This window comes from Equus caballus, chromosome 18, assembly GCF_041296265.1.
Source record: "Equus caballus isolate H_3958 breed thoroughbred chromosome 18, TB-T2T, whole genome shotgun sequence".
NCBI classification, from domain to species: domain Eukaryota; kingdom Metazoa; phylum Chordata; class Mammalia; order Perissodactyla; family Equidae; genus Equus; species Equus caballus.
In genome coordinates, this window is record NC_091701.1 from 76,069,632 (window position 1) to 76,126,293 (window position 56,662).

Consider the following 56,662-nt stretch of genomic DNA (forward strand, 5'->3'; position numbering starts at 1 on the left):
CCTGCAGCCTCCAGAGGGAGCATGGCCCTGCTGACACCTCGATTTTATAAGACTCATTTCCTACTTCTGGCCTCTAGAACTATCAGAGAATAAATTTCTATAGTTTTAAACTACTAAGTTTGTGGTAATTTGTTACAGCAGCAATAGGAAACTAACGCAGGTAGTAAGGAATTAGGAGTGAGAAAGGGATAGAAGAAAGGAAGAGAGGAGTGACACTTTTGAATACACCTCTTTATAAAATTCTGACTTTTGAAATTAATGTTTCACATACTAAAATACATATATGAGTATAAACATACATACATATAAAGATAGGGAAAAATTCAAGAATTATATACAAGGAGATATAAGTAAACCTAACCATAATTCAAGTGACTAACATAGTCACACTGAAGAGAGAGGAGAAAATCAATGAATCAGAGTAACTTTAGATGACAGTATTTAGCTACTTACCCTTAAGCTAAAGATTTTAAGAAAGAACAGCAAACAAATATTCAACTTTAGTTAGTTTTCATAGAGTGGATTAGCAATTCTTCAGTTACTTCCTATGTATGCTAGGACTGAGCAGAAAGTAAATATATTGTAGATAATAGGAACCAGATTTCTGGTTGTTGGAGAAGTAGTTACATTGAAAAGGAAAACGCTGGAATGAACCCTGTGGTTTTCGTTTGGAATTGGAAGTGTCAGTGTGAATGCATGAGTTTTAAGATAGACAGATGATGGACAGATTAGATAGATAGAGGGATAGACAGACAGATACATACATACATAGATGATAGAAATATAGATGTTTGTATACATGCATGTGTGTATACATAAATGTACATAAATTTTCAAGTTCTGTGCCTTGAGAGAGCCTAGCATTAATGACACCCTAGCAGCAATGGGCACACTGAGTACGCAGATCTTGGTTTCTGAACCCGTTCTTCCCCATTCTCCAGTAAAAGGAACCAAGGCTTTTTGGTGAAATGGCTGATTGACTGACTCCAGGGCTGGGGCTGAGAAAGTACAAAATGAGCCAGAAATATCCTGCTGTTCCAGAAAGTAAGGAAGTGTTCAATCAATGATGAGGATTATCAAAAGGACACAGAATCATCTCAAAGGGACTATCACTGGCCAAATATGGGACAATTTGCTCTTCAAAATTATGAAGGTAAGAGATTATAATCTATTGAATAAAATAAGAATCTATGATTCCGTACTGAAATAGGTAGATAGATAGGTAGCTAGATAGGTAGCTAGATAGATGGATAGATAGATGAAAAATAAAGGAAATAATAGCAAATCTACAGTGGAGAAACCTAGCAGACACCACCTTAACTAAGTGACCAGTAACAGTACAAACCACCATCATGTGCTCCTGATACGATGTACTAAGAAGAACTCAACATCACTTCCATAGCACTTTGGCCCAGAATGAACACTTGAATTTAATCCTGAGGAAACATCAGACAATCCCAAATAGAGGGGCATTGTGATTTAGTTTGCCTATACTCTTAAAAAAAGCCAAGGTCAGGAAAGACCATAAAAAAGACTTTCTGACTTTCCCAGTTTAAATGAGTCTATAGAGTCTGAAATTGTCAAAATGAAAACATAAATAATTTATTTCAAAATAAAAAGTAAAAAAATGTAAATACAATTCTACGTGGAGGGCTAAGTAGAGTTTATATAGGGTGTCTGGAAATTGTTCTAGCAAGTCCAGAAGCCTTTCCGCACGCTTATATATATATTCTGCATAGCCCTGATTATGTCCCTTTTCTGCTCAAAAACTTACCTGTATCCTTATCGCCAAAAAACTTCGCACCCCTCCTTTTCTAACTAGTCCTCTACATTTACATTGCACCTGAACTGAACGACTCATTAGAAAATTTGTGCGTTTTTTCCCTTTTATTGCCTTTGTCCTGCCCTTCTCTCAAAATAAAATGTCTCTCTCCACACACTGCAGTCCTCATTTGGTGGAAACCTACTCATCCTTCAAGACCCCTGCATTAGTTTCCTGCAGCTACTGGAACAGAATCCCACAAACTGCGTGGCTTGAAACAATGGAAATGTATTCTCTTACAATTCTTGTGGTCAGAAGTCCAAAATCGAGGTGCCAGCTTGGCTGCACTCCCTCTGCAGCCTCTGGGGGAATCCGTTCCTTGCCTCTTGCAGCTTCTGGTGATGGTTGGCATTTCTGAGCTTGTGAGTGCATCTCTCTCTTCTCCATCTTCATGGTGTCTTCTCTTCCTGTGTGTCTGTACGTCAAATTTCCCTCTGCCTGTCTCTTAAAGGACACTCATGATGATACTTAGGGCTCGCATGGATAATCCAGGATAAACTCCTCATCTCAAAATCCTTAACTTAAATTTTCAAAGACATTTTTCCAAATAAGGTGATATCCACGCTTTTGTCACATAAAGTAATATTAGCAAGTTCCAGGGATTAGGAAGCAAATATGTCTTTAGGGGACATTTGTTCAGCCTACCACACGTTCACATGAACTTCTCTATGTTGGCTTCCTGACTCTACAACCAAATAGGAATCACTCTTTCCTCTGCTACTGTCGTGGCAATGAATGTGGACTACCTTGTATCATTATCAGTGTATATGTCAGATCTCTCAGTGTCTAAATTCTTTGACAGCATGAACTTTCCATTGTTGTAACCCCATAGGACCTAGCATCTATTAGCTGTTCATCTTTTTTCTAAATAATTTCTACCACTATATATAGTTCATTACTTATACATAAAAAATAGCATATATGATGTTAAGAAAACCACCTATGTCACCCATCTTAATAAAATTAACATGATGGAGAAGATACATGATATTTTGTGAATTTAAATTACTAGTTGTCCTTTTATTGAGAAAAGTACTTCATATTTGCTTTAAGGGTGAACATAGCAAAGTTTTCTCAACCAACTGTTATGATAAATATTTAAATACAGGTTCCTGTCATGGCTGAGAAAAAATTGATTTGATGAGGCTATTTGTTTGGGTTTATTTATATTCACTGTCTAAATTTTTATTTTGGGAAGAATCTGCAATCTAGTCTATTTATCTTTTCCTGCTCAGATTTTGGAGAGCTTAGTCAGCAGGCAACCCAGTTTGAAACCAGAGCTTTTCTTTCTTTCTATGACTTAGTGTATTTTAAGAGGCCCTAACTCTATGTAGGGGTTGATGTAAGAACAGCTGAGAGTTTTAGGTAAAAACTATTTCCCTTCATTCTGTTACAGAAACTGTTTACAGGAGATAAGGAAGTTTTGGTCCATATCTAAATAATGTCTCTGACCTCAGTTTTTACTGAATTAAATGAAAGCAGCAATTTTTAAATGTGGAGATAGCTCTTTTTTAAGGAAGCAAATGTTTTAAATAAAAAGATAATATTCCTACATTTATATGAATTCGAAAGCTTACAAAGCATTTTCGTTTCAAACTCATCTATGTCTACACCATCTGGTCTTTCATATCTTCTTCCTGCCTCAGAAGAGGCCATCCTTCAGACCACAGCTTAGCCCTCCTTCCAGCCTCCTGATCCATGGAACTCTGCTCCACCGCTACCCACATCTTTCCTATGTCATCCACTCTCTCTCTGCCAGCTCCTTCCTCTAGCCTATAAAAAGAACACAAACCCTCCCTCCACCCTGGATTCCCCTGTAGCTATTGTCACTTCTCTTTTTATCCTCAAAGAATTATCTGCTCTCATCTCTGCACTCTCTCTGCCATGAAGTGAATGACTTCCAAACTGTTAACCCCCAAGGTTGTTCCCCCTCACATCTTCCTACTGTGTAAGACAAAGCTGGAGGTTCCTCTTTGAAATGAGCTCCTCCCCTGGCCTCCCTGGGGCTCTGTCTCCTCCTACCTCTCACTGCCTCTCTTGCCGCCCTTTTCTCTCTTTCCTCCCTAATGGATGTTCACCAGAGTTCTACCTTCTACCTTCCTTGCGCTTGTACACACTTCCCTCCATAACTTAGTCTGCTTTAGCGATTTCTGTTACCCTTCATTGCTGAGTCCCAAATCCAGAATCTCTTTGGAGCTCCATGTTTGTATATCTGGGTGCCTGCTGGACTTCTCCACCTAGATATCCCAAAGGGACCTCAAACAGCAGATTCATTATTTTCCACAACTGCTGTTCCTTTGCGTTTGCAGTAAGTATCAAAAGGGAGAAGGGATATATGATGAGGAAGTGTGCGGACGAAGATATCTTGGAAACCTCTGCAGGAGCCAGAGGAAAGCCCACCTGGAGAGAACTGTGGAGACGTGGGCTGCAGGACCCTGCACTGCTGGCTGTTGCATGTAAATGTAAGTCCCTTAGTAAAGCTAGGGAGCACAACAGCTGCCTCTTCAAGCGCTCCCCAAGCCCCCAGTCTGTATGGTTTGGATTTTGTGACTGGAAGCCTTGAGTAAAGAAATACTTGAACCTTTGTGGAATTTTCTGTGGAGGCACAGGGCAGAGGGTGGGAAGTAGACCCCACTCCAGTCTCTCAGTACAGTCTAGCCTGTGGACTGGTGTATTGGAGGTGAAAGAGCTGCAAAGAGAGCTACTGCTGCAGGTTATCCATCCAAACACACGCAGACCAAGGCCCCTGATTATTTTATCCCTCCGCAGGGAAGGCTCCCCCCACTCGTACACAGACCCAGGTCAGGGACAAGAAGGCTCGGTGCCCCGTTAAATAACTTGCTGCCCTTGCCTACCAGAGAATCAGTCTTGAATTACCTCAAGCCTCTACCTATCCCAGTGTATGGGAATGAACTGTTTGCTTGGCTGTCTTCTCCCTCAAGGAAAGAGGATTTGCCTCCTCCATCTTTACCACTGGACCCTTTTGGGAAGGGACTCCCAAAAAACGTAAATTGAAGAAAAGGAAGAGACTGTTAGGCAGGCAATTCACATGATAGATGCCATGCCTTGAAACTGAAGTGACACGTGACAAACCACTTCTTCCACTGTCTCAAAGAGGCCCCAGCCAGACCATCTGGGTTCAAATCCCAGCTGTACCACTCACAAAACTTTGCAGAAGTTACTTAAATTTTCTGTGCCTCAGTTTGCTCAACTATAAGAAGGAAATAACAGTATCTACCACATAGGATCATTAAAAGGCACATAAAGGGCTCGACACAGTGCCTAGGACGTGGAAAGCACTGGATAAATGTTGTCTGCTGCTGTTATAATTATTACCTGTCCCTCACTAGGCACGGCAAGAAGTCTTCTCATTAAAGAAAATAGAAATAGTGATTGTAGCAAAGGAGCCTAAAATACTGAAACAAACTTTTGTGATTCTTTTGTCTGCCTAGCTCAAAATGCCCTTCCTGGGCCTAGGTGGGAGGTAGAGATGGCCTCTCAGTAACAAGCTAAAAAAACCAGACACAGGCTGAATGTTCAGGACTCCCTTGCAGCCAGAGTTTGTAGCTATGATCCAGGCTTGACCAACCAGACACACCCAACCCAGGCCTAGCAACAGGAGCTAGTGAGGCCACACAGCAGGGATGGGGGCACTGCGTCACAGTCATGCTCACTTTTTCCAGAGGCAAGCCGCAGTGGCAGTCCCAGCAGTAGTATTGATGTGGGTTCGGTGAGCCAAGGAGTCGAAAGAAAGATTTCTTGGACTGTCAAGTTCTGGTAGTCCTGCTCTTTTATTCCGAGAATAGCATGGGAACAGGACCCATGGGTGGTGAAGAGCTGCAATGGGTTGAGGGTAAAGCTAAATTTACAAGGTATAGGTATGTGAGCTATTTCTTTACTAGATACAGGAAAGATCATGTAAAAAAGTCGTTAAAATGGTATCAGTGCTGGTGGGGTCTGGTTGTTGAGTGGTCGTATAACTTTGGATATGAATAGGTTAAATCAGGTCAGGATGTCCTATGCTTCCCAGAGGATGATATAGATCGGTATGTAGGCCAGGACGCCTTGGGCTTCTTTCATTCCCTGGGGCAGCCTTGATACACATTAGTATGAAGGGCCACTGCTGGCTGTGCAAGATCAGTGGCATCCTCATGGGCTGTGCTGGTAGCATGAGTGTGGCTGGGTCCTTGTCTGCTATGAAGGCCCCCTTGTTCCTGCCTGTTCTCCAAGCCCGTACCTCTATCCTCTCCAGAAATGCTTTAAATCACCCAAGGTCCTTTTCTGCTTCTATCAGCCTGGGTTAGTTTTTCTTGGCACTTTTCAACCTGTCAGACTGATACAGATTATCAGATCAGAAGGATTAATAAAATGTAAGTAGACTATTTCTACTTTGTTTTATTGGTCTGTTGATTTGCAGTATGTCTTCTACTCGGCTCCTGTCCAGAGATTGTTTTTCTTGGATGATTTTTGTTTTAGCAATGCTGAGATGTTAAAGAGGATTTTTGTTGTTATTGTTGTTTGGAAATCAGACTTCCTCTTCTCCTTCTCTCTTCTTCCCCTTTTTTTGGTGTGGGTACTGTGGGTCAGGACAATCAAATGTTAATTGACTGGAATCTGCCCATAGGTAAAGAAAATCGGGCAACCAATTGAGTGTAAGAGTAAAGGAAAATGGAGGGAGAGGAGCAAAATCAGCGCCATGCACAGGAGAGAATCACAATAGAACCATGAGCTTATTTAATTTAACTGGTTTATTTTATAGATAAGGAGCTTGTAACAAAGAACACACAGCTAACGTGTGCTCAAGACACAACTAACTGTATCTTCACACTCCTCATTCAAGGTTCCTGCCTCTATGCATTATGCCAAGAGGCAAATGATCAGAAAGCAAGCTAAGATTAGGTTAAATTCAGCTCAATTAATTATACATTTTAGGTTTATGGTCATGTACGTTGAGAACTTACATTGTCAAAAACATTTTACAATTCACAAAACACTTGGTTCTTTAAATACTCTGAGATAAGATAATCAGCGCTTTTTAAAAAGAGGTGTTGGTATTCATGTCTTGATAAATTTTTTTGACATCTCTCCTACCTCTGAATTCTGTCTCCCTTTTCTATTTGTTTTAGTTTTGAAATTGTAGCTACAAAATGAATCAGGAAGAAAGTAATATTAATGTACTTGAATGAAAGGGTGTGTTTATGGAAACCATCATAAAAATATTTTGGATGCTGTTATTAACATCCATTTTACAAATGAGGAAACAGAAGCTAAGAGAGATTGAGTGACTTGGCCAAGATTAAATAACCACTAAATGGCAGAGTCATGACATGGTTCAATTGAAAAAACATATATATTGAGCATTTAATGTGTCAGGCTTGGTAAACAATATATGGTGCTAGTTAACCTCTAGATAACCAGAAATTTCTATAACCAGTATATTACATTCTAAACCAGTATCACTGAAGTTTTTACTGTACCATGCACTGTAATTTTAGCAGCTGGCTAATCAGTAAATAGTTTTCTACATACACAAGATTCACATAGCCAGATCTCTTTGGAGACCGATCTTGAAATATATTAGACTAAAAGGTTTAACTCAAAATCATGTTTTGCATCATTTGTCTAGATTCTCTAAAGTAAAATGGAAAGTTGTGATTCTCAAATGTCCCCAAATGAACAAAACATCGACAAGAATATGAAGTTGACTGTATCACTGTATAATCAACTATTAAAACCTAAATGTAACGAGCTATTTTCATTTCCAGTCTAATGGCATACAAAGAGGAAATTTTATTCTCTGTATTGTTTCTCCAAATTCTTTGTATAGATTATGAAAGTCATTTGCGAAAGGAAACTCAGCTAACTGAGTTGGAACATAAAGTGAATGATATATATATATACGTTTATATATATATTTTTTATGTAGTTGTGTATAACGGAAAATGTCATACTTCTATATAAAGCTAAAACAGACCATTAGTACAAGACCTAAACATTGATGAGATAGAATTTTCAATCAAATTTCATTCCTGCTTTTCCCTCAGAAAGTTAAAAGCGGGCAGAGCTTTTAAGTGAAAACTATATAATGGTGTCAGCATCATAATGCAAACATGCAAAGAATGCAAAGATGCAGAAGAAATGATAAGATGTGGGCGGGCCCTCTCACAGTAACGTCATAAACAACAAAAACTTTCCAACAGACTTCAGGTGGCTGTCAAGGCTTTTAGACCTCTGACTGATAAAGGCAGTTTCGTCAAAGGAGAGTTTCCTTTTTCACCTAAGCATCAGGAGACAGCACCACGGCGCCAGCTCGGAGCCACAACTGGGCCGTTTCACCCAGCGGACGGCGCCCTGGCTCTCCTGGCCACGCCCGCTCCTGTCGCTCGCGGCGAGGTCCCGCCCCTTCCGCTCCCACTTCCTCTACCCGCGCGCCTTTGCGTCGCCTTCTCAGGACCTGATTGGCTGAGGCGGCAACCGCTAACGGCTGAGGAGTTTAAACCCAAGCCTGGGCCGCGGGCGCCGAGCTCCGGGAGCAGGTGCTGGTCTCCGCCACGCTGAAAAAGCAGTAAGTCGGTGACCTGTCACGTTGGGCGTGGCCGCCCTCTGTCTGGCGGGATGCGGGCCTCTCCCGGGCCGAACCTCCGGGCGCTGCCGCCCCAGGTCTCCGGTCCGCCGAGCCCCGCCGGCCCGCGGCCCCGCCCACTCTCCGCCTGCGGTGTCCGGGTCCGCGGCTGAGGGCTCGCCGGGGCAGTCCCTGGTTCGGGTCTAAGTCGCTGCTTTTTGTTGCTGAGATTTGAGCGCCCAGCTGGGGACTGGGGGAGGGGGCGAGCCGCCAGTTAGAAGGTCAGCTCCTTGAAGGAAGGGAGCTCTGTCTTGTGACTGCTCTGCTTCATGCTTTTACCCGCGATATCTAGCTCCTTGTGAGCGCTCAGTAAGTACCTGCGGAATGAACCTTAGAGACTGCCTTCCCACGTTCTTGAGGGAGCCCTCGCCTTTGGAGCGCTCATCCAGAAGGGAGGCTGGCTGAAGGCGAAGGGGTGATGGAAGCCTGGGAAGAACTTAGAACTTGAACTGGGTCTTGATGTACAAGTAGGGTTTCGTTAGGGAATAGGGACGATGCTTTTTCTAGATGAGGGATGCAATTCGGGAGAGTTGGATGTGGAACTATTTCTGATTTAGAGATAGCCGAGATGCTGGCCGGACAAGAGCTACGGAATACCAATAAATAGGCCTTATTAGTGTTGACTATGTGCCAGGGCCTGTACCAGGCACTATACATACATTGGCTCATTTAGTCCCTACTACGCGATGCCCTTATTTTCTATCATTTTTTAAGTCTGGAAATTGAGACTTAGAGATGTTACGATCACATAGCTGTGAAATGTTGGAACTGGGACTCCTATACAGTCCCAACCACTGTTTATAATACCTCAATCTCTATATGGCAAGTCACACTGGAATGGTACTCCAGGGGCCTGGCTTTGGCTCATAAAGCCTTACTTGGTGAGGTTGTTAATGTGCAGGGTAACCGGGCAGTGTTAAGGAAGACTTTCTGACTTCTAACTTGAAGATTTGGGGGGTGATTGTTGGTGTCATTTATTAAGTAAGGGAACTAAGAACCAACATATTGGGGAGGGCAGTTCAGCTGGGATTTCCTAATTAGTGAAATGAGATTTGATCTTCCTGACAAGATTTTTTGGGAGATGGACTAGATTTCTATGGATCTTTTTCAGGTGTGTGAGATGCAACAGGTTGCATGGAGTTTCTGTGTGTGCCTGTGTTCTGTTATCTATAGAATAGATGGAGATCAAAGTTTCTTTTTGGCAAAGCTTTTAGAAGAAGCATTGAACCTTAATACTGGAAGGTTCCTAGTTCAACTTCTTCCCCATTGCAGAAATTTCTTCTAAAACCATCCTTCTGTTATTTGCTTGACATCTCACAACATTTGTTCAACACTTGAAAAGGAGGTTCATTCCAGTATTGGGCAGTTTTTACTACTTGAAATTTCTTTCACTTATCCTTAGGCATTTCTTCAACACATGTTTATTCAGTAGCTGCTATGTGCCAGGCACTCTTCTGGGCACTGAGGGTACAGCTGGAAACAAACTTGACAAAAATCCGTGCCCTCACAGAACTTAAATTTTAGTAGGAGAAGAAAGACAATAAATTAAATAAGGAAATTATGCAATTTTATGTTAGACATTGATAAGTCAATGTCAAAAAATAAAATAGCAAGTGAAATGATGTCAGGTGTGCAATTTTAAATAGTTTGGTCTGGGAAGGCCCACTAGGAAAGTGGCATTTGAGCAAAGACTTGAAGGCAGTGAGCAAAGCCAGTGGTTATTTGAAGGAAGAGTTGGTACAAAAGAAAAAAAGGAATACAGAGGTTCTGCAGTGGGAGCATCCCGAGGTGGAAAGGGTGGCTGGAGCTTAGTGAGGAGAAGGAAGAGTAGTGAAGAGGTCAGAGAGGTACTGATAAGAACTGGGGAAGGAGAGAGTGTCAAATTGTGTAGTACCTTCTAGGCCGTTGTAAGGATTATGACTCTACTCTTGAGTGAGCTGGAAAACCACTGGAGGGTTTTTAACAGAGGAGTGACATGAATTTACTTAAGTTTTAAAAGGATCATTTTGGTTATTGGGTTGAGAATAGATACTAGGGGAGAAGATGGGAGCAGGGACACCATTTAGGTTGCTGTAGCAAATGACATACATGAGAGAGAATGGCACCTGGATCAGAGTGGTAGTGGTATAAATAGTGGTAAGTGATCCATATGGCTGTGTGGTGAAAGCTGGGCCAGCATGACTGATGATAGAGTGGATATGGGATGTGAGAGAAAGAGGCTTCTAACCTAAGCACTTGGAAGGATAGAGTTGCCATTAAGTGAGCTAAAGGGAGAATGTTTGGGTCGGGGGAGTTTAGAACCTGCTAAAATTGAGATGCATCTTAGAGGTCCAAGTTGGAGATGAGGAGTAGGCAATTGGATGAGTAAGTCTGGAGTTGATTGGGAGTATAAATTTACAAGTCATCAGCATTTATGTTTAAAAGCCAGGACACTGGATGATAGCCCCCAAGGGAGTATATGTAGATGGAAAAGAGATGAGGCTAAAGGTCTGAGAACTGGGGCACTCTAATGTAAGAGGTTAGAGAGCTGAAGAATAACCAACAAAAGAGATTTCGAAGAAATGGTCAATGAGGCAGGACAGTAGGGTGTTTTGGGAGCCAACTGAAGATAGTATTTCAGAGAGAGAATGATCTGATATTAAATACTACTCAGAGATGAAATAAAACGAGAACTGGGCCTTGACTGCTGTATTTGATTTAGCAACATGGCAATTTGGTGACCTTAATGGTCAATTTCCATACAGTAGTGGTAAGAGCAAAAACTTGGTTGACTTTGCAAATGCTTATGTACAGACAAAATATATTATTTAAGTCATGATTGTTACTTTGTAGAATATATTTATCAGTTCTTTTTTCTTTTATTAATCAATACTATGGTTTCTTTCTTTCTTTTTTTTTTCCCACTTCAGTGATGGAGTACCCAGTGTTGGAAACTGGCTCACTTTTTACCTCAGGAGTCAAGAGACATGTGAAAGAAAAAAGAATTTCAAAGCCTGCTAAGTTGAATGTTTCTCTTGCTTCCAAAATCAAAACAAAAATAATAAGTAAGTGCTGTCAATTTTAAAGTATACTCACATTTTTAATTTCCCCTGGAGAATTAATATAGTATTTGGTACTTTATCAAGTATAGAATATGACTAAAATGACTGTTTTGTTAAATGAGGCATTTTTTCCCCATTCAATCCTTCATATCCACTTCAACTCCTATCAATTGGGTGGTTATGATGATTTACTATCAGTCGTGACAGCTGAATTTTTTTTTTATTGAGTTCATAATAGTTAACATCAATGTGAGATTTCAGTTGCACATTGTTTCTTGACTGTCACCACATAAGTGCTCCCCTTCACCCCCTGTGGCCCCCTGACCTCCTGTGACCCCCCACCCCCTTCCCCTGGTGACAGCTGCGTTTTCAGGAGTGAGGCTGGGGCCACCTCCTCCTACACTGCAAAGAAAACACCAATGTGACATTTCTGGAGAAAGAGCTCAAAGAAATGACAGGTGGTTCTTCTGGCATGCTGTAGCAATTGGATGATGGGTAAGAGAGCTGGTTGGCCCAGATAGGGTGCTGTAGTGGGTGATTTTATATGGCCAAAGCTCATCATGAGGGCACTGAGCACTTTGGAGATGGGATTTCATGGATTCTGGAACGAGGATGTCAGAAGGGCAAAAAAAGGAGGTGGGAAAAACTCCCCAAGATAAATTTTCATTGCTTCTAAAAATTATCTCAAAGGTCCATCTCCACCTTAGCAGGAGCCAGAGAAGTTTCCTGCTGATATAGCACCTGTGAAGGGTAATTGTGTGTGCCTTGTGACATAGCCGAGCCTCCTGAGTATCTTTAAATCATAATGTTGCTCCTACCCGGGCCTCGAGGGCCATACTAGGCCACCTCCTGTAGCAGCTGCTATTTCCTGTTCTCTTTGGCAGGACAACTGCACACCCACTGTTATGAAGGAATATACTGAGTTTGAGGAACGCAACAGGTAGTCCTAAACTGGTTCAAGTCTTTCCATTTCCCGTGTCACAGGTGGCTATCTAAAACTACTTTCTCTGTGCCAAAGATAAAGTGGTTTTTTTGGACCCTGTTTTTTAGATACCCAAACTTTCCATGAGTATTTAAAAAATATTATTACTTTTATAAACATATTTTACATACACTGTACTTTTATTCAGTGGAATATGGATTGAATAGTGGCATGTAAATCAAAATTAAGGAAATATAATTACACTAAGTGTACTGAGGGAACACACTATATTTAAGGTGAGTTTCACCAAGGAATTCACAATAAAATTTCTTTGCTAACAACAGAAAAGCATTTCTGATTGAAATTATCTTTACATAGTGCTTGTAAGGAGAAGAGGTCAAATTTAGATTGCAGTAGATGCCTAAACGTAAAAGTAGGGTATTTGGAGTGAAGGTTGAAGATCCTGCAGGATTTAGCTGAGCTGTCCAATATCGTAGTAAGTATGCTCCCTTTCACTCAAGGTTTTGAAAAATGGACTTTGGGAGCATTAACTAATTTGTTCAATCCTGGAGCCACAGAAACTGGTTTTAAAATTTCTACAGATTGGCTGCCCTATTCCTATGGGAGGTCTCAGTTAGAGCTGCAGGATCCGCTTCTCCATTCTACCTCCTGGTCAAAGGTGCGGAGGAAGGCAGGGCAACGCATCAAGATTTAGTCTTTGTGACTGATCTAATTACCCAGAATACCGTGTCTCTGCTGGAGTCCTCTTATTCCCAGCTCTGTAGTCACAGACATTCTACCTCCTGGTCAAAGGTGCGGAGGAAGGTAGGGCAACGCATCAAGATTTAGTCTTTGTGACTGATCTAATTACCCAGAATACCGTGTCTCTGCTGGAGTCCTCTTATTCCCAGCTCTGTAGTCACAGACATTCTGCGTTCCTCACAACTCTTGTTTTTAATCTTCTATCTAGCTTTTATTTCTTCAGCTCCAAACTCTGGGTACATTTTGTTCAAAACTACATCCATATTGTCATTCTCTTCTTTTCCAACCTTTAGTTAAAAATTGTAAAGGGAAATACATTTTGCCTAAAATAATTTTATTAAGGAATCTGAAATTTTATTAAGGTGTAAGTTCAATATTAACTCTCTTAAAATCTTTTTACAGACAATTCTTCTATTTTCAAAATTTCTTTAAAGCACAACAACAGGGCGTTAGCTCAGGCTCTTAGTAGAGAGAAAGAGAATTCTCGAAGAATTACAACTGAAAAGATGCTATTGCAAAAAGAAGTGGAGAAACTGAATTTTGAGAACACATTCCTTCGCCTAAAGCTAAATAATTTGGTATGGAAACTGTATTGTGTTTGAATTCTAAATTATAACTAAAATCTTAACTATATTATTATAGAAGCTCTAAAAATGTATTTAAAATCTCTCATTGTTGTAAAAAATTGTTGGAAGAGTGTGCCATGTTAATGGACAGACTGTTACTGGGTAATAAAATTGGTGTCTTAAGTCTGCATTCTAGATACGTACTTGTGGCTCCACAAACCAGCATAATACCTTGATCAACATTTGATTGGTTATCATAAGCAAAGCTTGGTGCATTAGTACGTTTTAAGGAGGTGGGCATAGTTCTTCCAGTAGGTTGAAAGGAGGGAGTTCCTAGAGTGTATTCTCCTTTATCCCAGCATTTCACTGGCTATAGCCAAATAGAATGAAGATTGTAGTCATTCCTTTTCCTTCCAACTTGCATCTCTCTCCACAGACAGGGCAGTAACAGCCAATGATTGGCTAGGCTGCAACTATAGATCTAATTCTCAAATGAGTGAAAATGAATTTAAAATGGAAAAATGATCTACTAGAGGGTTTAAATTCCTGGAGCTGACAAACTGTGTTCACTTGCTGTATGATGTGTTATTATGAGAAGATAGAAAAATGCTTGTAGGAGAATTTATGATTGATCGTTCAGAAGCATTCAAAATGTGTGTGTGTGTATGTGTACGTGTCTTGTGGCTGTTTGGACTATACAGTGTAGTACCTTCTTAGCTCAATGTGGTCTTAATTTTTAGTTCAATGTGATCTCTATTATTTTCTAAGTCTTCTCAGCTGATGATATTCATAAAGGTATGGTATAATAAACTCCGTATCTTAATTGATTAAAAGGAATCTTTCTGTATTTTATATATGCAGAATAAGAAGCTTATAGAAATAGAAGCACTCATGAACAATAACTTGATAACCGCAATTGAAATGAGCACGCTTTCTGAGGTAAGTAAAATTTGTATGTAAGTGGTATAATTTTTTAACATTAGTGAGGATATTTGAGATTAAATAGCATCAAAGTTAAAGATTCATATCTTAAACTTTGTGCAAAGGAAAGACAATAATATCAGTTTCAACTGGCGAACAGCACATTATCATTTAGTATTGTCCATTATTGAAATTATTATATAAAAATTAGATTTTGATTAAAAGTAACGTTTGCTCAGTGGAATGTAATGACCCCTAAACAGACTAGAAAACATAAAAGATATTAGTAGAAAGGTAGTATGTCAAATTAAGAAAGCATTTGCTTTATTAAAAAAAAGATAGAAAACTATTTGGGGAAAAACAGAGTCAGAACCTACTTTATACCACTCTCTAAAATAAATGTAAAAAGGGAAATTGTATACAATGAGGAGAAAATGTAAATGAAAAGGTAGGAGAGGCCTTTCTGTACCTAGAAACAAAGATAGAAACCATAAAGGAAGCTCTTGGTGGATTTTCTCAGAAAAAAATTTTTTAGAAGGCTAAAAATCATAAAAATAAAAGGTAAATGACGGACTAGGAAAATTAAACATATGAGCAGAAAGAAAGAAGGACCAAGTGTTAATGAATTTAACTCAAGCATCTAAAGAGGAAAATTAATTGTTGTGAAGGAATGGCTAATGAGAAGGCAAAATATACATAATAGGTAAACTGAAGAAAGAAAGTGAAGTCGCAGTTTTACATCCATTTCTTGATAGATTCTGGAGACAGTTTAGTGCTCCAGAGGGTGGCTTTGGAATGGGATTGCCTGTGTTTAGATCCCAGCTCTGCTACTTCCTGCTTCTATGACTTTGACCTTGAACTCTGAAGCTTAGTGTCCTTGTCTGCGTGGTGTGGATAATGGTAGCCTATCTACAAAGAGTTATTGTAAGAGTTAAATGTGGCTAGCGTGTGTCCTGAAAGTAGGAAGAGTGTGATAAATGCTAGCTATCATAGCTTTTATTGTATGTGTATTTTCCTGTGTTTTCTAAATTCTCTGCAAACCTCTGCTTTTAAAAACTTTTTAAGGTCATTTATAAGGCTCTTAAGTGCAGTCTTTGTGGTAAGAAGATATGAACTCTTTCAACCTATGTGGTCAATGTTTAGCTCCTTTGTCATAATTTTTATAAAAGCTAGCCAAAGAAGAGGTACTTTATGGTCTAACTTAATTGACATTTGGATGAAGAGAGGATTTGTGTAAATGTCCCTGTGGAATAGTGTTCAGGGGGTGTAGCTACTAGCATTATAATGTGAGACCTAGGATAACCGGTGAGCAGAGCCTTGTGCGTTTGGCACCCTCTAAGGAGAAGAGATGCTTTTCACTGGAGGGGTGGGTGGGGGGAGTCCGGGAGGGCCTCTGTTTTGCCGATCATCTCACAGGGCAGAATTGAATTGCCCTGAGTAAATTAGTAAGACCAGAATCAGATATAGCAGTGGGGAGTGTAGAGTCCGTATAGGAATTGACTTGGAGAGTAAGAGGGAAAAGCTCATTGGCAAGATGTGGGAGGAGGGTCAGATCACTGATAGCTCGAGGAACTTTGGAGAACAGTCAGCCCTAAAAAAATTGCTCAACAGTCTGTCATGAGTTAGGTGATGTGAAGTTCCTTCCCTCTGTTGGTTCTTTAAAAAAATCTTTAGTAAATCAACATTGTTCCCAGATGTATTTTGTGTGGCTCTCTTTGGAGAACTCAAAGAGAGCTGAGATCAGCATCTGGATTTAGGAAAAGTGAAAAACAGCGGATGCGAAGGTGGAGGATGAAGGCACATCATACAACTTTGGTGTCCACTTTCTTGGACTTATTATTTAACAGACTATCTTTTGCATATCAAGTTTCACAATTGCTTCTCTTTTTACTTGAGCGGGGAGGGTGGTGGATAATATGGACATGTAGTTCTAATACCAAAACAGTATAAAGACGTGTAGAATGACGTCTCACATAATTCTGTTCTGCCTCCAGCTACTTTCTTCTCTATTCTCCTCTCTTCTCCCCGCGCCTCATGCAGGTTACTACTTTTAATTGTTTCTTTATATAAAAACAAACAAACATGTAAATGTTTTCTTAATTTTCTTTGTTACACGAAAGATAACATGCTATACCAACTGCTCTGTGGCTTACTTTTTTTATGTGACATATCTTGAAGGAAGAGCTCTCCGTAGGATTACAGGGAATGCTTCCTCATTCTTTCTTAGTGCTGCTGAGGATGGATCTAGAGTGGACTTGTAGCTCATTTAACTAGGCTCCTGTTGTTGGACACTTGGGTTGTCTTTTGCTGTTGGCTTGATGTTGATGTAGACTGCCTTTTCCTCTAGTGTTATTAATTTTTTTCCTCCCTTCTGGATTATTCCCATCAGGATGCAAAAATGTTATCTCCCGTCTTAAAAAGAAAGAAAGAAAGAAAGAGAACAAAACTAAAACCTCTTACTCCACTTACACCCCTTGCCCCCAGCTATACTATCTCATTTTTCATCTTAGCTTTACAGTGCAATTCTTTTTTTTTTTTAAAGATTTTATTTTTTTCCTTTTTCTCCCCAAACCCCCCCAGCACATAGTTGTATATTCTTCGTTGTGGGTCCTTCTAGTTGTGGCATGTGGGACGCTGCCTCAGCGTGGTTCGATAAGCAGTAGCCATGTCCGCGCCCAGGATTTGAAACAGCGAAACACGGGGCCACCTGCAGCGGAGCGTGTGAACTTAACCACTTGGCCACGGGGCCAGCCCCTAAAGCGCAATTCTTTGAGAGAACTGTTCAGTGTCTGCAGTTTCTCTTGAAATTGCACCAATTGGGTTTTTACCACCACTCTGTTAAAACCACTTTTCTGAAAATTGATCTCCGACGTTACCAGAACCTCTGGATATTTCTTGGTCCTTATGTTATCGCCACATGACTTTTAGGATACTACACTCTCCTGAGTTTCTTCGTACCTTTCTGACTGTTCCTTTTTGGTCTGTTTGCTGGTTCCTCTTTATTTTCCTGACTGCTAAATTTTGGGTACCCCAGGACTCAGTTCTTGGACCTCTCTCTTCTATCTACCCTAGTTCCCTAAATGATTTCATCCAGTCTTCTGGTTTTAATTGCTATTAAATACTGATGACTCCCCAGTTTGCATCTCCAGCCTGGCCATCTCTGAACTCCAGACAGTACATAGCCAGCTACCTACTTGGCATTGCTATTTGGATGTCTAAGTGGCATCTTAAATTTCACATTTGCCACCAAACCAATTCCTTTTGGGGTCTTCACCTCAGGTAATTACACTTCTATTTTGCTATCTTTTCCTCACACCCCATATCTGATCCTTTAGCAGATTCTTTTAGTGCTGCCTTAAAAATCAGTCTGGAATTCTATCACTTCTCACAGCCCTCGCTTTCACCACTCATCTGAGTCACCATGATCTCTTCCCTGAATTATCGTAGTAGCATGCCAGCTGGGGCTTCTTGCTTCTGCCCTTGCCCCTCTCTGTTCTCTTCTCAGCATAGCAGCCAGAGTGATCCTGTTAAAATGTAGTTTCTGCTTAAAGCCCTCCAGTGGCTTCCCATCTCGTCCACTGCCCAGTATTGTCTGAAAACCGAAACTCTTGTTCTTTCTCTGCCCTCATCTACTACTCGCCTTCCTGCTCTTTAACATCTTCTGTACGCAGGCTTCCCCCTGCTCCGTCTAACACAGGCAAGCTGCCCTCCCAGGGCCTTGGACTTGTTCTTCCTTCACATGGCCAGTTCCCTGGCTTGCTTCAGAGCATCATTCAGAAGTCACTTTGGTGAAGCCTTCCCTGGCAACCCTGCATAAATCTGACTCCTTCCCCACCCCTGTCCCAGTGTTTCATGTTCTGCTTCCCTGCTTTAATTTTTCTCCTTAGCACTTAACACTATATAACATATAATTTTACTTATTATGTGTTTGTCCCCCCAGAATATAAGCTTCTTGAGTACAGGATTTTTGTCTGTACCACAACACTGTCTAGAACATGGTAGAATGCAATAAATACTCTTAAAATGTTGTATAGTGTTTCCCCATTAAGAACGATGCTTGTGTGTATGTGCTTTTTTAAGGATGAGGTCCATATTTATCCTGTAATACTTGTGTTATTGAGCTTTTAAAATAAAAAATAGTGATAAATAATGTAAAAATACCTTTTTAGCACTTACGGTGATGATCATGTGGTCTCTCTTTTTAGGAGTATTAACATGACTTATTTTAGTAGCTTTGCTAATTTTGCATTTCTAAAATAAATGTCAGAAATGACCTATTATTCTTTTGATGTGCTACTGAATTCTTTTGGCTAGTATTTAGTTCGGGAATTTTTTACTGTTATTCATAAGTGAGGTTTCTTTGAGGTTTTCTTTTTGTATAGTCTTTAGGCATTGATAAAAATGTTGTATATATATTAAACTCATAAAAAGAATTTGGGTGTTTTCCTTTTCCTGTGCTCTGGAAAAATGATATAGTGTTAGAATTATTTTTTCTTTAAAGGTTTGGTAGAATTCTCTTGTGAAACCATCTGGATCTGGGTCTTTCTTGGTGGGAATGGTAGCTCTTTGTTAACTTTATTTGTTCTAGGTATGTTGTTTTGCTTAGGAAAATTTCTTTCTATCGTTTGTGGTCAGTTTTATTGAACTATATTTCCTTAGAAAATGATCCATCTTATCTGTGTTTTCAAACTGATTTGCATAGAGTTGGCCCAAGTAGTTTGTTATTTTTTTAATTTTGTCTGTGTTGTATATTCCTTCAGTTGACTAATTTTGTGTATTTGGGCTTTTCTCTGTTTTTTTTTTTTTCCCCCACTAGGTGGTTGTGGTTTTTCTATTTTTATTCTTTTAAAAGAATCATCTTTTGTATTTAATTTTGAGTTCTACTATTTTGGTGTTTCAAACTTATTAGTTTTTGCTTTTTTCTTTAGTGAGAAGTCCTTTCTTCTGCTTTTCTGTGCTTTATTTTATTGTTACTTTTCTAACTTTGAGTCAGATGCTTATTTATTTTTTATTCTTTCTTTACTCTGTAGGTAAGGTGTCATTTCTCTCTTAGTGCTCTCAAGATTTTTGTCTTTGTCTTTAGTTTTGAGAAGTTTGGTTAGGATGTGTCTTGGCATAATTTCTTTGGGTTTATCCTTTTTGAAGTTCACTCAGCTTGAATATGCAGGTTGATTTCTTTTGCCAAGTTTGGAACATTCTCAGCCATTATTTCCCCACAACTTTTTTGGCCCCACCCCCCTTCTTGCCTTCTGGGACTCGGGTGACGTGAATGTTGTATCTTTTATCATAGTTCCACAAATCTCTGGCACTCTGTTTTTTCAGTCTCTTCTTTCTTGCTTAGGTGGGTACTTTATTGCTCTATCTTCAAGTTCACAGATTTTTTTCCCCTTTGTCCTCTCCATTTTGCTGTTGAGTTCAATGAGTTTTTAATTGATTTTGGTTATTGTATTTTTCAGTTCTAAGTTTCCATTTGGTTCTTCTTTACATCTTCTGTTTCTTTTCTGAGACTTTCTTTTTTTCATGTGTTTTAAGCCTGTTAGTAATTGCTTTTTGAAGCATTTTTATGATAGTTGCTTTAAAATCCTTGTTAGATAATTCCAACATCTGTGTCATCTTGGTGTTGGTGGTCGTTGATTGTCTTTTCAAGTTGAAATTTAGGTTTTCCTAATTCTTGGTGTGATGAGTTACTTTTGATTAAATCTTAGACATTTTAGGTATTATATTATGAGACTCTGGATCTTATTTAAACCTTCTCTTTTAGCAGGCTTCCTATGACACCATGTGGTGATAAAGGGAAGTGCCACCTACTGCCAAGTGAAGGGTCAAAGTTTAAGTTCCCCACCCAGCCTCTGTTGACACCCTGGACACAGGGATGTCTCCTAACTCATGGGTGGGTTGGGAGTTCAGGCTGACACCACCGTGGCTGGGACAGCGAGTGACGCCTTGTTACTTTTATGGCTTCCAGGGACACCAGGGTGAAGGGGATAATGAAGGGGGAGGTTGTTACCATTGAAGAGTGGTGAAAATCCTGGCTCTCTACTAGACCTCTTCTCTCACCACCTTGGTGGAGAAGGAGAGGGGCTCCTTGTTGTTAGTGAGTGAGAATGGAGTCCAGAGTCTCCCTGTGCTCTCCCTGACATTGCTGGGTCAGTGCAGAGCTGCCCCAACTCTCCCTTTGGCCTTCGCTCACAGTGTCCCTGGTTTGGAAGAGAATTGCCTTATTATAGCTTGGTGAGTGTGGAAGTTCAGGCTCTCTATTTGGCTTTGCACCTTTGTCAAAAATTAGTTGACCAAATGTGTGTGGGTCTATATCTGGACTCTCTTCTATTTTATCAATCTATTTGTCTGTCTTTCTGCTACTACTGTACTATTTCAATTACCATAGCCCTCCAACTTTGTTCTTCCTTTTCAGAGTTGTTTTAGTTATTCTAGGTCCTTTGCATTTCCCTATGAATTTTGAAATCAGCCTGTCAATTTGGCCATACCCCTGTTTCTGTTACAGGTTAACACTGTAGTAGGAAAACATGGTTGCACGTTGCCCAGTTTTATGGTATTTATTTTCAAAGAGTGTCAGGTAATTTACAAAATATAGATAAGCAAAAATTTAAAAGATATATGAAAATCACCCAGACTTTGACTTTTAAAAGGTCATTTAAAAATAAGTGTTATGAAGTCCAATAATGTATTATGTAATACGTATGTAGACATGAGTGTATTGCACATATATGTAGAGATACTGTATATGTGCGGGTGTGCACGTGTGTATTCATTCCTATTAGTAGTGATTGTTAGAAGTGGTATAATTAGTAGTAATTATCTTTAGATGGCAGATTAAGGATGAACTGTGTTTAACCTTATCATCACATTATTCTCATTCAACTATTGAAGGCTAATGAAAGAATCGTTCTGTTACTGTTGGTATCCTTGGTACTTTAATAACAAACATGATATAAGGAGATGAGAATTTTGTTCCTTTTCATCTTCTTTGTTCTTTTCAAAAATAGTTCCATCAGAGTTCCTTTCTGCTGCCAGCTAGCAAGAAGAAACGGGTTAGTAAACAGTGCAAGTTGATGCATCTTCCATTTGCAAGGTAATTGCTTCAAAACTCAGTTAAATACTGACTTGCACACTTCTGCCTGAACTAGACTTTAAATGGTTTTTTTCAGTCTGCTTCCTTTAAACATAGAAAAACATTTACAAATAAATAATGAAATAAATTGTTAATATTGTACCGGTAAAAGAAATTGAACACATCCTCTAATAGAATTCAGTTTTATACTTTGAAATATTCTTCTGCTTTCCCATACACTCTAGAGAAGAAGGAGGCTCAGGTGGACCTTTAGCAACACGAGTTGGAATCACACTGCTTCAGAGCACTTAGATTTTTGTATAACACAATCAGTGTTTGTGTGTGTCATGCAATATTTGGGTTTCATCAGCCTGTAGTTCCCTACTGAGGAGGAATGAGATGGTCTGTGGTATTTGCCACAGCTCGTACCTCCAGGGCTCCAAGGACACTTCCCATCACTTCAACAGTCAAGTTCATCTGTAGGAGATGTAGTAGAACTCTTCAGTTCTTTTTTTCCTTTCTCCCGGGTCACATTGTTTTCTACTAGCCTCATTGTTTTCTACTAGGTAAATCTGATAACTATTTCTACCTTTATTATCTTTCATACTACCCCAGACTTTAAATGATCTTTCATCATTGCTGTTCTCCTGACCCAAATTTCTCATATCTTGATTAATTTGATTATAAGTCATAGTAAACACCCTATTTCAAACTTATCATTTTAAAGACAGTCATTGAAGCCCAGAGAGGTAAAATGACTTAATTAATGATATTGACCAAAATTCTCTTGTCTCTTTGACAGTGTTCTTTCAGTTATGTGACTTATGTCTTATATCTTAAATTTACTTTGTCACTTTGTATTCGTTCTAGTTTGTTCCATTGTTTTGTCTGTTATGCTATCCAGAGACCACATTGCACTGGTACATTTTAGCTGCTATAGTTTTAAAATAGTACATTTTGTTGTCTTGTAGATCTGTTACTTAGTTCTTTTTCAAGAATATCTTGGCTGTCATTATGCACACGTTGTTTCATGTCAGTGTTATACAAATCAAATGTCAACTTGCCTTCCAAAAAATTTCATTGTATTTTTTAAGTAAACGTTTGTTTGAAGTATAATATACATGTTAGAAAAGTGCAAAAGTCTTGAGAGCATGGTGAATTTTCACAAAGTGAACACTGTTGCATAACCAACGCCCAGATCAAGAAATAATATGACCAGTACCTCAGATACCCCCTTGTGCCTTTCTCTAGTCACTACTCACCACCCACCCAAGGATAAATATTATCCTGACTTCTAGATTAACCTAATAGATTAATTAGTTTTGTATAGTTTTGAACTTCATGTAATTAAATCATTTAGTATGTATAATTTTTGTCCCGGGCTTCTTTTGCTCAGCATTGTTTGTGAGATTCCTTCCTATTGTCATATGGTTATAGATCAGTCATTCTCATGGCTGCATAATATTCCATTGTATGATTATACATAATTTATTCATCCTTCTGATGGCAAACATTTAGGTTTTTTTTCTAGTTTTGGTCTATTACAAATAGTGCTGCCATGTGTATGTCTTTTGATTAATGTATGTACACATTTCTGTTGAGTATATACCTAGGAGTAGAATTACTGGATTTACATATATTTGGCTTTAGGAGAAACTGCCAAACAGTTTTCTAAAGGGGATATACCAGTTTACATTTCCAGCAGCAGTATATGAGAATTCTTGTTGTTCTGTGTCCTCAACAACACTTAGTATTGTCTGTCCTTTTCATTGGCCATGTTGGGGTGTGTGTAGTGGTACTACATCGAGGTTTTAATTTCCCTGATAACTAATGAAATTAAGCATCTGTTTGTATGTTTATTTTCTTTCTATTGGATTGTCTACCATTTTTTACGGATTTCCGGGGGTTCTTTATATACATTGCGTCTAAGTTCTTTGTGTATTACAAATCTCTTTTACTCTGTGGCTTGCCTGTTTACTCTGTTAATGGTGTTTTTAGGTAAACTGAAGTTCTTTATAAAATCCAATTTTTATGTCTATATAATATATCTATGTCTATATATCTATATACCCCCCACCTGTTATTGTTACTACTTTCTGTGTCCTTTTAAGAAAATCTTAACTAATTGCAAGGTCATGAGATGTTCGCCTGTGTTTTCTTTTAAAAGCTGTATTATTTTCCCTTTCACATTCCCTTTCACATTTCACATTCTTCATTCTATCTGGAATTTTAGGTGTGATGTGAGGAAAGGGTCCTTATTTTTCATGTGGAGATCCTGTTGACCTTGCACCATTTATTGAAAAGACCATCCTTTCCCTACCTCATTGCAGTGTCATCTGTATCATAAATCAAGTGACGGAATGTATATGTGTCTGTTTCTGAACTCACTATTCTCTTATATGAGTCTTTTTGTCAACTACCAGACTATCTTAATTACTAGTTTTGTAATAAGTAGTATTTGATAATAAATCTCCATTTTATTTATTTATGTTTTTGTTCTTGAATATTATCTTGGCTATTATTTTCCCTTTGCATATCCACGTGAATTTTAGAATCAACACATGCACACATGCACTCTCTCACACTTCTGGGGTTTTGATTGGGGTTACATGGAATATACTTCAGTTTGGGGAAAATTGCCACTTTGTAAAATTGAGAGTTCCATCCATGAACATGGTATATTACTCGTTTATTTAGATATTATGTGTGTTCTCTCACTGTTTTGTAGTTTTTTGAATAGGGTTATTACACATCTTAGATTTATTCCTACTTATATGGTATTTTTAGTGCTATTTTGAATGTTGTTTTTTAAACCTCATTTTCTTCTTGATGCTAGTGTGTAGAAATACAATTAAGTTTTTAATATTGATCTTGTTTCCTGTGACCTTACTATAAATTTTAAGTTTATCTGAGGTGAGATTTTTTTCATTTTTCTATGAATATAATTTTATTATTCGTGAATGACTGTTTTCTCCCCCGCCTCCCTGCAGTTTATGGGACTTTTATTTTTTCTCACCTTATTGCAGCGGCTGCTTCTTGCTCAATAATGAGTAAATAATGAATAAAAGAATAGTGGACATTCTTATTGTGTTCCCATTATTTGATTTGTTTGCTCTTGGGTTTTTGTAGATGCTCCTTATCTGATTAATGGCTGTTGAGTTTTATCAGATGCTTTTTCTGTCACCATTGAGAAGATAATACTTTGTTCTTTCTTTTTTTATTAATATAATGAATTATAAAGATTGATTTTTGAATGTTAAACCACCGCTGCATTCCTGCAGTGAACTGCTCCTGATAATCCATCCTTTTGATATATCACTAAATTCTTTTTGCTAATTTTTTAAAGGATTTTTGCATGTATTTTTAAAATGAGGATAGTTTATAATTTTCCTTTCTTGTAATATGTTTTATCAAGTTTTGGTATTTGCATTATACTGGTCACAGTAGATGAATTGGTAAGTGCAGTTCTTTTTCCATTTTTTGGAAGTGTTTGTGTAAAATTGTTTTTTTCTTTAAATGCTTGGGAGAAGTTTATCTGGGCCTGTGGTTTTCTTGTGGAAATGTTTTTGATAACATCCCATGTTAATGGATGTAAAAGTATTCAGATTTTCTATTTCTTCTTGTGTCTAGTTTGTTGACTTTTGAAAAGAATTTGTGCATGTCATCTATAGTACCAAATTATTAGCTATAGTTGTTCATAGTATGTCTAATTATGTGTTTAATGTCTGCAGGATATATAGTGATGTTCTCCTTTTCTTTCTCAATGTTCTTTCTATTTCTTTCTCAATACTTCTTGATTAATTTTGCTCTAAAAGTTTATCAGTTTTGTTCATCTTTGCAAAGATAGTCCTCTTTAGGGCTATGTTGATCTTTCTTTTTAGTATTTTTGTTTTCTGTTACATTTATTCTTGTTATTTCTTTTCTTCCTGTTTTGCTTTTCCTTTTCAATTTAAAATTTTTTATTATTATTACCATTATTTGCTTCTTCAGATTGTGTAGATTACTGAGTTTCAGTCTTTCTTTTAAAAAATACAACTATTTTCCTGTAAGTACTGCTTCAGCTTCATCTCCCAATTTTTGATAGTCTGTTCTGATATATTTTTTGGCCTATAGATCATTTACAAGTATATTATTAAATTTCCAAACAGCCGGTTATTTTTTTCTAGTTACTTTTTGTTGTTGGTTTCTAGTTTAAGTCCATTGTAGTTACAGAACATTGTTAAAATGATTTTAGGTTTTTGAAATTTATTGAGACCTACTTGGTCTCATCTTGGTCTAATTTGGTAAGTATTTCGGGTTCACATGAAAAGAAAGTGTACTTTGTGGTTGTTGGATGCAGTATTCTGTATGTGTCAGTTGTGTCAAGTTTGTTGATTGTATTGTTCAGATCTTCCGTAGCCTTCCTGGTTCTCTTGTCTGTTTATTCTATCAGCTATTGAGAGAAGTGCCTTAGTGTACCACTGTGATTATGGATTCATCTGGTTCTCCTTTTAGTTCTGTCAATTTTTGCTTTATATATTTTAAAGTTATTATTAGATGCATATAAATTTAAGATTGATTTCCTGATGAATTGATTATTTTATCAATGTGAAATATTTCTAGAAATGATTCCTACTTTAAAGTCTACTTATCTGATATACCATTTCTATGGTATGTCTTTTTCTATAACTTTGCTTTCAAACTCTCTGTTATATTTAAAATGCATATAGATTCATCTTTTTTAAAAAAATAAGTTCAGTGTAACATCATAGAATATTTAGTATGTTTATGTTTAATCTAGTTCCTGATATAGTTGGATTTATATCTGCCATCTGGTTATTTTCTATTTGAGCTACCTGTTTTATGTTCTTTTTTCTCTCCTTACTTGATTTCTTTCGAAATCAAATGTTTTTCGTTACAGTAGTCTCCCCCCTTATCTGCAGGGGATCCATTCCAAGACCCCCACTGGATGCCTGAAACTACGGATAGTACCAAACCCTTTTATACTGTATTTTTGGTATATGTACATACCTATGATAAAGTTTAGTTTATAGTTTAGGCACAATAAGAGATTAACAGCAATAACTAATAATAAAATAGAACAAGTATAACAATATACTGTGATAAAAGTTATGTGAATGTGGTGTCTTTCTCTCTCAAAATATCTTATTGTACTGTACTCATCCTTCTTGTGATGACATGAGATGATCTAATGCCTGCGTGATGAAACGAAGTGAGGCAAATGACGTAGGTGTTGTGACATAGCGTTATTTTTGGACCTTGGTTGACTTCCGGTAACTGAAACTGTGGAAAGCGAAACTGAGGATAAGAGGAGACTACTGTATTTAATTTTTCTTAGCTATTAACTTATCTTCTATTCCTTTATGATTGCCCTAGTGTAGCAATATTCATCCTTGATTTATTACACTATTATACAAAGTATTACTTCACCACTTCTTCAGTAATGCTAGCACCTTGGCATACTTCAATTCTGCATTCCTGTGTTCTGCCTTTCTATTATTATGTATTTTCATTCAGCATATGTTTTAGTCCCACAAATTCCTACTTTCATTGTTTTGTGTAGTAGTCAGTTTTCATTTATAATTACCTACATATATAACTTTTCTATTTTTTCATATTACTTCCTTCAATTTTTATTTTATGCTTGTTCATAATCTTATTTTTATTATTATTTCAGCTTTATTGAGGTAAAACTGACAAATAAGCTTCCTGCATTTTGATATTTCCTTCTGAGATAATTTTCTTTCTGCCTGAAGAAATTCTTTATTATTTCTTTTAGTGCAAGTACTGGCAATGCATTCACTCAGTTTTTGTTTTTCTGGAAACATATTTATTTCACCTTCATTTTTGAAGAGTATGTTTATAAAATTGAGGGTTTGGAATTATCTTTGAGTAATTTAAAAGGGTCATTTCATTGTCTTCTAGCTTCTATCTTTTCTTTTGAAAAGTTAGCACCGTTTTTGCAAGTTGAAGTTCCTTTTTATTCTGCTTTGCTGAGAGTTTTTCTAATGAATTTGTATTTAATTTTGTGAAATGTTTTTTCCTGTATCTGTGGAGAAAATCATGTCTTTTCTCCTTTGTTCTTTTAATATGATGACTTCACTTGATTTTCTCATGTTAAAGCAAGTTTGCATTCCCAGAATAAATTCCACTCAGTCATGGTGTATTATTCTGTTTACATATTGATAGATTTGATTTGCTAATATTTTCTTAAAGATTTTTATAACTGTGTTCATAAGAGATTGATTTATAATTTTATTATTATTTCTTTGATAGGTTTTGATAAAGGTTATGCTGGCTTTGTAAAATGAGATGAAAAGCATTCCCTCTTCCTCCATTTTCTGAAAGAGTTTATAGAGTTGGTATTTCTTCTTTAAATGTGTGGGAGAATTCACAAGAGAAGTAATTTGGGCCTGGAGTTTTTAATTATTAATTTGATTTCTTAAATAGACATGGGGCTTTTCAGATTTTCTATTTCTTTTCAAGTCAATTTAGAAACTATTTGTCTTTCTAGAAAACCATTCATTTCATCTTGGCAGTCAAGTATATTGGTATAAAGTTGTTTATAACGTGCCCTTATTCTTTTAATGCCTGTGACATCTGTAGTGTGGTCCTTTCTTTCATTCCTGATATTAGTAATTTGTGTTTTCCACCTTTTTGCTCAAACTAGCTAGAGTTTCGTCAGTTTTATTGATCTCTTAAAAAACTCAGCTTTTGGTTTCATTGATTTTTGTTATCAATTTTTCTTCCATTTCATATGTCATTGGTGTTTGCTCCTCACTATTTCCTTTCTTCTACTTACTTTTTAAAAAATTAAGATATAATTCACAGATAAAATTTCTCATAACATGAAATTCGCCCTTTTAAAGTATACAATGCAGTGGTTTTAGTATGTTCACAAAGTTGTACAACCTTTACCACTATCAAATTCCACTAGAATATTGCCATCACTCCAAAAAGAAAGCCTGTATCCGTTAGCAGTCACTTCCCAGTCTCCTCTTCCCTAGCCCCTGGCAACCACTAATCTACTTTCTGTCTCTATGGAATTGCCTATTTTGGACATTTTATATGAGTGGAATCACACAATATGTGACCTTTTGTGTCTAGCTTCTTTGACTTAGCGTAACATTTTCAAGGTTCATTCATGTTAGCATCTATGGTACTTCATTCCTTTTTATGACTGAATAGTATTCTGTTGTACAGATATACTACATTTTGTTTATCCATCATCAGTTAATGAACATTTGTGCTATTTCCACTTTTTGGCTTTTATGAGTCCTGGTGCTACTTACATTCGTGTAAGAGTTTTTGTATGGACATAGTTTTCAGTTCTTTTGGGTATGTACCTACAAGTAGAATTGCCGGGTCATGTGAAAACTCTACATTTAACTTTTGGAGGAACTGCCAAACTGTTTTCCAAAGCTGCTGCACTGTGTTACATTCCCACCAGCAAAATGTAGGGTTCTAGTTTCTCCATATCCTCACCAACACTTATTATCTGTCCTTCTGATTCTAGCCATCCGAGTGGGTATGAAGTTGTGTCTCATGGTTTTGATTTGGATTTCCCTTTAACTAATGATATTAAGCATATTTTTATGTGCTTATTGGCCTTTTATATATATCAGGATCATTCTCTGTTGATTATCTTTTTCTCTCGAGTTTGAGTTGTTGTCTTATGGTTTCATATGTTGGATAATATTGGACTATATCCTGGACATTGTGAATCCTACATTGTAGAAAATCTGGATTCAAGTATGTTCTTTCAACAAATTTGATTATTTGATTTTAGTAGGTGGTTACCTTGTCTGAACTTAAACTTCTTGCTTCTCTGTTGTGAGCAACATATGGAATCTCGTTTCAGTTCTTTTGTCCTTAGCTGGGCTGCATGGAATCTTCTTCACGTATATATGATTCGGGAGTCAGCCAGAGATTTGGGAAGAGTTTATACACAAAATTTGGGGCTCCCCGCTCTACCTCTCATTTATTTTCCCTGTCACACACAGTTTACAGCTGTTGTAGTTGTCCTGAATTCTGTGGTTGAACTAGACTGTGGGTTTCTAAGTTTTTAAAAATGTGGCAGTGACTGAGGTTGTAAACAGTGGCAACTCACCCTTTTTCTAAGTGTCAAACTCCCTTCAGTTTCTACTTGTTTTTTGTTCACTTTTTTTAGTGACTTCAGGTAATTGTTTTTTTATATTTTGTCCAGAATTTGTAGACATTATGTTTGATAGGGTTGGATTCAGTAGTAGCTGTTCGACTGTAACCCAGAATCAGAACCTCTGTCCTATTTTTGTTAACTTGTTTCTTCAGGTGGCATAGAAATTTCCTCTGAATGGCTATTCTAGTAATACTTGCCTTTAAATTTTTAACAAATAGTTTGCAAGATTTATTTTGATCATCATCAATAATTTTTAAATATCTATGATTCATTTGGCATACAAGGCAAAATCTTTAGCATTGGGGGATTTTACTCTTCGTTGTTTGAATTCAAGAAGGTTAGATTATCAGATTGTTTCTGTGAGTTTCTGTCCCCCCCCCCCATAGATTTAGCTACTCTAGGAATATGGCTTTAATTTGCATGCATGCCTTTTGGAAACATAGCAAACGTTATTTCACACATAACTTTACATGCAATTGTAGTTATTTGAAACCAAAGTAAGAATTTTGGGTATTCCATAAAATTAATTATAGGAAAACTATAAATATTATGCATGAGTATTTGTAAGTATGTTTGAAATTTATTCATTTCATTAGTATTATTATCCTAATAGCCTAACCAGTAATTATATCAGTGATCTCCTTCTGGGGCCCTTGGAGCTGTGGGGATAAGAAGCATTCCTCTTTATTCCAAGGTTTGTACTATTAGAAACTATCTGTTTTTTACTTGTAAGTTGTCTTCACTGAACACAAAAGGTAACAAGGTGGGTTCATGGTTGGATCTTAAATAAATGGAATATAGAAAGAACTATCCATGTAATTTTCCAAATACTTTTTGTAAAATACAAAATTTCCCATTCTTTCCCACTTTCCTTTAGGGTTCCATTAACTTCAAATGATGATGATGATGATGATGATGATGATGATGGTAAAGAGAAAATGCAATGTGATGACAATATTAAATCAAAGATGTCACCTGATATTCCCTCTTCAGTATCAACAAGACAACCTTTATCAACTCAGTGTAATTTGGAATTATTATTTCTTAAAGAAAATAATCAGAATGTGTGTGGTTTAAGTGATTCAGAGCATATTTCTTCTATTGATATACTTCCCGAAGGTAAGCTTGTTAGTTCATTTTGAGTATCATTATTAAGTAGTTAGGTTCATCAAATTTTTTTCTTGAGGCATGGTTTATAAACAGTTAATAAGTTAGATCTGTTACGTTATGGATTTACTAACTTTTGCTGTTTAAAATTGCTGGTGAAAAATTTAAAAATAAATATGCTGACAAATGTCAAATGCACCATGGGCTAATACTGTTACTCTGGGAGCAGTATTTAGAAGTAAACCTGCCTAAAGAGCTTCTCTTGGTATCTTAGCTTATGAATTAAAAGGTACCATACCCTGCTTAACAACAGGGATACATTCTTGAGAAATGCATTGTTAGTTGATTTCGTAGTTGTGCAAATATCGTAGAGTGTACTTACACAAACCTAGATGGTATAGCCTACTACACACCTAGGCTCTATTGTACTAATCTTACAGGACCACCGTCATATACATAGTCCGTCATTGACCAAAATGTTTTGTGCAGTGCATGACTGTATATTTATTAAGTTTGGTCTTCTCCTTTTCATAGATAGAAAAATTAGATGCTTAGATAGGTGTAGTGACTTTTTAAAAATCATAACCAATTAGTGGTAAAGCGAAAACCTGAGCCTGGCTAATGGTTTAGTTAGAGAAAATGACACATTTTATTTATGTGGTATTTCAGAATAATAATCCTATGGTGTAGTCTGGCTTTGTATTTGTCATAGATTTTCAGATTGGGATATGGAACCACAACTATATTGAATTTAGAGCTTAGAATTATTTTTCCTTTCTAAAAATTTATGTGAGTGTGTGTGTGTAATTTATATAAACTTTAGCTTCCTTCTCATAGCCTTTCGACAGTAATCCTTATCAGAGTTATTACTGTTATTTGGGTTCCTTTGCTGGCCTCCTCCCATTCTAGAAATATATTTTAGTGGCTCTACTTTTGGCTATTCTCCACTCTACTGTTGGGACCAAAGCAGAGTGAATTCTCAGGAATTATATTCCATAATACAAGTGTAAAATGTGGGTTATGAATACTGTGGTCATTTTGGCTTTATTTTTTATCAGCATAGATTCTTCATAATATAAGTATCTGAACAGAACAGAACACATTGTCAGAACTCTTCTCTGTGAAACAGTTTGATTTCTAATCTCTTTTGTTTAAAATGATAAATTTCATGTCATTTCTTATTTCTGAGTTTTGTTTCCCTTTGTTTTATAGAAAGCCATTCCTGCTCAGACCAAAGTTCCAAGAGTTCTTTAATGAGTGAGATGAAAAACGTCCAGTCCATCGGCCACAGAAAGGAGAAACCATCTCTTGGTAATGTGACTGAAAGGAAAAAACGTGTATCATCTCGGGAATCAAAGAATCCTGCAGACGCTCCCTGTGTGACAGATTTAGAGCAACAGCAGATTTCAAGTCCAGGATTAAATCGGAATAATGAGATAAGTGATTGTACTAATGAAACAAATATTAAAATGCAAAGAAACATCCAGGGCCTTCCTGACACCTCTGAGTCTGCTGGTGAACCTACTGCAGAGCACGTGAGTCAAGTTGAGGGTAATGGTGACTTTCAATTGCAGAAAACTGTGTATGATGCTGACATGGATTTAACTGCAAGTGAAGTAAGCACAATTATTACAGTTTCAACAGGGACTAAAAATAAAAGTAATAAAAAACCAAATGATTGTGGAATGAAAACTTTCAGAAAAGTGAAAGATTCAAGCTCTGACAAAAAGAAAGAAAGATCAAAGAGACAATTTAAAAATAGTTCACATGTGGATATTGAGGAAAAGATTGAAAACAGACCAGAAAGAAGATCTGTTGTTCTGGATGGCAAAGGGGATTCAGAAGATCCAAGTTTTATTTTCAATACTGAACAGCTGGCTCAGTTGAACATCCTGAAGAAAATTCATAATGGCTTCGATCAAGATGACAGACAAAGTACACGGTATAATAAAAAAAAGAACAGAATATGTGTAACAGATGAACCAGAAGAACCGTACTTGTTCTCCCAAAGTTCAGATAAATTCCAACAGGAGAGTAAATTTGATATGGGTCAGAGTTCTCTAGCTTGTAATAAAAGTAAACCTTCTAGACAGACTTTTGTGATTCATATGTTAGAAAAAGGTAACTTGTTCCCAAACCAAAAGGATAAAGAAACCATTTCTGAAAACCTAGAAGCCACAAATGAGTTTCAAACAGTTGATCTTTCCACCAAAGATAATGGGAATTTACATGATTATGAGACCCAAAATATGTTGGATTTGAAAAAGCATGTCACTGATATGCAACCTGCTCAGCAAAATGAATCAAAAATAAATAAGAAGCTTAGGCAGAAAGTAAATCGGAAGACAGAAATAATTTCCGAAATGAACCAGATATATGGCGATACTGCTAAAGACGCACATGGCCCAGAAAAAGGTAACTTTTTCTTCCAAATCCAGAAGGATACAGAAACCATCTCTGGAAACCTAGAAGTTTCTAAAGAGTCTCAAATACCTACTCTTTCCACCATCAGTAATGAAAACCTGTGCAATTGTGAGACCCAGGATGTGTTGGGTTTTCAAAAGCAGATCACCAATGTGTCCATTCTTCAGCAAAATGAATCAAAAGTTAATAAGATTAGGCAGAAAGTAAATCGGAAGACAGAAATAATTTCTGAAGTGAATTATATAGATGATGAGAAAAGTGTGTATTGCCCAGGAAAGGATAACTCTTTTTTCCTAACCCAGAATGATAAAGCAATCATCCCTGAAAACCGAGAAGACCCAAGTGAGTTTACAATACATTCTCTTTCCACCAAAGATAGTGGAAACCTGTATGATTTTGAGACTCAAGATGTTTTGAGGGTGAAAAAGCCTGTCCGTGATATGCAGGCTGCTTGTCAAAATCAATCAGAAATAGATAAGAAGCTTAGGCAAAAGGTATGTCGGAAGACAGAAATAATTTCCAAAATCGACCAAATATATGAGAATAATGACAAAGGCATACATGACCCAGGAAAAGGTAACTTATTTTCTCTGGCCCTAAAGGATAAAGAAATCATCCACAAAAGCCTAGAAGACTCAAATGAGTTTGAAACAGCTGGTCCTTCCACAAGAGGTAATAGGGACCTATGTGATTATGAGACTCAAAACATTTTGGGGATGAAAAAGCATGTTACTGATATGCCACCTGCAAAGCAGAATGCATCAAAAATAAATAAGAGGCTCAGGCAGAAAGTAAGTCGGAAGACAGAAATAATTCTGGAAATGAACCAGCTAAATGAATTTAATGACAAAGGTGTGCATGACCCAGAAAAAGATGGCTTCTTTTCCCTAACCCAAAAGGATAAAGAAAACATTTCTGAAAACCTGGAAGTCACAAATGAATTTAAAACAGCTTATCTTTCCACCAAAGATAATGGAAATTTATATGAGTGTGAGACCTGGAATATGTTGGATATGAAAAAGCGTGTCACTGATATGCAATCTGCTCAGCGAAAGGAATCAAAAACAAGTAAGAAGCCTAGGCAGAAAGTAAATCGGAAGACAGAAATAATTTCTGAAATGTTCCAAATATATGAGGATAATCATAAAGACGTGCCTGGCCCAGAAAGCTATACAAAAGATCTTGATCTTAAAATAAGTAAATCCAAACAAAGACTTGAATGCCAAGGTATTATCAGTAGAAACTGTATGGAAATCAACAGTAATGAAAAGGAAAATTGTGATCAAATTTCAAATCCTTGTAAACTTGTTAAAAAGCCTGGGAAAGAATCATCAGGCAGGGCAAAGAACATTTTGGCAAAAAGTGAAAACAAACCTATTTTGCAGTTAACAGATTCTTCACAGACTTGTATCTCCTTAGAATCGGGTTTAAAACATGTTCCTAATGAAGCAGATTCTGATCCTGGAAACCAAATGGAATTACGTAACAACCTAAAGCAAAGCACTACAACTCTGAATAAAAACAGAGATATCCCCTCTGTGGAAGTGATAAAAGAAGGAGAGTGCCAGGTCAGAAAAGTCAGTAAGATGCCATCCAGATCAAAAAGGAAGACCTTCAGAGATCCTTCTCCAGAGAGCTGTGAAGTAACCAACACCATTCAGGGAATATCAGTTGAATCTGAACAAGCCGATAAGGAAAAAAATTTGGAAAATGATAAAATTGTCACAGTTAAGCCAGACTTTTACACAAAGGTGTTGACATCTTTATCTCAAATATATTCACCTAATATACAAGAGTCTTCCTTTAACAGTGTTCATGAAGGTTCAATACCTTTAAGTATTTCTTCTAGTAAAAATCTGATAATAAGAGAAAATTTTGCCCTGGAGAGCTCACCAGTCTTTCAAGTAAGTGAGGATGTGCATGAGAAGATGGAAGGGATGAAATGTAAAGTCAGCCAGAGGACACAAAAATCAGAAATAGGTAGGTCAATACCTGAGGTGATCAAGTTTTAAAAGTGTATATTTTTTTCACTTAACCAGTAAAATATTTCCTTTTATAGCTGATATTTTTATAGAATTTAAAAACAGTATTTAACTGTGTTGCCTGATCTATGGAAGCAATATGAAGCAATTTTAAAAAGGTTTAATACTTTGGGAAGATAACCGTGAGAATGTCTTGGACTTTTATAACCTAAAAAACGGATTTGGCCTTCACCACAAAGTTCTCTGATAATGGCATTAGGCAGATAATTTTTTTCCTCATATGTTTGAAGGAAATTGAGTGTTTTCAATGTGTATAATAATGAATTGCCCTGGTTTGTTTACCAAAGCCACCTGCAAGTTTCCTAAGGGCGAGACTCTCCAACAGCGTATATTTAATGTGATCAAAGCATTGTTCTAGATGTTTTAGAGGATTAAAAAATAACCAATACCAGCTCCCTTTCCTCAGAATACATGTATGTAAAAGTAACAAACAGTGTTGAAATGTGGTAAATGGTGTAATAAAAGCACACACATTATGCTGAAGGCTATAATTGGGAGTCATTTGACTAGAGGAACCTGCAAAGGCATCATGAAGGGAGCATTTAGGCCCTTAGGGACAGGTAGGCTTTTGACCTTCAGTGTTTCTTCTTTGCCCCAGTTATTAAAATAGTATTCACTGAAGAAAATTGGAAGTAGAGAATCAGAAAATAGCAGGAAAAACAGTCATCTGGGGAACTGCAGTCAACATTTTGACATATGCATGCAGACTTGAATCTATGGATTTTAAATAGATACTTGAAATCCTATTATATATAACATTACTCATCCCACTTTTTCCCCTTAACATTGAATCCTAAGGATGTTCCTTTGTTAATAGAAATTTTGTGACATTTGACATTCCCATATCAATTACAGTTTTCTACAGGGAGCCTAGCATTTCCAGTACATGTGTGTGGAACACTAGGACTTTGATGGATCAGGCTGCTCCAGTAGAAGGAATACTGGAGGGAAAGAAGGAGAAAGGTCTAGAGCTGCAGGACATGTTAGAGGATGGGAGCCATCTTTCATCTCTGCTCCTCATGGTGCCTTTCACAGAGTGAGCCACTGATGACCAGTGTTCCATGAATGCACATTAATTTGTGTGATTCTGTGAGGAGAGTTGAATCATGAAGAATTGTTATCAGCCTGTATGTGATTTCAGAATAAAATTGTTGCAGGCCACTTTGATAGTTTATTTCAAATTTTAAGTCTCTTTTCCTCTCTTTATTGCTAGAAAAAAATTAAACATTTACAAATAATTTCACTGTTACTATTGTAATGGTTAAAATTATAACTTAGTTATTGTTAAGTTTAAAAATTTGCTACCAACAATTTGCAAGCCATTAAATATCCCATATCTTTTCCATCTCTCTCTCTCTTTTTACAAATATTTCTGAAAATAATATTCTTTTCAGGAGATAGAACACTACAGGACTTGACAAATACCAATTTTGTTTCAAATAACACTGCTAAATCTGACAGTAAGTCAGAAGGTCTGTCTTCAGAGCTACCAAGCCGAAGAAGAAGGTGTACTCCTCTCGATTTAAAAGAGCCAAGTCTCAAAAGGTATGTATTTCAGTGATATTCAAGTGATTTCACTGTGATATTATATATGTTTTTTAAAAAATTCCTGCCTGAATTAGCATTTGAATACTTCTGATTATCGATAAAACGTATACTGTTGACTTGTAACAACCACAGTATGATCTGGGTAAGAATTGAAGAAAGGTCTTTTATTCTTTGAACAGACTTTTAAAACTAATTTGTTGCCTCTGATTTGCAAACCAGCGTTTCAATATCTGTTACCCACATTTATTTTCTACCTTGTCCTTCAAAGAATTCAAAGTGGTTTATATGTCCTTTGGCCTCAAAGAACAACACTCCTTTTTCTTTCTTTTTTTAAACTTCAGACATACCCCAACAAAGAGAAAATAGTACCTCCCACCCCCATGTATCCATCCCTCAGGTTCAACTGTCATCAATATTTTGACATATTTACTTCATCTATCCTTTTTTGTTGTGGTATTTTTTAAAGCAAATGCCTAATATTGGGTCATTCAATTCCTAAAACATTTCCATATATATCTCTGAAAAATAAGAACTTCTCAACCAAACTGGACAACAATGATCACATCTAACAAAGTTATCAATGTTATCATCTAATAGCTAATTCCTATTCAGATTTCCTTGATTATCTCAAAAATGCCGAAATGCCTTTTACATGTGTTTTATTCAGAATCTCATTTTTTTAAAGAATAAATGAACCTGATCGTATTTGGGACAGTATTTTCAAAAAGATAGAGAAAAATATTGTTAAATGTTCACTTCTTTATGTTGTTTCAGTGTTTGGTTTTTTAATAAAATTAGACATTGGAGGTTCTGGCAGGTATTTTAAAACAATAACCAGCAGATGGCAGCAATACAGGAGTGGGTGCAAGAGAAGCAAATTAAAAGTGAAATAAAGGACCCAAGGGCTTTTTTTTAAAAAAACAGCTTTATTGAACTGTAGTTCACAAACCATACATTTCTCCATTTAAAGTGTACAAATCAGTGGTTTTTGGTATATTCATGAATATGTGCACCATCTCCACAGTCAATTTTAGATTTTCTTCACCTCAAAAACAAACCCCATGCCCTTTACCTATCGTTACCATACCCTCCAGCCCTAGGCAACCATTCATCTACTTCCTGTCTTTATAGATTTCCCTGTTCCAGACATTTCCTATGAATGGAATCATATGATATGTGGTCTTTGGAACTGGCTTCTTTCATTTAACATAATGTCTTCAAGGTTTGTCCATATTGTAGCATGTATCAGTATTTCATTCTTTTTTATGACTGAATGATAGTCTTTTGTATAGATACACCACATTTTGTTTATCTATTTGTGTATTGGTGGACATTTGGTTGTTTCCACCTTTTGGCTATTATGAATAATGCTGCTATACACATTTGTTTGCAAGTCTTTTTGTGTACATATGTTTCTCTTCTCTTGAGTGAATTGCTTGTTGTGAACTCTTGTTGTGAATTGGTGGGTCATTGGTAGCTCTATGTTTAATCAGTTTAGGAACTGGTAGACTGTTTTCCAAAGATGCTACAGCATTTTACATTCCCACCAATGGTGTGCGAGAGTTCTGATTTCTCCATATCCTCGCCAACACACTTATTATTATTTGACTTTTTGATGACTCTAGCCATACCAGTGGGTGTGAAGTGGTGTCTTATTATGGTTTTGATTTGCATTTCCCTGATGACTGATGATGTTGAGCATCTTTTCATGTGCTTACTGGCCATTTGTGTATCTTCTTTGAAGAAATATCTATTCAGATCCTTTGCCCTTTTTTTAGTTGGGTTGTCTTTTTATTATTGAGTTGTAAGTTAAACTTTTTATGTTGGACTAATTTTAGACCTACCAAAAAGTTGTAAAAATAGAATGGAGGTTTCTCATATGCTCCTCACCCAGCTTTCTCTAATTTTAACATCTTACATAGCCATGGTATGATTTTCAAAACTAGAAAATCTTATGCTGCAGTACTGTTAACTAAACTATAGACTTCCACTAATATCTCTTGCTGTTTTAGAATCCTATCCAGGATCTCACTTTGCCTTTAGTTCTTGTTTCTCCTTAGTCTCCTCTAGCCTAGTGACCGTTCTTCATATTTACTAAGTTATGTCATTTAGGTACAGCTCTTTTTTGTCTTAGGTTAGTTCTTTTCTTACCAACCCCCTTCAACGTAGTTATGTTATTCATTTGTAATTCGGTTAGGTACATTTGTTATTGTATTCCATTTTCTTCTCCCACATCTTGGTAGATTTTGATGTTTACTTTTAGGGTATGTGAAACATTTTTCTTGGAAACAAGTCAGAGCTATCCAAAATGGTGTACACAGAGAAACATCAACTACTTTCATCCTGCTACTCCATACACATTACCCCTTGTCTTGTTTTCACCCATCTCCTGCGGGTAACCAATTTCCTTAGTTTCTGGTTATCCTTCCTATATTTCTTTTGCACAAACAAACAGATATATGTATGTCTCCCTTTTTTTACATAAAGGTAGCTGCTCTGTTGAGCTTTGCTTTTTCTCATTTATTTCTTACATAAATCTCTAGTGCTTGAGGTTTTTTTCTGGTGTGTGATGTTAGATACGGATCTAATTTTATCTTTTTTCCAAATGGTACCCAGCTTATTGGGTAGTCTTTTTTTTTTTATAGCTGTCCTAGGACCATTTATTTATTTAAAGATTCATCTTTACCCCAAAGATTTGAGCTGTCAACCGTGTCATATTCTAAATTTCTATATGTATTTTTAGGGAGTCTAATGCAGGGCTTTTTATTCTATTGGAGTCATCATTTGTCTAGTATTGAGGCTTGATAATATGCTTTAATATCTGGTAGGGCTAGTACCCTCTTATAGTTTTTCAGTGTTTTCCTGGCTGTTCTTATATGTTTGTTTTTCCATATGAACTTTAATATTGACTTGTCTAGATCAGGGTTTCTCAGTCTCGGCACTATTGACATTCTGGGCTACATATTTCTTTGTCATGAGAGGCTGTTCTGTGCATTGTAGGATATTTACCAGTATTCCTGGCGTCCACTCACTAGATTTCCGTAGCACCCACCCATTTATAACAATCAAAAATGTCTCTAAATGTTGCAGAATGTCACCTGGGGGCCAAAACTGCTATGAGTTGAAAACTACTGCTCTGGCTTTTTGGTATTTTTATTGGGATTGATTGAATTTATATGTTAATCTAGGGAGAGCTAGCATCTTTGTATTGAGTTGTGCTACGCAAGAACAGGAGATGGCTTTCTATTTCTTTAAGTCTTCCTTTGTATCTTTTGGAAGTGTTTAAAAGTTTTCCTCTTAGGTTTTACACATTTCTTGTTAAATTTATTTGTATGGATTAGTCTTTGTTGTTGTAAATGGACGTGTAAATTGGATGTATAAATCATATCCAGTGTTTATTGTTTGTGGGTGTGAAAGCTGTTGAATTCTGTGTAAGTTTATAACTTGCTACTTAACTAAATTCTTTTCTTCTCTATCTCATTGTTTCCCTGGAGTTTTCCGGGTGTGCTGTGATATCATCAGAAAATAGAGATAATTTTTCTTCTTCTTTACCCGCTCACATCTCTAATTGATTGCTCTTGTGTCATTGCATCACTGACACCTTCAGTGCAGTGTTAAATAGTAGCAGAAATAGTGAGCATTCTTGCCTTGTTCCCAGTATTGCCTCCCCATTAAACAAGATACTGGCTTTAGGATTGAGATATGTATATATAATTTATCATATTAAGAAAGTGTCCCTCAATGCCTATTGAGTGTTTTAATCATGAATGAGTATTGAATTTTGTCAGAGGCTTTTTCAGCATCTATGAGAAAATTATATGCTTTATTCCCTTATATTTATTAACATGGTGTATGATGATAGGTTTTCTAGTATTGAACCAACCTTGCATTCCTCAAATAAATCTCATTTGGTTGTGGTGTATGTTTTTCATAATATGGTGTTGGATTGGTTTGCTGAAATATTTTGTTTAGAACTTTTGTGTCAATATTCTTTTTTTCTTTTGAGGAAGATTAGCCCTGAGCTAACTGCTGCCAATCCTCCTCTTTTCACTGAGGAAGACTGGCCCTGAGCTAAAATTCATGCCCATCTTCCTCTACTTTATATGTGGGATGCCTACCACAGCATGGCGTGCCAAGTGGTGCCATGTCCATATCCAAGATCTGAACTGGCAAACCCTGGGCCGCTGAAGCGGAACATGCACACTTACTGCTGCGCCACTGGGCCGGCCCATGTGTCAATACTCTTAACTGATATGGGTCTATAGTTTTTCCTGCTTTGTCTTTATCTTGCTTAGACATCAGTATTATACTTGCTTCATTAAGAGAATCAAGAAGTTTTCCTTTCTTTACATTGCTGTGAAATAACTTACAGAATGTTGGGACTATCTAGTCTTTGAAGGTTTTGTAGGACTCCCCTCTGAAACCATCTGGACCAGGTGCTTTTTTTGTGGAGTTGTTCCTTACTAACTTTGTCTGTTTCTCTTGTGACAATTGGTTTGTTTAAGTATTCTCACACTAATGGTGTTAGTTTTGGTCGTTTGCATTTCCATAGGAAATCTTCCGTTTTATCAATGTTTTCAAGTTTATTTGCATGTCTCCAAAAGTCTCTCTTATAAATTGGACATGTAAATGAATTTTAAATACATTTTTTCAATGATTATTTCTCCTTTGTCATTTTTTTATATATATATTTGTGCTTTTTCTCTTTTTTTCTTGATCAAGTTAGGTAATAGTTTGTCTATTTTGTTAACATTTTCAAAGAATTAGGACTTTGATTTAATATTAGATCTACTGTTTTCTGTTCTCTACTTCATTAATTCCTGCTTTATATTTATTTCCTCCTTTATTTCTTTTGGTTTCCTTAGTTCTTTTTCTAGTGTTTAGAGTTGAGAATTCAATATATTATTTCTATTCTTTCACTTATACGCGTAAAAACGTTTAGTGGAGTTAATTTTCCTGTTAGCAATGCTTTGGATGCATCCCATAGATTCTGATATGTAATGTGTTTATCATTTTTTAATTTCTCCTTTTACTCAGGAGTTGTTTAATAGGAGATTTTTAAATTTCCAGGTAGATGGGCCTTTCTGATTTTTGGTTTTGTTTGCAAATTCTAGTTTTAATGCATTGTGGTCAGAGATTGTTTTTTGTAGTACTTTTACTTTATGGAAGTTACCAGTGTATTCTTTGTGACCTGATATATGATCAGCTTTTGTAACTGTGCTGTGAGCACTTAAGAAGAATATGTATTCTCTATTATCAGAGTATAGAATTCGATATATACTCATAAGATTTACCCTATTGATTGCGTTGTTTAGATCTTCTATCTCCTACCTATTTTTTGTCTACTTTATCTGTCTTATACTGAGAGTAGTATATTAAAATCTCCTATTGTGTTCCTATCTATTTCCATGGGTCTCCTGTTTTTGCTTCATAAAGGTAGTTGCTCTGATATTTGGTACATAAATATCATAATTACTGTATACTGATTATGGATTCGGGCTTTTACTATTAAAAATGTCTCCCTTTGTAATGTTCAGTGCTTTAGGAGATAAAGACTTTAAAAAAAAATATTTGTATTACCTTCCTGATAACTCTTGTGACTCCTGTCCTCAGTGCCTGTGATGATCACTCCACAGCAGCATGTTCCTGTCACTGGGGGCCTATCAGAAGCTGTGATATACCTGCCACATGCCATTCCCAATCCAAAAAGACAAAAGAAAAAAATGACGCCTAGGTTGGCATCATTCTTAGTATTTATACTGCATGTCCATTGTGATTTTCATTTTTAAAAAATTTACCAACTAAACTGTTTACCAAATAATCTACATGACCAGTAGATCTACAGCATTTTGCTGTATTTAGTTTAGAATAGGTAGCTCTTTTGAAAGAATTAATTAAATTCTATCTGGTTACCCAAGGCAGTGGTATCATGTTGGCTTTAGAGAGGGCTGCAGAGAAGAGAAAGAGACCTACTCATCATCTAACCATTTATACTGTTTTAATTTGGAGCCATATGTATTTATCTTATCCGAAAACCATAAATCATGTAAAGAACAGCTACACCACCACTTCTTGCTACATGATATACTAGGTGCACGGATCAACCCTCTTCCTGAAAAAACAAAATAAAGTTACTGGGTGAAGTATTTTTTAAAAACAAACCTTAAATGCATCTATTAGCTAGTAGAGAAGTAAGAAAGCTCAGATCAGAGACTGAATGAGAGCAGGAAGCCAGCAAGTTAACTTGACCCTGAAACTGGCTGTTTGCCTCAAGGCATTTGCGCAGCTAGGTGAACCTCAGCATGGGAGTCACAGACAGATGGGGCTGGGGACAGAGGGTAGATCCTAGAGTTTAGCTAAAATGAAAAGTCTAATAGTAAATCTCCTTCAATAAAGTTGAGCTCCTCTTTCAGTAGAAGAGCAAACTAAAAATAACCTTCCCACCAGCTTTTTCAGCCCCAGGAGATAACTCTGGTTCTGAATTGAGGAGAAAAAAAAATCTTCTGAGAATTCGTAACCAAAATGAAATCTTCATGCACTGTGCCTGGAACTCACAATTTCTGGAAGTCACAAAAAACGTCAAGCTGAGGATTTAGTATTAGTCCATGGCTTGTAGCGCCCCCTGTTGTCTGTTAGAAGCAAATGCAAATATTTTCTAGAGACTTCGTCTCAGTCCTCAACATATTTTCCACAGAGAGCCAAAGGAAACAAACAGCTAGTTCTCAGTAAAGAAAAACACTACACACACAGAGGACAAGGGACCTGCAGAAGCAACTGATGGCAGAATCAGACACAGAATATAAAATATAAAATGTCAATTAAAAGAGAGGCTTGAAAATGAGTAAAGGTGTTAAGTGAAAAAAGTAAGTTACAGAAAAACACCTACAGAATGCTTCCAGTGTTGCAGAGGTCAGACCTAATTGAGACCAAACCACATCCTTTTTAGGAGTGTAATGCACTGATGGTAAAAACCCTAAAGAAAAAGCAAGGCAGTGATGGACACGCTTCAGGATAGTGTTACTTCTTGGGGGACGAGAGGGTGTGGTCAGAAAGGGGCATGCCGGAGGCTGCTGAGTGTGGCAGTATTTTATTCCTTAACCTGGGTGGCAGGTGCATCAGCTTTTACTTGATTGTTTTTAAATTGTATGTTTTCATATATTCCTACGTGTATGCTAACGTTCATAATAAAAAGGAAATATGTAGGTAACATGTAATGTATAAAATCTATGTCGATAAATTTTTCTTAAACTTTGTTAATAGTTCCCACCATCACAGAGTATTTCAAATATATGGCAAAGCTTGTGGTTTGAGGAAACAGCTTTCTACTGATATGAAGCAGCAATTTTCTTCTCCATGCTTCACAGCAAAAGCAGTAGTTTTGTGTTATTATTATTGTTAATCTTCCCTTTTTTTCTACTTTGCAGGAAGATGAGAAGATAAGGTGAATTTATGGATTCTGGTTTTTCTGAATTCTCAAACCATAACCTCTCAAAACAGATATATAACTAGGATCAAGAAAAGGAAACGCGTTTTGAAAAGTTTTAGGGTTTTTTTTCGTCTTCTGCGTTTTCCTGGAGTGTTGATTTATCCATTCTTATGTTTAGATATATGTGCCTAAAGTAGCTGTTTTGTAATATTAAACTTAGGAAGTCATTTTGGTTATCCTGTAACTTATCCACCTGCTCATTTAAGCTTCTTTCAACCTCACAGCCCTTAACTAAACAATAGCTATTAACCTTTTAGCCAAATAAAATGTATTATAAATACTTTCCGCATTGGTTTTCTCGCTGTATGCCAAGCTATCTTGTTTTGTTTTGTTTTTAAACCGTTCAGTATATGGGAACATCTCAGAGGTTTTAAAAGTCGCCCCCTGCCCCAGCCAGTCTTCTCTCACTCTTCATTCCTCTCCTTGCAGAATTACTTGTGTTATATGTAATCTGATGACTTGGCTGAGGGGGTTAAGCTTTCAGGCTCTTTTGAATTTGGTTTTTATGCTTTATTTTAAAGCTCACCTACTATTCCAGTCATGAAAAGTAATAAATCCTATTCATATCTGAGCTCAAGGTACGTAGCTCACTGCATTCAAATGACCAGTCAAATTGTATTCTGACTAAATGGGAAAGCTTTCTTAAACAATATCTGACAAGTAAAAGGATAGGCCCAGAAATCTGCATTTCTAGCAAACATTTCAGAGAATTTGGGGGTAGATTGTCCTAGGAGCAAACTTTGGGAATTGCTGTAGGAGAAGAGAGTCCCACAGAACTTGCTCACAAGACCAGCAGTGTCGGTGGAGTGGAGGCCAGAGGCTTTGTTACAGGCACAGTGTACACAGTGTTGGGGAGCTCGGCACCCTGACAGCCTTTGATCCCTTTCCTGCACCCCTGTTACTTTCAGCCTTTGGACTTCCTGTAGTCATCATTCTCTGGTATTATATTTTTGTTCCTATTGCTTATTTCTATTTTTTTCTCCTTTCTATGAGATTTGTCTTTTCTTTTTTCCCTTCCCATGCAAATTATTTTTCATTTTATATAGTCAAATTTGTCAACCTTTTTTTTTTTTTAGCAGCAGAATTTGGTCACAGTAAGAAACAATTTTCGTATTCCCAGATTATCAAGACATTTACCCATGATTACATTTTGTTTTTACATTTAAATTTCTGATCCATGTGGATTTTGTTCTGTTGTATAGGATGAGGTATGAATGCAATTTTGACCTTTTTCCAAGTGACTCCCCATTAATTTAAAAATTTGTGTTTTCCACTATTGATTTGAAATGACACCTTCTTTTTTCTTTTCTTTTTTGTGAGGAAAATTGGTCCTGAGCTAATATCTGTTGCCAGTCTTCCTCTTTTTGCTTGAGGAAGATGGTCGCTGAGCTAACATCTTTGCCGGTCTTCCTCTGTTTTCTATGTGGGATGCTGCTACAGCATGGCTTGATGAGCAGTGTGTAGGCCCACGCCCAGGATCCAAACCTGCAAACCCTGGGCTGCTGAAGCGGATCTGTGCCACCAGGCTGGCCCGAAATGCCACCTTTTTTTATGTTGTATCTCCATGTGCAGTTAAATTTATTTCTCCTTTTTCTCTTCCCTTCTACTAGTCTGTGTGTCTTTTTTATGCCCCACTACCATACTCTTTATTTTATTTTATTTTTTAAGGATTGGCACCTGGGCTAACAACTGTTGCCAGTCTTTTTTTTCTGCTTTATCTCCCCAAACCCTCCCTGTACACAGTTGTGTATCTTAGTTGCAGGTCCTTCTAGTCGTGGGATGTGGGACGCTGCCTCAACGTGGCCTGACGAGCTGTGCCATGTCGGCGCTCAGGATCCGAACCCTGGGCCGCTGCAGCAGAGCACTCGAACTTAACCACTCGGCCACGGAGCCAGCCCCCATACTCTTTAAAATATAGAGACTTTAGGGAAGTTTCAAAGTTTCCCTCATAGAGGTTTACACATTTCTTGATAAATTTATGCCTTGATGTTTTACCTTTTTTTCTTTGTAATATAAATGGAATCTTCTTTTTGATTCTCTCTTCTAATTGATTATTCTTTACATATATGAAGATTATTGATTTCTGTATGTTAATTACTAAACTCTGTTATTGCTTGTAGTATATTCCTGACATATCTCCTGAAAACTAAGCTATCTTTACTTCTTTTTTCCCCAATTCATATGCTGCTCATTGCTTTTTCTTGTCTAATTGCATGGCTGCTACCTTAAGTAAAGTGTTAAATAGTGGTAGGTATCCTTGTCCTGTTCCTGATTTTCATGGGAATGCTTCCAGTTTTACCCATTTAGTAAGATAATGGGTTTGAGCTGGTTATGTATATTTATAATCACATTAAAGTACTATCTATCTATTATTCAGTGCTTTTTAGAAAAATCATGAATGAGTGTTGAATTTTGTCATGTGACTTTTGGCATTGATGGAGGTTGTATTCGTTATTGTATTTATTTTATAAATTGTTAACCATATACTAGAGAACTGGACAAGAACTGAAAAGGCAAAAGGGACCAGTGGAGTATCGTCAAGGAAGTAACTAGGAGAAGCACCCACCACCTCCAGGGCTGAGGGAACAGGACAGGATGTAGTTACTGAAGTTAGGAAGAGTTCCAGGACTCTGGTGAAAGAGTACAACTGGCTGGTGCTGTCTCTCTGAAGCACTATGACAAGACTGATCTGAGTGTGGAAAAGCTGCGAACTGGAGCCACCTGTTGCTACTGAAGTCAGTTGTTCCTGCCAGGATGAACTATTTCTGTGTCGATGCTGGCAGGAACAGGAAGCAAACAGGAAGCAAGAAACTTCTCCTTCCTCTTCCCTCCTTCCAGCTTGCCTCTATCATCTTCTATTGCCAGAGACTAAAAGGGAGCCTGGCAAAGGAGAAGTGTGGTTTGCAAAGGCCTAACCTTAACAAAGTGGAGTAGAGAAGTGTGGATTTGATGCTGAAACACAATGTATCTTAATAATCAGCACAAAAATGACACATGATAGCTTAGTGTGATGAACTGTGTTCATTAATTTGTTGATACTGTAACATTCTTGTTTTCATGGACTAAATCCCAGTTTTTAATGTATGCTAGCTATCGTCTCTCAGCTCCAAGGCCACCTCTCTCTACTTTGCTCTGTGATGCAGGAACACAACAAATCAGATTGTTTCTTTGCTGGCTGACTCTTTTTTAGCTTCTGTCAATAGGAGGTGATAGAAGGGGATGAAAAGTCAGGAAGAGGGAAAAGGAACTTGCTCCTGCCTATTTGCTTGCTTTTCCTGTCAGCATCGCGTCAGCAGTGGTGCTTCCCTCAGGCCAGCAGTTGGCTCCAGTCACCAGTTGGTTAGCACTCCCAGAACCAGTCTCATTATGCCCCCTGGAGGTAGCAGCACTACTTGGGCTGTACGCCTTCATAGGCCTGAGGCCTAGCTCCTCAGGGAGCGTCCATCAGGCTCCTGAAGTGGCAGCTCCATCCTGGCCACATGCCATCCTTTGAGATCTGAGTTCCAACTCCTGGAAGCCCTTTTCCTAGCACTTGAGGTATTAACAGTGGCCGAGCAGTGCCTTCCCCTCAAGGTCTCTTCCAAGTTTCTAGGTTCTAATAATCCCAGCCTTGTCCTTTTCTTACCCAAGCTTGTTGTTATACATAACTGGAGGGAATGCAAAATGATCACAGCTTTATAGAAAAAATTTTGATGATATCCAGCAAAATTTCATATGTGTGTAAAATCATTCAACCCAGCAATCTCACTTTTAGGAAACTATACCAAAAATTCTCTTGAAAAAATACAAAAATCTCACTATGGCATGCGTTGTAATAGCGAAAAAGGAAGAAAAATAAAAAGGAGCAATCTAAATAACCATAAATAGGGGACAGCTAACTTGAAAGCTGCCCGAAATGAATGAAAATAACTACCAAGTTGGTGACAAACACAGAGATACTTGACCTCAGAAAAGGAATTTTGAATTTGTATCTTTATTAGGGTATACTCTAAGAATAAAAAGAATGTAAAAAATCTTAAACTTTTGGGGAGTGACATCGGCATCATGTTGGAGTGAGTTCCCTTTGTCTCTCCCCTCTAATTTACAACTAAATGGACATCCATTAACCAACAGAGGATTTCTACACAGCACAACAGGATGCCTGAGAGATCCATTCAGCTATGCATCTGAAGGTGGGTGGACTGGACCCTTGGGAAGCAGTGGAAGTGGGGGAACGCCCCCCACCTCCACCCTACTCCCTGCCGTTGGGAGTGATGCAGGTTGCAGATCCTCATAGCAGTCAGCATGAATGTGAATGGAACTGGGGGCAGCCTGGCCCATACATGAATGCTTGCGGAGCCCAGCTGGCCTTGCCTGTAGGAGCTCCCACTGTGCTGCAGTGGCCCCACCCATGTGAATGCAGAGCAGCTGACTGGAACAATTACGAGCAGACAGAGCAGGGACAGAAAACAACCCCTGTCCCCCTCCCCCAGTGGTGGCAGGTGGAGTCTGTGACTGGTAACAACAGGAACCACAGCAGAACTGGTGACTCAGCCCTGAATGGCAGCAACTCTGACACAAGCTCCACCAGCAGCAGGAGGTTGTATATAAGTCCCTGGGTCCACAGGCCCCCCACCAGAAACAGTGATATCTCTGAACCCAGAACCCCTGGCATCGGTGCAACCAGCACTCCAACACAACCCAGGAACAGCAGTGCAGGTGGTACACAAGACAGCAGCATCCAAGGCCATGGAGAGCCAGTGGAGGAACATGAGACCCAGGTGACCAAAACCAAAGTAACCAAAGCTGTACCCAAATAAGAAAAGGTGATTACTACCACAAATGCGCTGTAGTTCATCAAACACCATGATGAACTACAGTAACATTACAGAACAGGACAATGACAACTCTCCAGAAACCAAACGTGAAGTGACAGAAGACTATAGTCTAACTGACAGAGAATTCAAAATAGCTGTCATAAAGAAACTCAGTGAGTTACAAGAAAACTCAGTGAGCTCAAGAATAAAATTAATGAACAGAAGGAATACTTCACCAAAGAGATTTAAGCCCTAAAAAAAAACCTAAACAGAAATTCTGGATGTGAAGAACACAATTAATGAGATAAAAAATAAGGTAGAAAGCATAAAAGATAGAGTAGACCTTATAGAGGAGAGAATTAGTGGGCTCAAAGATAGAAACCTAGAAATGTTTCAGGTGGAGGAGAAAGAACTAACATTTTTTAAAAATGAAGAAATTCTCTGAGAAATATCTAACTCAATTAGGAAAAGTAACATAAGGATTATGGGTATCCCAGATGGAGAAGAGAGGGAGAAAGGAGCAGAGAGCTTGTACAAAGAAATAATAGCTGAGAACTTCCCAAACCTGGATAAGAAACTGGACATACAAGTACGTGAAGACAATAGAACTCCTAATTACATCAATAAACAGAGACCATCTCCAAGGAATATAATATTGAAACTGCCAAAAGTCAATGACAAAAAAATATTAAGGGCAGCAAGAGAGAAGAAAATAACCTACAAAAGAACCCCCATCAGGCTTTCAGCTGATTTCTCAGCAGAAACCATACAGGCTAGGAGAAACTGGAATGATATATTCAAAATACTGAAAGACAACAGCTATCAGCCAAGAATACTCTGTCCAGTGAAATTATCCCTCAGATATGATGGAGAAATAAAACCTTTCCTAGATAAACAAGAGCTGAGGGATTTCATCACCACTAGACCTGTCTTCAAGAAATGATAAAGGGAGACCTCCTACCTGAAACAAAAAGGCAAAGGTTTACACAGCTTTGAGCAATGAGAGATAGACAAAATAAAAAAATTGCAGATCTCTATCGGAATAGGTTAGCAAACAATTATAAAAGATAAAGGGAAAGAAAGTATCAAAAATAAGCACTTCATTTTAGTCACAAATTCACAATATGAAAAATAACTTGTGACATCAAAAACATAGAAGAGGAAGAGCAAAGGGATGGAACCTGATTAAGCTAATGGAGATAAGAGGCTGTCAGAAAATAGACTGTCTCATCTATGAGATCTTTTATACAAACCTCATGGTAACCACAAAACAAAACATAAGAGCAGAGTCACAAATCAAAAGTAAAGAGAAAACCATCACAGAAAACCACCAAACTGATATACCAGTCAGAAATACAAGGAAAAAGAAACAATGGAAATATAGAACAATATGAAAACAAGAGATAAAATTTCAGTATTAAGCTCTCATGTATCAATATTCACTCTAAATGTAAATGGATTGAATTCACCAATCAAAAGACATAGAGTGGCTAGATGGATTGAAAAACAAGACCCAAAAATATGCTGCCTCCAGGAAACACCCTAAAGGTCTCAGCTCTAAAGGATCTCAGCTCTAAAGACAAACATAGGCTACGATTGAAGAGATGGAAGATGATACTCCAAGCAAATGGCAAGCAAATAAAAGCGGGTAAAGCCATACTTACATCAGACAAAGCGGACTTCAAGATAAAAAAGACAAGGAGAAACAAAGGTGGGCATTATATAATGATAAAAAGGACATTCTGCCAAGAAGACATAACACTCATTAATATATATGCACCTAGTACAGGAGCACCAAAGTATATAAAGCAACTATTAACAGACCTAAAGGGAGAAATTAAGAGCAACACAATAATAGTAGGGGACCTCAATACCATACTTACATCAATGGATAGATCATTCAGACAGAAAGTCAACAAGGAATCAGTGGCCTTAAATGAAACACTAGACAAGATGGACTTACTAGATATACGTAGAACATTCCATCCAAAAACAACAGAATATACATTCTTCTCAAGTGCACATGGAACATTCTGAAATATAGACCATATGTTGGGAAACAAAGCAAGCCTTAATGAATTTTAGAAGTTTGAAATCATATCAAGCATCCTTTCTGACCACAATTTTATGAAATTAGAAATCAATTACAAGAAAAAAGCTGGGAAAGTCACAAATATGTGAAGACTAAACAATGTGTTACTGAACAACCATTGGATCAATGAAGAAATCAAAGGAGAAGTCAAAAAATACCTGGAGACAAGTGAAAGTGAAAACATACTAACTCTTATGGGATGCAGCAAAAGTGGTACTAAGAGGGAAATTTATAGCAATATAGGCCTACCTCAACAAACAAGAAAAATCTCAAATAAATAATCTTAAACAACACCTAACAGAAATAGAAAAAGAACAAAAGTCCCAAATTCAGTAGAAGGAGGGAAATAATAAAAATCAGAGCAGAAATAATTGAAATATAGACTAAAAAAACAATAGAAAGGATCAATGAAACTAAGATCTAGTTCTTTGAGAAGATAAACAAAATTGACAAACCCTACCCCAACTCACTAAGAAAAAAAGACAAGGCTCAAATAAATAAAATTAGAAATGAAAGAGGAGAAATTACAACATATCACAGAAATACAAAGGATTATAAGAGTATTATGAAAAGATATTGCGCCAACAAATTGGATAACCTAGAAGGAATAGATAAATTCTTAGTCTCATACAATCTCCCAAAATTGAATCAAGAAGAATTACAGAATCTGAATAGACCAATCACAAGTAAAGAGATTGAAACAGTAATCAAAAACCTCCCAAAAAACAAAAGTCCAGGACCAGATGGCTTCTCTGGAGAATTCTACGAAATGTTCAAAGAAGATTTAATACCTATCATTCTCAAACTCTTCCGAAATATTGAAGATGGAATGCTTCCTAACTCATTCTATGTGGCCAACATTACCTTGATACCAAAACCAGACACAGACAACACAAAAAAGGAAAATTACAGGCCAATATCACTGATGAATACAGATGCTACAATCCTTGACAAAATATTAGCAAATCGGATTAAAATTAAAATTTAAACAATACGTTAAATACATTAAAAGGATCATACACCATGATCAAGTGTGATTTATACCAGGGACAAAGGGATGGCTCAACATCCACAAATCAATCAATGTGATACACAACATTAAATGAGATATAAAAATCACATAATCATCTCAATAGATGTATAAAAAGCATTTGACAAGATCCAACATCCATTTATGGTAAAAATTCTCAATAAAGTGGGTATAGAAGGAAAGTACCTCAAAATATTAAAGGGTATATATGACAGACCCACAGCCAACATCATACTTAACAGTGAAAAACTAAAAGCTGTTCCTCCAAGAACAGGAACAAGACAAGGGTGCACAATCTTGCTACTCTTATTCAACAGACTACTGGAAATTTTGGCCAGAGCAATTAGACAAGAAAAAGTAATAAAAGGGATCCAAATAGGAAAGGAAGAAGTGAAACTCTCACTGTTTTGGAATATGACATCATTATCTATATAGACTATCCTAAAGAATCCACTAGAAAGCTATTAGAAATAATCAACAACTGCAGCAAATGTACAAAATCAACAAAAAAAAAAATCAGTTGTATTTCTATACACTAATAATGAAGTAGCAGAAACAGAAGAACACAATCCTATATACAACTGCAACAAAAATAATAAAATATCTAGGAATAAATTTAACCATGAAAGTGAAAGACCTATACAATGAAAATTATAAGACATTATTGAAAGAAATAGAAGAAGATGTAAAGAAATGGAATGATATTCCATGCTCAGGGATTGGAAGAATAAACATAATTAAAATGTCCATATTACCTAAAGCAATCTACAGATTCAGTGCAATCCCAATCAGAATCCCAATGACATTCTTCACAAAAATAGAACCAAGAGTCCTAAAATTTATATGGAACACCAAAAGACCCCAAGAGCCAAAGCAGTCCAGAGGAAAAAGAACAGAGCTGGAGGCATCACAATCCCTGGCTTAAAAATATACTACAAAGCTATAGTAATCAAAACAGCATGGTACTGGTGCCAAAACAGACACACAGATCAATGGAACAAAATTGAAAGCCCAGAGGTAAAACCACACATCTATGGACAGTAACTCTTCGACAAAGGAGCCAAGAACATACAATGGGGAAAGGGAAGTTTCATCAATAGATGGTGTTGGGAAAACTGGACAGCCACGTGCAAAAGAAGTAGACTGTTATCTTTTGCCAGACACAAAAGTTAACTCAAATGGATTAAAGACTTGAATGTAAGACTGAAACCATAAAACTCCTAGAAGAAAATATAGGCAGTATACACTTTGACATTGGTCTTAGCAGTATTTTTCGAATACCACGTACACTCAGGCAAGGGAAACAAAAGAAAAAATAAACAAATGGGACTACATCAAACTAAAAAGCTTCTACAAGGCAAAGGAAACCATCAACAAAATGAAAAGACAGCCCACCAACTGGGAGAAAATATTTGCAAGTCATATATCTGACAAGGGGTTGATTTCAAAAATATATAAAGAACTCATACAACTCAACATCAACAAAAAAAAGCAACCTGATCAAAAAACGGGCAGAGGATCTGAAGAGACATTTTTACAAAGAAGATATACAGATGCCTACAGACAAATGAAAAGATGTCTAACATCACTAACTCTTAGGGAAATGCAAATCAAAACTACAATGAAATATCTCCTTACACCTGTCACAATGGCTATAATTAACAAGACAAGAAACAACAAATGGTGGAGAGGCTGTGGAGAAAAGGGAACCCTCATACACTGCTGGTGGGAATGCAAACTGTGCAGCCACTATGGAAAACAGTATGGAGATTTCTCAAAAAATTAAAAATAGAAATACCATATGATCCAGCTAGCCCACTACTTGATATTCATCCAACGAACTTGAAATCAACAATTCAAAGAGATTTATGCGTCTGTATGTTCATTGCAGCATAATTCCCAATAGCCAAGATGTGGAAGCAACCCAAGTGTCCATTCCAGTGGAATACTACTCAGTCATAAAAAAGACAAAATTGTGCCATTTGTGACAATTTGGATGGACCTTGAGGGCATTATGCTAAGTCAAATAAGCCAGACAGAGAAAGACACCGTATGATTTCACTTGTATGTGGAAGAAAAACACACATATGGATAAGGAGAACAGATTAGTGGTTACCATAGAAGAATGGTGGTGGGGGAGGGTAAAAGGGGTCAATGGGCACATATGTATGGTGACAGATAGAAACTAGACTATTGGCGGTGAACACGATGCAGTCTACACGCAAACTGATATATAATAATGTCCACCTGAAATTTACAGTGTTATAAGCCAATATGACTTCAATAAAATAATTTTTTTTTTTAAAGATTTTATTTTTTCCTTTTTCTCCCCAAAGCTCCCGGTACATAGTTGTGTATTCTTCATTGTGGGTTCTTCTAGTTGTGGCATGTGGGACGCTGCCTCAGTGTGGTCTGTTGAGCAGTGCCATGTCCGCGCCCAGGATTCGAACCAACGAAACACTGGGCCGCCTACAGCGGAGCGTGCGAATTAACCACTCGGCCACGGGGCCAGCCCCTCAATAAAGTAATTTTTCAAAACTATCAAAAAAAAAGGAAGGAAATTCTAACAACATACTACAACATAAGCAAACCCTGAAGACGTTATGCTGAGTAAAATAAGCCAGGCACAAAAGAACACATATTGTATACTTCCACTTAAATGATGTACCGGAATAGGCAAATTCTAGAGACAAAGTTGACTGGTGGTTACCAGGGGCTGTGGGGAGGGGATGATGGGCAGGCATTGTTTAAAGGGGACAGAGTTTCAGTTTGGGATGCTAAAAAAGTTCTGGAGCTGGATGGTGGTGATGATTACACAGCGTTATGAGTGTACTCAGTGCCCTGAATTGTACACTTCAAAATGGTTAAATGGTAAATTTTATGTTATGTATATTCTACCACAACAATTTTTTTTATCTTAAAAATATCTTAAACTTTCATCACTAGTCGTATTGCTGCCATAATACTGATGTGGCTTCTTTGACATAGGTCTAAGGACAGGTTAAAGCAATAATGTTAGGGTTTCAGAACCAAGAAGGCATAAGAGAAAAGGGATACAATGATGAAATCCAAGGAGATTAGAAAAACTCTGCAGTCTTAAATTTTAATTAGAAATATTGGTATGAATTCATGCCTTTTGCACTCCTCTTTTTAAAACTGTGTATTTTCTAGCTCTGTCCAATTTTCTAAGAACTATTTCCCATTCAGAGGAACCAGGGCTTTGGAGAAATGGCTGATTCAAAATCTGTGACAGGATGCAGACAAGGTGAGCCTGCGATGTCTGGTGCCAGAAAGCAAGGAAATTATCAAAATCTAATGTGACCACATGAAAAGGACACAGGTTCCAATTTGAAGGTGCTTCCATCGGCCTAAGGTGGGACAAACTGAACATCAGAAAGAATGCTGACTGCAACTGATTAAAACATGAACTGTGCAATGTCATAAATGATGCTCAATGATACTCAAAAAGAAGGAGAAACAAAGTAGAACACGGGATACCACTGCAGTTACTAGGACACTAACTCAATCCTCCAAAACTTTAGTATTTAAGGGAAAGTAATAACTTGTCCTGCCTTTCTGGTATGAATTTAATTTGTGCACAGGAAATAGTTCCAGTGAATATTGGTAATTCTTTGATTCAAAAGAATCTCAGCTGATGAACGCCAAGGAATATGAGAATTAGGAAAATTACTCTTTTGCAACCCCCTAACAAAATAAGTGCTTCAGGCAGTGGTCAACAATGGATGGTGAAACCATGAGGAAGGATGTTGATGGAGAAGTTCATTATGAAGAGGGAACCCACTGAACCCGGTGATCGGTCTTAGCATCAGTAAGAATGTGACCACCAGACATCTCATGCCTGCCAATGTGCCGCAGGATGAAACGATGGCACCACCCATGAAGTAGACTTACTCCCCCCGAAACAAATTAATCACGGCTTTAGACCTCTAGGCAGTGTAGAGGCGAAAAGCAGGATGGAAGAACGGAGAACACCAGGAGGAAGCCTCCAGCCACATGCAAAATGTGTTCATTCTGCAGGACAACCCACCTCGTTTCTTCACCATGTTAGCAGCATTAAAAACGGGGAGTGGGTGAGGAGACTGTTCTAGATTACAGGAGACTGAAGAGACAACAAGCAAATAGTACATCAAGTAGAAATCAAGGGTAAAAAGATATTTTTTAAGATTGGGAAATTTGAGGATATTAAGAAAATATTCATTTTATTAGATTAGATAATGGCAATTTGGCTTAGTA

General features: G+C 37.3%; 1 protein-coding gene across 11 annotated transcripts; it reads left to right on the forward strand.

Annotated features, from left to right (window-relative positions):
• Positions 1-7,994: 7,994 nt before the first annotated feature.
• Positions 7,995-44,770, forward strand: SGO2 (shugoshin 2). 11 transcript variants are annotated; one of them, XM_005601672.4, is made up of 9 exons: positions 7,995-8,387; positions 11,354-11,488; positions 13,572-13,747; positions 14,597-14,674; positions 21,661-21,746; positions 30,761-31,002; positions 32,203-35,394; positions 36,851-37,001; positions 44,429-44,770. In XM_005601672.4, coding segments are annotated over exons 1-9 (4,077 nt in total). In that variant the 5' UTR covers positions 7,995-8,386; the 3' UTR covers positions 44,445-44,770. The 11 variants fall into 11 exon arrangements, with proteins under 11 accessions (XP_005601729.3, XP_023478089.2, XP_070098233.1 ...); XM_023622321.2 differs by lacking the exon at positions 44,429-44,770 and adding an exon at positions 42,618-43,165; XM_070242132.1 differs by having other exon boundaries at positions 8,251-8,387; positions 13,604-13,747.
• The last annotated feature ends 11,892 nt before the right edge of the window (positions 44,771-56,662 follow it).

Bases quoted from the DNA above. Each gene is read 5' to 3' on its own strand.
- SGO2 (XM_023622321.2), top strand. The intron at 31,003-32,202 runs GTAAGCTTGTTA...TTTGTTTTATAG, and splicing joins TATTGATATACTTCCCGAAG to AAAGCCATTCCTGCTCAGAC. The intron at 37,002-42,617 runs GTATGTATTTCA...TCCTGTCCTCAG, and splicing joins AAAGAGCCAAGTCTCAAAAG to TGCCTGTGATGATCACTCCA.